Below are 72,089 nucleotides of genomic sequence, written 5' to 3' on the forward strand. Positions count from 1 at the left end.
AGAAAAAGTTTTTGACTGTGACCCAGACCAGGTTGCCATGGTTCTGGTATGCAGAAGTGGTTCTTGGATGTTTTCTTCAGAAGTTTCTTGAGCCTTTGAAAGACATTTGTGAGGGCCATACAACAGAGAGGTCCGTAACAAAAGGAGACATGATTCCTTTCTTGCACCCACAGAGCAGATCAGTCACCCCCATAGTGACGAAGGTACTCCTGCTCCAGGAGAGAGAGCAAGCTGTGGAGCTCTTCTCTGCTGGTTGAAGCAGGGCAATAATTCCCTAGACAAAAGCCCTTTCGTTTTCTCACCACTCCGCTCAGCGAGAGCTTCTTGGTGTTACAGGAACAGAAACAAAAATGTAATGGAAGCTGATCAGGAATCCATTAATACAAATCTCTGTAGCTTTTCTCTAAAGGGGAGCATATTGACTGGTAAAATGCAAGGTTCCTGCAGCCCTTTGCTGATCATGCCCAGGATAGAGTTCATGGCTTCCACTCACTCTACATCCTTTTCATCTAACAATAAAACCACTCAGGTCATGAGTAGTCAACCCCTCCACCCACAAATAATTGGCCATGTAATGTTAGGATCATTTTAATTTGCGGATTAATTAATTAATTTGAGGATTATTCATTAATAATAATATTAATAATAACATAATAATGACTACGACTAGTCTGTCATATATTGAGATATAATATATTACTTACACTTCCAGGAATTATGTGCTTTACTTCATGTATGGCAACTTGACAGACTCAAAATAGTGCCAGATTCTGCCCAATTCTTCTTTACTTCAGCCCCGTGCCCCCGCCCACTACCACCACCACCGTGACTATCCCCATGGTTGGTTGGATGCTGCCCCATATCTGGCAACAGAACACAGATTAACTGGGGCTCCTATTGGTCTTGCTCTGGAAACATCTCTGAGGCGCTGTAGTACTCAGATGTCTCAAGGGTCCCCTCCCGTGCTGTGTGGAGGCCAGATCATAACTTAAAACATGTTCTTCATCATCATTGCTCTGGAAGTTGCCTCTGAACTACTACAGCACTCTGCATATTCATTTTAATATCATAATGGTCTCTGAGCCATCCTGGGTCTCCAGTCTCTTTCTCATCCTTGACCTAGATGAAAACTGTTGGTCTTGGAGTCCCTGGCTTACTGCTCCTTTCTGATGACATACTATTTTTAGACCATGTCTGCTACTATTGCTGATGCTCCTCAGGTAATCCCAGGATGCCATTCATTTATTCAATTATTCAAAGAGCATGTTGAGCAGCTCCTATGTGGGCAGAGTGAATAAGAAATAGTCTTGACTTTAGAGGAGGCTTCACGCTAGGTAGGAGAGAAACAAAAATAACACATAACATAGTCATAGAGCCCAGGGTGCTATGGGAACTTGGATTTGGAAGTGATGGTTTAGGAAAGCTTCCTGGAGAAGTAACATCAAGATGAATTTTAAAACACAAGTAGGAGCCAGGAAAAAGGATCTAGGACAGGGAAGGAGTTGTAGGCAGAGGAGCAACATATACACTGGCCTAGAGGCTTAAGAGAGAGTTATGGGGTTGGAAAAAAGTATGTCTCTGTCTTCCTTGACTTGTGGCACATGCAGATGTACCTATGGTGCCCAACACTTCAGGCCCTACCAGAAGCCTAGTAGCACAGGTGGTAGCTGCCCTTCCATGAGATCTCGGACTCTGCCTGGGAAGGTACATTTCTGGTGTTGCTTCACTGTGGAATCATTCTTTTCTCTTCCTAATGCTCCTGACATGGGCTGTGGATCCTCCTAACCCTGGCCTGACTTGACCTTCTATTAGCTGAGAGATATTTGTCTATATCATGCTAATGTTTAAGGTTATGTCCTTAAGGTAAAAAAAAACAAGCCTCAAAATTCCTATCTGTCACCTTTCTAGATGCTCTGTGGCCTCTTGGCAAATTAGACCACCATCTCACTGTATGGAACGGCAATGATCCAGTTCCTACAGCACTATGTCTGGATCCTCGGTAATGTTCACTAGATTCGACTGGGCCCTACACTATTCTTACACAATTACGATTAACAACTGGTTGAAAATTGTGACTCTTACTTGTCCCCACATTGATTGAACTGAGAGAGGCACGAAGAAGATCGAGAGCCCTGCCCCAATTCTCAGAAACAGAAAACATCTAAAACAGTTAATCTGGAGTTTGTGTTTGGCTTTATGACTTTCGGGAGGTTTGTTCAACTGATGCCAGCAACATCTGGAACTGAAAGCATGACTGGTCATATTGCAAAAAAAAAAAAAAAAAAAAAGAGGCTTACTTGGCTGGATTTCCCTGCAGGAAGAACTCCAGGAGGGAGAGCAGCAGAGAGGGTGCAAGGCCACCAGAGGCAGCGAGTGGGCAGAAGGCATGTGGTTTGTGCCTAAGAAGAGAGTAGCCATTTGATCTGGTTAAGGCAGGACCCAGGAGGTAGAGAACTACCACCCAAAAGCAGGTGCTTTACAAGGTTCTGGGCTTTAACCCAGCCAGTCCCTCTCCTCCTACAGCCTCCTCACCTTTCACTTCTAGGCTTTAGGACTCTCCCCAAATATCCCTCAGCAGTAGTCTACCCACACTCTAAGCCAGACTGCTGACCCTAAACTGACTCCCCCAGTCTTCTCTGATCAAAATATTTCTGATTACCATTACATTTCTTTTTAAAAGCCCCAGTGGGCAGAGAAAAAAATGCAAGGAAGGGTTACGTTAAAGTTTTAAGACAATAGGGTAAGGGTGACTTTTCCTGTCATAAAAATTCTTTTACAGTTATTATGGTCATATTTTGTTAATAAAAGTAATATTGTTTTTATTTTGTTCTCTTTCTTTCCAGATTTTTAAGTCCACTATGTTGCCAGTCTTTGATAGATTTAGTCAGTGTTATGTATTAATTGCTTAAAGCCCACCACTCCCAGAAGCAACTGTGCTTTTAAGATGAATTTCTGGAGTCAACTGATGTACAAATAATGTATTTCTAATATCAGCTCAGTAGCGTGGCTGAGTTTTTGTAAGGATTATGTGTAGAATCCCTGAACCTTAACAGCTCGTAAAAATCTTGCTATTCATTTAGTAAAACCTTCCACCCACTGGTGGAATTCTCTCTGCAACACCTTGATCACTTCCGGTCAGGGAAACTCTTTCTGTGGGAAGCAGTCTACTAAGCCTTTGGATGGTTTTGAATGTTAAAAAGTTATTTTCACTGAAAGAAAATCTGCTTTCCTGAAGATTCCTTTTACCAAACCATGTTAGGCTTTGTGGAGCAACTCTAAATCAGTCTAATCCTTATTATGGTAGTAGGTTTCCAGCTATTTGCTTTTACCAACAGTGCTGCTTGAATGTTCTTGTCCTTGCCTCCTAGTGCACAAAAGCAAGAGCATCCATAGCTAGATGTGGAATTGATAGACCACAGGATAAACAAATGTTCCTCTAATAAGAATAACCAAATTGTTTTTCAAAGTGCTTGTATCATTCTCCACTCCTACAGTGTGATTTTTATTTTCTCTTTCTTTGTAGTATTTTTGGATGAAGAGAAGTTTTTAATGTTAATCGTTTCCAGTGTGTTTTGTCTTAAGACATTCTTTCTTATCCCAAGGTCAGAAAGACATTCTCCACTTTTCACTTTGCATTTTTAAAGTTTCATCTTTTATGTTTTATTTTATAATACATCTATATTTGATTTTATGTATGGAGAATTCTAGGGAACCAACTTAATATTTTTCTATGTAAATAATCAATTGTCCCAGCACCATTCGTTGAACAGTTCTTTCTTCCCCCAACAAATCTGTGGCATCATCTATATCATTTATCAAAGTTCCATATATATGTAGGCTTTTTTCTGGGTTCTCTATTTTCATCTAGTAATCTATTTGTCTATATCCATAGCTTTATAAGTCTTAACAACTGGTAAGGCAAAGGTTCCAATATACTCCCTCTTTATTGTCTCTTTCCTCTTATGTGTACATTTTAGAATCAGCCTGTTGAGTTCCAAACCAGTTAGAAGTGTGATTGAAGCTGCATGAATCAATCAGTTTGGAGATACTTAACATATTTATGGCAATGAATCCTTCTATTTATAAACTAAACAATATCTCCATTTAAGTTTCCTTTCTTCTTATTTAATTTTTAAAATTTCTAACTACAACTCTTGTACATCTTTTGTTATATTTATTCTTAAGTACCTTATTTTTTATTGGTCTTACAAATTATTTCCTTTCTAAAAATCCTTTTGTTTCTTGCTGGCACATAGATATATACATTTACCTTTTATTTTGCTTTTTAAGTTGGTCACCTTGCTAAATTCTATTATTTCTAATTCTACTGTTTGGGATTTTCAGTGTAAACAAATCTATTATCTGAAATTATCAATTTTGGTTTCTTTTCTATTCTTATGCTTCTATTTGCTTTTTGTTGTCTTGTCATGCAGCTAGAATCTTTAGTACAATGTTGAATAGAAGCCATAATGGTGGACATCCTTGTCTTCTTTCTAATGCTTCTGGCTTCCCTCATTAACAATAATATTTGATGTAAATTTTTGCTAGATAGTCCTTATTAGGATAATAATATTTTCTTTTATTCATATAATTTACTAAGAATCATGGAATGGGTGTGGAATTCTAGAAAAATCTCTTTTTTAAAAAAAGGTTTACTGAGATATAATTTACAAAAAATTAAATTCACATTTTAGATGTGCAGTTCAATAAATTTTCACAAATATATGCAGTTATATACCACCACTACAATCAACATATAGATCATTTCCTTCACCCCAAAAATGTCCTTATGCCTCTTTGCAGTCAATCCCCTTGTATTCTATTTTTTAATGAAAGATTTAGTTCATTAATATTTTATTGAGAATTTTTGTGTGTACATTCATTAGTGGTTTTGTCCTGTAGTTTTACTTCTTGTATTGTATTTCTCTGATTTTGGTATTGACATTATTCTGGCCACATAAAATACATTGGGGAATATTCCTTTTCCTTATATTTTATAGAAGAGCTTCTATAAAATGGGAATGATCTGCCCCTTGAAAATTTGGTAGAATTTCACCTGTACAACCATAGGCTATGTTGCTTTCTTTATGAGAAAAGTTTTAAATACTGCTTCAACTTATTGTATAAGGATAGAAAAATTCAGGCTTTCTATTTTTTCTAGAGTCAGTTTTAAAGTCCTAGGAATTTATCCATTTTATATATCTATTTTCAAATGTATTGGCATAAAGTTGTTCATAATAGCTTTTCTTTCTACTCATTGCTATATGTAATTATGTTTAATATTGTTTATGCATTTTCTTTTTTATTCCTTATCAATATTGACAGACATTAAGCAATTTTATTAACCTTTTCAAAGATTTAAGTTCTGGCTTTCTTGATCCTCTTGGTTGTATCTTTGTTTTCTATTTCGTTGATTTCTACTGTTATTTTCATTGTCTCTTTCCTGAGTGTATTCTCTTGTTCTGTTTCTAATTTCTTAAGCTCATTACATTTAAGCCGCCTTCCATTCCAAAATAAACATTTAAGATTATAAATTACTCTCCAAGTTCTGTTTTAGCTATGTGTCATGTTTTGATATGTATTATTTTCATTATTATGCTGATCTGAGTAATTAAATATGCAACACAATTTGTTCTTTGGCCCACAATTTGTTTAGAAGAGTGTTTTAAAATTTTCAAATGTATGAGAATTTTTCATCATTTTGTTATTGACTTTCACCAAATTGCACTCTTGTCAGAGAATGTGGTCTTTACGTAGCAAGTTTTAAATTTGTTGCAGCTTGCTTAACACGATTATGATCAACTTTTGTGAATGTTGAGAAAAAGGTAATTCTCCAGTTTGAGGGAGCAGAGTTCTATGTGTGATCTATATATTAGATCAAGTTTATTTACTCAAATCATCTACATTACTATGTTCTTTTGGCATGTGTAACCTATAATGTTTCAAAGAGATGTGTTAAAACCTAATTTGATGAAAAATTTGTCAATTCCGTCTTTAAATTGTATTAGTGTTTGTTGTATATATTGTTTTATATGCTTCCTTTGTTTTAGCATCAGTCTAAGCTCAATATTTTGAGATAAGTGCAGCTATTGTCATTTGTCCTCAAGGCAACCCCACCCCACCTGGCTGCCAATGTACCATAGTTCATATTCTCTCTGTCTCTCTCTTTCTCTCTCTCTCTCTGTCAATGAATGGAGAGGGCCATAGAAGATTCTTTCCTGACAGATCAGCAATATCTCTAAATATGCATTCTATTCAGGACCTAGTTATTCTGAGATAAAAGGATATCTTGAAATACTAGCAGTCATAATTCCAGAAGTAAAAATAACTTAAATGGCTTCTTAACTATTTCAACCCTGTTTTTTAGAGCATTTTCTTAAAGAAAAATTGAGATTAAAAAAATGGGTGATCTGTTATGTTTGCTTGTAACAATGCTGACTGAATATGTTGCCAGTTTGGGTTACTTGGGCATTTGTGTGGCCCATAGTACCGTGCACTAATTATCCCCCAGTTGAGCTCCTCTGAAATTACCAAAACAGCTCTGGGTCAGCTCTTCTCTTTCCTACATCACCCCAGGCTCCTTTCTCTCAGATCGAAGTCTCACCATCTGCTTTACAAGTAACAATTTTCCCTTCATTCTTTTCCCAATCTTCTTTCCTGTCTCATGGGAGGATGTATTCTTTCTCTTTTCCAATGCAAACATCCATTCTTGTTTTCTCCAGCCTATGCCTTCTTAGTTATTCCCTTTTTAATCTCTCTCTCTCTCCCCCCCGCCCCCCCCTCCCCCGCCGGCTACAGAGTTTCACTTTTTTGACCAGGCTGTGGTGCAGTGGCGTGATCTTGGCTCTCTGCAACCTCTGCCTCCTAGGTTCAAGCAATTCCTGTACCTCAGTCTCCAGAGTAGCCTAGATTACAGATGTGTGCGACCACATCCAGCTAATTTTTGTATTTTTAGTAGAGACGGGGTTTTGCCATGTTGGCCAGGCTGGTCTCTAACTCCAGGCCTCGAGTGATCCACCCGCCTCAGCCTCCCAAAGTGCTGGGATTACAGGCATGAGCCACCACTTCTCTCTTTCTAATATTTTCTTCTCCTCAGTTTATAAACATTCTCATGTATGTTAATTTTATAACTATCCAAATTTGACCTCCCCTTTCTCCTTCACATAGAGGGCTAATACTGGATTTTCATTTGTATTAGACTCTGGGTGCTTTGACATTCCTTCCTGGTTTCCTTAAACTGCCCACCTTCAACTTACACACCTCAGGAAGCGGCCCATTCATTAATATGTCTTTACTTTGAACATCTAAGTAAAAATCTGCCTTCTGCTAAGATGTTGATATAATTTGAATATTTGTCCCTCCAAGTCTCATGTTGAAATTTGATCCCCAATATTGAAAGTGGGACCTGGTGAGATGTTTTTGGGTCATTCATCCCTCATGAATGGCTTGGTGCCCTCCTGTGGTAATGAGTGAGTTCTTGCTCTATTCATTTCCTTGATATTTGGTTGTCAAAAAGAGTCTACCCCTTCTCTCTCTTGCTCCCTCTCTTACCATGAGACATACCAGCTCCCCTTCCCCTTCTTCCACGAGTGGAAGCTTCCTGCGGCCCTCACCAGAAGCAGATGCTGGTACCATGCTTCTTGTACAGTCTCCAGAAATGTCAGCCAAATAAGCCTCTTTTCTTTCAAAATTACCCAGCCTCAATTATTCTTTTATAGCAATGTGAAATGGATTGAGACAGACTCTATCTGACACAATAGTCAGGGACATTTGATGAGTTACTTAACTACTCTGACCTCTGACTGAACCTGTACAATGTGCATGTGTATAATCTTATACGATTCTTGTGAGGTTTAAGTGAAAACAGACAAGTAAAACCAGCTCAGTAAATTTTAGTGATGATGATTATGTCTTAAAATCTACGTTTTACCTCCCCTACTGAACCTACTCTTTCAGAGGTCACTATTCACCAAATCCATTAGCTTGCGTACTTACAGAAGCAATTTAGGAAGATCTTGAAAACATAGAGTAAAGAAAAAAATGAAGAACTAAACTCAGGAAATTAGAACGATTAGTGTTAAGCACTTCAGAGTTAACCCCATGAGTCCAGTTGCACCCAGGTAGCATAGGCAACCCAGGTGCATCAGCATTTTCTGACTATGCAGAAAAAACAGGCTCATCCCTGTGACCTCATATGGGCCACCTGGCGTTGATTTTTGTTTTGTTTTGTTTTATCTTCAAAAGATAGTTTTATTGAGGTACAACTGACATATAATAAACTGTACATATATATTGTATAATTGTGTAAGTTAAAAAATTTCTTAAGTGTGGTAAAATGCACCTAACATAAAATTTACCATCTTAACAATTTTAAATGTGTAGTTCAATAGTGTTAAGTATATTTACATTGCTGTACAACCAATCTCCAGAACAATTTCATCTTGCAAAACTAAAACTCTATATCCACCATACAGCAGCTCCTCATTTCCCCCTCCCCCACACTCTGGCAACCTCCATTCTACTCTCTGTTTCTATGAATTTGACTACTCTATATAACCCATATAAGTGGAATTATGCAGTATTTTTTTTTGTGTGATTGGCTCATTTCACTTAGTGTAATGTCTTCAAGGATCATCTGTGTCATAGCATATGCCAGAATTTTTTTCCTTATTAAAGTTGAAAAATATCCCATCGTGTATACACACCACATTTTGTTTATTAATTTATCTTGATGGACACTTGGGTACTTGAGTGTTTCTACTTTCTTTCTTTCTTTTTTTTTTTTTTTTTTTTGAGACAGGATTTCACTCTGTTGCCCAGGTTGGAGTGCAGTGGTGCAAACATGGCTCACTACAGCCTTGACCTCCTAGGCTCAAGCAATCCTCCCACCTCAGCCTCCTGAGCATCTGGGACTACAGGCCTGTGCCATCACACCCGGCTAATTTTGGGTAGAGACAGTGTTTCTCCATGTTGCCCAGGCTGGTCTCAAACTCCTGAGCTCAGGCGATCCAACCGCCTCAGCTTCCCAAAGTGGTGAGATTACAGGCATGAGCCACCGCACCCAGCCTTGTTTCTACTTCTGAAGAGGTTTGAGTAAGGACATATTTGCTCTAGACCTTAGTCCAGCCTGACCTTTGTCAATAAGACATAGCACATATCATCCAATGGACCCTTTATATGAATTGACCAAAATATTGTGGTTATCCCCTGTTTCCTACTTACTGTGTCACTGCTTAGGCTTCTGCGTGTGCCAGTTTTCAAAATCTTGAATTCTCTTGTTGAATGAATCTCACTGTCTTCAACCTGATAGTGCTGGCTTCAGAAAACCTCTCTTAGATCATTCTTACCCTGACTCTTGTTCTTCCACACTGTTTTTGTTAGTCTGACAACAGCTCAGCACTAGTGGATGCCTCTCTGATTAAGCCTTTCTGGGTCAAATTAATTCCCCTTTTCACTGAGACTTGGCAAGCCCTGTGATATAGTTAGAATAAGGAATGCTATTGCTTTCTAGCCAAAGTGATATATGTCTTAGTAGATTTCTTTTAATTAATAGTGACTGGGGATGTTTTTCTGTCTCTGGATGAATCTGCCCCATCCAGAGTAATTATTATTCACTTGAGAAAGCAAACTAAAATTTTATGTTGCTCATAAACGTTTGAAAAGAAGCCACTTCATATTCCAGGAGAGGAAATCACAGGCTTGCCACGTGGATGGTCTATCTGAGGGCACTTGGCTTTGAAATAAACATCTATCTAGTTTAGCATCTGTGTGAGGAGCAGCATTTGATGCCACTAGGTGAGACTCTGCACGAGCTCATCCCTGCAGAACTCTGCCAGCTACTCCTTTCTGCATTGGTGGGCCTTACTAGTATCACATGATCGTTTCAAATAGGCCAAGTGGCTTTTGATTTCTAAGTCCCCTGCTTCTCTGTGGCTTATGCCATTCTACAAGAATCTAAATTCTATGATAATATAAGCTTATATAACACCAAACACGAGAGCACATTTTGTATTTCACTGGTCTAAGTTTAATTTGAGTACCTAGTAATTTTGAATTACATGACTAATCAACCAGCTGTCCTGCTGTGAACCTATCCCTTGCAGCCCTGAGTGTGGGTGGAGGACAAGGGTTTCCTCTCGGGTAGAGATGGTACACAGATGTCCTGGAGGAAGCGAGGATTTTTCATAAATAGAGGGAAACAAAAGGAAGAATTGTACACATCTCCTCAAGAGGGCTCAGCTGAACAGGAAGATCTGGAAATGCCTGAAGCTACCCTCACTAAGAGGCAGGAGAGCAAAGAGAATGAAATTTTACTGCAAGATTTATGAAGGACTTGATTTATAAAAAGCTCAGAATTGATTTAATTGGGGGCAAGACCTCAACTCAAGAGGGATCTGACATACAAAGAATGTAGTGAGGCTGCTTTGCCCACCACTGCAGCTGGCTTGGATGTCACAGGCAAAATACTCACATTTCTAAGGACATAAAAGTTGCCTATACGTATACCATCTTAATGTAATTTCCAATATTTGTAGAGTGAACCATAGTCTTCCTCACTGCTTAATCATTTGATTTTCTTTCTCTGACCTCAGAAGAGAGTCATTTTCTTTTTCCTCTTACAAAGGATCTATTGATAAACTGGTTCCAGCTCATCTGTTCCATTCTTGGGTATGTGTGTCTTAATCCCTCAGTCTCTGATTTGACAAGAACATTAGGACGCCAAAGGAAAAACAAATAAAAAAAAATTCTACCTAGAAGACATGCTGAATAGTAAAAGAGAATGAGGTAGAATGTTCCCCCTTCATGACCCAAGAACTGATGAAATATAAATATTATCACAAACTCATTACCTCTGAAATACCTATGCATAATAGATACTTGGAGAAGGTCACAGGCCTGGTTTTGTAAAGCAGTAGTGAGAATACATTTAGGGTCATAGTCCAAGGCATAGTTCTGGTTGAAAGAGTTCTTGAAATACAGATTTAAGTCTATGCCCGAGAGGCCTGATTTTTTTCAGCTCGAAAGTTCTAAGGCCATTATCTTGACCCATTAGTATATCTTTATGTAGGCTACTTGGTTAAAATATGAAACTAAATGATCAGAATGTATTTTTCCAGTAGCACCACCCAAAGCTTGTATTAACTGATGAGCTCTGATTTTTATCATTTCATTTAGTTAACTCACAAGTTTGAACCCACCTCTATGGAACAAAGGCCATAATCTTTCACACTTTTTAAAAATTGACAATCTTCTACTGTAGATTATTAACTTTTCTGGTATTTCAGCGAAGCTCCATGCACATTTATTCTAACACATTGTAGGTCTTGGTGTATCAGTCTGATATTTTACAAGAGGAGCAGAATCTGCTAAGAATACAGGCGTATGTCATTTTATTGCACTTCACTTTATTGTGCCTGAAGATATTATGGTTTGTTGGGTTTTTTTTAAAGACAGAGTCCCACTCTGTTGCCTAGGCTGGAGTGCAGTGGCACAATATCAGCTCACTGCAACCTCCTCTTCCTAGGTTCAAGTGATTCTCCCGCCTCAGCCTTTTCAGTAGCTGAGATTACTGGTACACCGCCACACCCAGCTAATTTTTGTGTTTTTAGTAGAGATGGGGTTTCTGTATGTTGACCAGGCTGGTATCGAACTCCTGACCTCTAGTGATCCACCCACATTGGCCTCCCAAAGTGCTGAGACTACAGGCATGAGTCGCTGCACCCGGCTGGGTCTTTTATTTTTATTTTTTAAACAAATTGAAGGTTTGTAGCAACCTTGTGTTGAGCAAGTCTATTGGTATCATTTTTTCAACAGGTTGTGCTCAGTTTGTGTCTCTGTGTCACATTTTGGTAATTCTTTCAATATTTAAAGCTTTTTTCATTATTATTATATCTGTTATGGTGACCTGTGATCAGTGATCTTTGATGTTGCTTTGTCATTGTTTGGGGTGCCATGAACTGCACCCATATAAGAAGGCAAGCTTAATGGATAAATGTTGTGTGTGTACTGACTGCTCCACTGACCAGCTGCTCCCCCATCTCTCTCCCTCTTTTCAGGCCTCCCTAATCCCTGAGACACAGCAATATTGAAATTAGGCCAGTTAATAACTCGACAATGGCCTCTAAGTGCTCAAGTGAAAGGAAGAGTCGTATATCTCTTATTGTAAATCAAAAGCTAGAAATGATTAAGTTTAGGGAGAAAAGCATGTCAAAAGCTGAGATGGGCCAAAAGCTAGACTTCTTACCCAAAGACAAACAGTTAACCAAGTTGTAAATGCCCATGAGTTCTTGAAGGAAATTAAATGTGCTACTCCAGGAAACACACAAATGATAAGAAAGTGAAACAGCCTTACTGCTGATATTGAAAACGTTTTGGTGGTCTAGATAGAAGATCAAACCAACGTCAACATTCACTAAGCCAAAGTTTAATCCAGAGAAAGACCCTAACTCTCTTCAATACTGTGAAGGCTGAGAGAAGAGAATGCTGCAGAAGAAAAATCTGAAGCCAGTAGAGGTTGGTTCATGAGGTTTAAGGAAAGAAGCCACCTCCATAACATAAAAGTTACAGGTAAAGCACTAAGTGCTGATGTAGAAACTGCAGTGAGTAATCCAGGAGATCTAGTTAAGATAAATAATGAAGGTGGCTACACTAAACAATAGATTTTCAGTGTAAACAATACAGCCTTCTATTGGAAGAGGATGCCATTTAGGACTTTCATAGCTAGAGAGAAGTCAATGCCTTAAAGTTTTAAAGGACAGACTGACTCTCTTATTAGGGGCTAATGCAGCTGGTGCTTTAAGTTGAAGCCAGTGCTCATTTACCATTCTGAAAATCCTATGGCCCTTGAGAATTATGCGAAATCTACCCGCTGGCTATATAAATGGAAGAACAAAGCCTGGAGGACAGTGCATCTGTTTATAACATGGTTTACTGAATATTTTAAGCCCACTGTTGAGACCTGCTGCTCAGAAAAAAAAGATTCTTTTAAAAATAGTACTGCTTACTGGCAATGCACCTGTTACCCAGGATCTCTGATGGAGATGTACCAGGGGATGAATGTTGTTTTCATGCTGGCTAACACAACATCCATTCTGCAGTCCATGGATCAAGGAGTAATTTTGACTTTCAAGTCTTACTATTTATGAAATGCATTTTATAAGGCTATAGCTTCCATAGAGAGTGATTCCTCTGATGAAACTCGGCAAAGTCTGTTGAAAACCTTCTGGAAAGAATTCACCATTCTAGATGCCAAAAAGAACGTTTGTGATTCATGAGAAGAGGTCAAAATGCCAATGTTAACAGGAGTTTGGATGTGGATTCCAATCCTCATGGATGACTTTGAGGGGTTCAAGATGTCAGTGGAGAAATTAACTGCAGATGTGATAGAAATAGCAAGAGAACTTGAATTAGAAATGGAGCCTGAAGATGTGACTGAATTGCTGCAATCTCATGACAAAACTTTAATGCGTAAGGAACTGCTTCTTACGGATGAGCAAAGAAAGTGGTTTTTGAGTGGAATCAACGGGTGAAGATGCTGTGAATGTGGTTGAAATGACAAGGATTTAGAATATTACACAAACTTAGTTGGTAAAACAGTAGCAGGGTTTGAGAGGATGGACTCTAATTGTAAAAGAAGTTCTACCATGGGCAAAATGCTATCAAACAGCATTGCATGCTACAGAGAAATCTTTCATGAAAGAAAGTCAACAGTTGGGGCAAACTTTATTATGGTCTTTTTTTTTTAATTACCTCAGTCACTCCAACTTTCAGCAACCACCACCCTGATCAGTGAGCAGCCATGAACATCAACACAAGACCTTCCACCAGCAAAAAGATTACAAGATTACAACTAGCTGAAGGCTCTGATGATTGTTAGCATTTTTTTTGCAATAAAATATTTTAAAAATTACATTGTACCTTGGTTTTTTCAACATAAGGCTATTGTACACTTAATAGAATACAGTATAGTAACAACATAACTTTTATATACACTGGGAAGCAAAAAAATTGACTGCTTGTGTTTTTGCAATATACATTTTATTGCTGTAGTCTGGAACGGAACCTGCAATATCTCTAAGTTATGCCTGGAATATAAGACTGTTTACAATCCACTATCTACTATTGCCTTGAACACTCCAAAAATTCTAATCTCCACATGGCAGCCAGAGTTCATTTTTCTGATACTCAAGTCTGATGGTGTCATTCTTCTTCTTAAGACCATTCAATGTTTTCTACTGTCCTTGGGATAAAACCCAAACTCCCTAAAGGAATGCTTTCAAGGTTTAGGTATTCCTTCTATCCAGATGAATTAGGCTAACAGCAGATACTGTATTAATGGCTCCTCCTAGATAACGAACCAACAGCAAGATCCCCAAATGTCCATGTTAGGAGAGAAAGAGGAGTGGAGTTGAGTCAGGGCATAATCCAAATAGCATGTCTATTACACCAAACAGTGAGAGCCTGGTTAATAACCAGGCCTCAGACTCGCATTATGTAGCCCCTCCTGTCTCTACTGTCCTTCAGTCGAACTAGGTATTTCCTGGATCTTCTCTGCTAAGGCTGCAACCTCACAAGTAGATTTTATCTCTCACTGGCTTACTTCCTTCTAAGATCCGGCCATGCCAGTAGGGATCTAATTAGGATTAACTCAAACATAAGAAAGTCAGACTTAGTAATTGCAAATATTCTTCTGACTAGGTTTCAACCCATACAAAATTATTTCTTGTTGCATACACCAAAACATCTTCCTTTTCTGAACCTAAATGTGGTCAAAATTACTTTTACAGCATTTTTCCTGTTTTGCTTAGGCTAGAGTGAGTTGTGTTTCTGTCAATTACAACCACAGTCCAGACAAACTGTAGTTATTCAAAGCAGCTGTAGGATGACCTCCACGTAGGTTGTCTGCCATAGAGAGTTAATAGATAATGAGTTCTCTTTTACACTGGCCTCTGCAGACAATTGAACCATTTATCTAACTTTTGCAGAAAATAAGAACTATTTTAAAATTTAGATCATTGTTTTGAGCAGTTGGTCTCCAAGTGTTAATTGGTTATCCTATAAATAGCATGCCATTTACATGATAACAAAGAGAAGTGCAATTTAATCAATCACCTAAGCACACAATTTGCTATTTTATCCTGATGGCTTCACTGTAAAGCTAGATTGTTCCCAACTAGTCCTCTCATTAGAGTGTTTTTGGGTTTATTCTGCATACCTCTGGGCCAGCTCTGTATGAGCAGATAACTATTCCTTCCCATGGAAGTCTTATTATTATTTTCCTGAAAAAAATTACCTTCTGGCCGGGGGAGGTGGCTCACGCCTGTAATCCCAGCACTTTGGGAGACTGAGGCAGGTGGGCCACCTGAGGCTGGGAGTTCGAGACCAGCCTGACCAACATGGAGAAACCCTGTCTCTACCAAAAATACAATATTAGCTGGGTGTGGTGGCACATGCTTGTAATCCCAGCTACTCGGGAGGCTGAGGCAGGAGAATCGCTTGAACCTGGGAGGCAGAGGTTCCAGTGAGCTGAGATAGTGCCATTGCACTCCAGCCTGGGCAACAAGAGTGAAACTTTGCCTCAAAAAAAAAAAAAAAAAAAAAAAAAATTGACCTTCTAAGGCAGTGGTTTCCAAATTTTAGCCTGCATCAGAATCACCTGGAGGGCTTAGTAGACCACAGAATTCTGGGCTCTACACCTGATATTCAGATTCAGTAGGTCTGGAGTGGCAGCCAGATAATTTTCATTGCTTACATGTTTCAGGTGATGGGATGCTGCTTGTCTGCTATCACAGACTACCCATGCTAAAATAGACCCTCACTGGACACAATTTGTCTTGTCTTTGGCTCTTCATAAAGGCTTTATTGGGAGAGCTAATCTACCTGGAGGACACAGTCAGCTATTCAACATATCCACTTTTCTAGACTAGGGGTTCCAAACTCAAATGCATGCAGAGGCCAGGGAGATAACCCAAAGGAGGACAGGGCAGTGGTTGGGAAGATAGAAAAGGAATGTGCACATTTATATGCACGTGCTGTGGAAATGGTGAGTACTATGGAAAACTGGAGAGTGCGGGTCCCACCTAACGGAATGTCATTCTATAGTGTGGTGGTTTAGATCACTGACCCCTGAGGAGGTTTCACTGCTTACTAGTAATGTGCAATGTGACCATGTGACAAGTTTAGGTAGGTTTTCTAACCTCTCCATGCCTCAGTTTCTTCACCTACCTTATAGGATTGTTAGGAGGATTAACATAACTAAATAATTGAGAAGACAAGGTATTAATACTACATTATAATAATAGCAAAGGCTTTTGTAATACAGACTACTATATTTACATGGCACTAGTTGAAGCGCAGTATACTTGTTAATTTATTTAATCTTTACAACAACCTATGAGATAAGCACAATTATAAGTCACATTTTACTTATGAGTAAAGGGAGGAACAGAATAGTTAACAAGTTCCCACAGCTAGTAAGGGGTGGAGTTGGAGGGCAGTTAGGCAGGCCGGCCCCAGGGTCCTGCTTTCACTGTCACACACTGGCACAGAAGCATCGCTGTTGCTCTGTAAAGGAGCAGCAGAGGCCAGACGCAGTGGCTCACGCCTGTAATCCCAGCACTTTGGGAGGCCGAGGCGGGCAGATCACGAGGTCAAGAGATTGAGACCATCCTGGCTAACACAGTGAAACCCCATCTCTACTAAAAATATAAAAAATTAGCCAGGCATAGTGACAGGCACCTGTAGTTCCAGCTACTCGGGAGACTGAGGCAGGAGAATGGCGTGAACCCAGGAGGCGGAGCTTGCAGTGAGCCAAGACCATGCCACTGCACTCAAGATTGGGCGACAGACCGAGACTCCGTCTCAACAAAAAACAGAAAACAAACAAAGGAGCAGCAGCCACTGAATCTTGGCCAGTTGGTGCTGCCATGTGGAATATGAGTTCAGTTTTAAGTGCTTATTTCTTTGTTTTCTTTTAAGAGACGCTAGAAATCTCAATTTGTGTGTGTGAAATCTCCTGTTGTTTTAGTGTGGCTTAATTTTTCAAATCACTTGTGGGGAGAGGGCTCAAAAAGAATACATCTTTGGGCCACTTTAGTCTGCAGGCCACAAGCTTGCAAGCTCTGCCTCCACCCTGGAGGTGTGGAGGGTCACGTAGTGGCCAGTTATTCAGCTGGACGTGGCTAGGGTGGAGCAGTCCTTCTGTAATGCTGGGTATTGTACCTTCCTAGCAAGTCAGTTCATTTCATAACACTTTGTAATACGTTCGTCCTTCAGCAGCCTCCACTTGGAGCCCGTGGCCTTGCAGCCCTTCTCTTTCTTTCCCGTCATGTTTTCTCAGACCCAAGCCATAGAAATGTCTCACTTGTCTAGGTTATACCTAATTCTTCTCTACCGAAACAGTGATTCCTCCCTCCTGAGGATAGATAACGATTACAGTTTCTAAAATAACAGCAGAACAATGTCAATAGACAATATTGCCATTAAACTAATCATTGGTCACTTCTTAAAAATTCCTTGATTGGGATCTTTTTTAATGTAAAATAAGCACCCCCCTAAATTTCCAGTTCTTGAGACATAAAATTTTGTATAACATGATTACTTAATGCAAGGAATACCTGAAGAGCAAGACCACAAAACCAGATGAATCCTTCTTCCAGCAAAAGAAGTAACCATAGCTTGAATTATAGCCCACATAACTGGCCTGTCCAATCGGAAATACTAAGGTTAGATATGTGTCATGATGACATATCATTAGTTTCCTAAAATAAATAGAGGTTATTTGTTCCAGCTGGATCTTATTAGTGGCTTTTCTATTTTGCGCTTGGTCAGCCCCCAGGCCAACCTCCCAGGCTAAGCTTTAGATAAGGCCAAGAAAGGCTTTCCCATGCACCAACCCTGCTGGGACAATTGATCGTGACCACAGAGCACTAGTCAGCCTGGTGGTGAGAGTGAAGCAGTCCTCTCACAGAGTGATGTGAACAAGCTATAGCCCCTGACCCGGAATCAGATTCTGAAGCAAGTTTCTCAATACATGCTCAATTAAACATCTTTTTAAAAAGTTTATATGATTAGAAATGTGCATTTTTATTCACAAATTTGTCTTACTACTGCATGCAGAATTTTTGCCACATTGCAATTACTGCCAATTGCCAGCAGTTGCACTTCTGTCTTTGAAATATTTGCTTTTCTGAGTGTGGTATGTTTGAAGACATCAACTAAAATACTCCCTGTGGAAGAACACTTAGGACATTTATAACTTGCACTTTGGTTTAACTCCTCAGAGCCAAATCGAATCTCATGTGGAAGAGTTTCAAGGCATTTAATGTTGTGGAGGGGTTCATTGTAGCTGAGCGAGAAGATGGAAGAGAAGCAAGAAGACTAGAGAAAGGGAGAGGGAAGTTGCTGCTATGAGCTTAGAAAGGCCTAGAAATATAGAAGAACTGGGTGAAAATTCGAGCTGCTGCTGGCTTTTATTTCACTTGTATGTGGCAATTACTTGGTTCTAGGTGCCTCACCATAGAAAATATAATGATAGGTCATTAACTTTTATACTTTACTATGATGTAGCCAAATTTAATACAAAAGTTTGGCACAAACCCATCAAGTATTGAGTCCCTTTCTGGGTGAGGACACATAGAGAAGTTCAATTTAGAATGAAGACTCTAAAATTTCCCGAAGAAAACCTACCATCTTGCCGTGGGAACCGTAATCTAGGTCTCCTCCTCAGCTTTGCAAGGCCCACAACTCAACCATTTTAGCTTACACAGAAATGACTGGGCTCAGGGGGACTGATTATATCAAATAACTCACAAGAAACTAGCTCCCAATATATATAGTCTCTGAGAAAATGTGAATATCCATGTTGGCTGGTCAGCACCATCTCTCCTCTGTTTAAAAGTCTACATGGAAAGCCAAATTATTATCAGAAAGTTACTTCATGAGCATGGAATTTAGCTAGGAGCGAGCTGAGCTCTTAATGCATCTCTATTGCCCCAGGAGACTGAGTGCTGGAGACACAACAACAGACAGTTTTTGTCTCCTCTTTCTCTAAATTCTGTGCTTTCTCTCAACTCATTCAGTAACTGTTCCTACCTCAGATTGGTAAATGCCACTTATAGGGCAACAACTGTCTTCCACATTGCTATGTCTTTATTAGATTTCTAGGCTCTGCTTTACATGTTTAAATTGGGAGATAACTAGTCCCTAGGGAACCTCTAAAGTTATTATTCCATTATAAGGCATTTCTTTTCCTGGTTTGCCCTTGTGAAAAGGAAAACTGGTTTCCCACTGCTCAAGTTTTCATGCAGAGGGATTTCCATTAGAGTCATACTCCTGCCTTTTTCCCTAAGGAGGAGAATGGACTTATGTCGTAGATGAATTTGAGAAATGGTCTTGAGTGTGGATGATTCTGCCTCTTTTAAGACCCCTCTTCAGATCTGCAGCATGGCAAAAAATAACAGTGTGATGCACTCTTCAGCTCTGTAGCAAAAGTCTTGTCCCTACAAAGCAAGACCTCTGTCAGTGACCAGGTGCATAAATCTGTCTCATCCAGAGGGAGAAAGGGGTGTAATTATTAGAGCCATCTGTGGCCACCCTACTACAGCTTCCCATAGTGATATAAAGAATGTGCCAGTAAGCACACAACACCAGATGGATGGACTTTTGAGCGCTCCATTTATGCCTCAATTCCTGAAGTGCTGGAGGCCCTCGTTAGCACTCAAGCTGCAGACGGAACTCTACTGTTGTTTTCCTATCATTTAGTTTTTTTGTTGAACAATGACAGAACACATTGACTTGAGCAGGTATCAACTTATATTGGATGAATAATTATTTTATTATTATGTAACTTTCTCCTGTACCCATCTTGTCGCCTTTATGACATCAAGACCCTAAGAAACACTAAAGTTATTTACAGAATCCTAAAGATGGTTAATTCCATCTTGATACTTTTGGTCCCCTCTTTTACTCTTTTCCTCATTCTAGTTGCTGACCAAATACATCTCCCTTGGGCCCTGATATGGTTTGGTTTTACATCCCTGCCCAAATCTCATGTTGAATTGTAATCCCCAATGTTGGAGGAGGGGTCTAGTAGGAGGTGATTGAATCATGGGGGGCAGATTTCCCCTTTCCTATTTTTGTGATAGTGAGTGAGTAGGCAAGAGATTTGGTTGTTTAAAAGTGGGTGGCACCATCCTCTTCTTCCCCCTGCTCCGTCCATGTAAGATGTGCCTTCTCCCCCTTTGCCTTCAGCTATGATTGTAAGTTTCCTGAGGCCTCCCCGGTCATGCTTCCTGTACAGCCTGTGAAATTGTGAGCCAATTAAATCACTTCTCTTCATAAATTACCCAGTTTCGGGTATTTCTTTATACTAGTGTGAAAATGGACTAATACAGGAACTCTATTCTCTATTTATGTTCAGCTTCATTCTTCTCACTCCTTCTTTTTGGGCTTCCTGCCATTATGGCCTCCATTCCTATGGCAGGAATTCTTTCCATTACACTCTTTCACACTTTCTTCCATCATTTTAAACCTCTTCTTGACACTCCTCTAATAGTTCTCTGTCCTACTCCCAACTCCCTCAACAACATTTAGGGAGGGGCTCATCGTCCCACCTCCAGGGCTCCCAGAGCTGTGAATCAGAACTGGCATTTTCCCACCTCCAGACAGGCCCTTCTAACCCAGTGTTCCTGCAGACCTGATTCAAAGTCCACCTAAAGCTCATGATATCTTGTCTTTCCATTCAGACCCTGCACCTTTAAACCAAGCAGACCACATCTTCACCATCAGATCTTTCTTCTAATGCCTTCATCCTCTATTATTTTGAATTCCTATATAGTTCTTTGTCTTTTCTAGATGAAGCTAATCTTGTAGAAAAAATGAAATTTACTATTCCCAGAAATGAGCAATTCTTAGATTTGGTAGTTTTGCCAAATTTACACACAAAGGACACAAACTATGATATAAACACATTGTACCTTTACTGAAGTATCTTATGCTCCTAATGAAGTAAAAAATGCCATATAAAATTTTAGCGTCTCAGCAAATGGTGCTGAAAAAACTGGATATCTACATACAAAATAATGAAGTTGAACCCTTACCTTACATCATATTCAAAAATTATATCCAAATACATTGAAGACCTAAATGTAAGAACTAAAATTACAAAACTCTTAGAGGAAAACATATGGAAAAACTTTTGTGACACTAGATTTGGCAATGATTTATGGGATGTAACATCAAAAGCACAGGCAACAATATAAAAAAAAAAACAGATAAATTGAACTTCATCAAAATTAACAGCTTCTGTACACTAAAAGATACTACCAACAGAGTGAGAAGGGAACTCAGAGAATAGAAGAAAATATTTGCAAATCATATATCTGATAAGGGATAAATATGCAAAATATATAAAGAACTGCTCTACCACTACAACAACAAAAAACCCAATTAAAAAATGGGCAAAGGACTTTGTATTGGTGGGGTTCTCCAGAGAAACAGAAATGGTAGGATATACATAGATGTATAGAAAGAGATTTATTATTATAAACTCATATAGTTGTGGAGGCTGAGAAATCCCATATTTTGCCATCTATAAGCTGGAGGCCCAGGAAAGCTAGTGATGTAGTTCCAGTCTACACCGGAAGGCCTGAGACCCAGGGGAGCCACTGATGTAGTCCCAGTAGAAATCCAAAGGCCCAGCAACCAGGAGCACCATTGTCTGAGGACAGGAGAAGACAGATGTCCTAGCTCAAGAAGAGAGAGCAAATTCACTCTTCCTTCACCTTTTTGTTCTATTAAGGCCCTCAAGACATTGGATGATGTTCACCCACATTGATGAGGGTGATCTTCTGTACTCAGTCTCCAAATTCAAATGCTAATCTCTCCTGGAAACACCCTCACAGACACACCCAGAAATGATGTGTTACCAGATATCTGGGCCATCCTTTAGCTCAGTCAGCATATAAAATTAACCATCACAGACTCGAATAGATATTTCTCTAAAGAAGATATACACATGAAAATATGCTCAACATCTCCAGTCACTTAGGAAATGCTAATCAAAACCACCACAAGCTACCACTTCACACTCATCAGGATGAATGGCTATTATGTAAAAAAGACAAAATAACAAGTGTTGGTGAAGATGTGAGAAATTGAAGCCCTTGTTCATTGCTGGGATGTATGGAATATAAAAATGGTGCAGCTATGTGGAAAATAGTATGGTGGTTTCTCAAAAAATTAAACATAGAATTACCATATAATCTGGCAATTCCACTTGTGGGTATATAACCAAAAGAATTGAAAGCAGAGACTTAAAAACAAAAACACCAATGTTTACAACACCATTATTCACAATAGCCAAAAGATGGAAGAAACCCAAGTGTTCACTGATGAATGAATGGATTAATAAAAGTGAGATACACATACAATTCAATATTATTCAGCCTTTAAAATGATGGAAATTCCGAAACATGCTACAACATGGATTAACCTTGAAGGCAGCATGCCAAGTGAAATAAGCCAGACACAAAAACACAAATACTGTATTACTCCACCTATGAGGTACTTAAAGTAGTAGAATTCAGAGACAGAAAGTATACTGGTGATTTCCAGGGGCTGATTGGAGGAGAGAATAAAGAGTTATTAATTAATGGGTACAAAGTTTCAGTTTTGCAAAGTAAAAGGAATTCTGGAGATGGACGGTGGTATGGTTTCACAGCAATGTGACAAACGCCACTGAACTGTGCATTTAAAAATGGTTCAAATGGTAACTTTTATGTTATGTGTATTTTATCACAATAAAAATAGTCTGCAGGGAATCAATTCGTTTCCATATATGGAAAACAATTTTATTGAGCAGTTACTGAAATAACTATGTGATGTCTATATTTCAGTCCCTCACTCTACAATCTGCCCTCATGGAGCTTATATTTCAGTAGTGAGAGGTAGACAATAAATAAGATAAATAAGTAAAATACACAACATATTAGATGATGATGAGTAATAAGGAGGAAAGGAAAACGGGAGATTGCAATGGGGAATATTGTATGTGCATGTGTGTGCACATATGTATGTTAAAATTTTAGATAAGGTGGCCAGAGAAGGCTTCACTGCAATTAAAAAAAAAAAATAAGCAAAGCCTTGAAGGAGGTGAGGAAGCAAGTCCCTTGAATATCTGAGGAAGGGACATGTTCTAGAAAGGTAACAATAAGTGCAAAGACCCTGAGACAGAAGCATGCCTGGTATATTTTTAAAAAGCTAATGTGGTTGAAGCAGAGTGAGTGAGTGAAAGATTAATAGGAAACAAGACCAGAGGGGTAAGGAGTTGGTGGGAAGGGGTGTGAAGATCATGTACAGTCAGTTAGGTCAATGTAAAACTTTTGGAGGAATTCTCCAGCCAAACAAGAAACAAATAGAATTTTATTCATCGTATGCAAAGAATCCGTGTGGCATATTTGAGAGTTGCAAGCTATTCAGCATAGCCGGATTCCAGTGCTGGTTGGGAGCAGAATCATTGGGGAAGCAGTAAAAGAGAAGGCTGGAAAGGAAGGCAGAAGCCAGGTAATGAAGGGGTTCCATAAATCATACAAGGACTGTATACTTTCTTCTATGGGTCCCTGAGGTCAAGTAGCTTTTTTTTTTTTTTTTTTGGAGTCTTGTTCTGTTGCCCAGGCTGGAGTGCAGTGGCGCAATCTCAGCTCACTGCAACCTCCGCCTCCCAAGTTCAAGCAATTTTCCCAACTCAGCCTCCAGAGTAGCTGGGACTGCAGGCACCCTCCACCACATCTGGCTAATTTTTTGTATTTTTAGTAGAGATGGGATTTCACCGTGTTAGCCAGGATAGTCTCAATCTCCTGACTTCGTGATCCACCCGCCTCTGCCTCCCAAAGTACCAGGATTACAGGTGTGAGCCACCGCACACGGCCCCCAAGTAGTATTTTTAAAAAAGTATTCTGATTGTTGTGGGGAGACTAGCATGGAGAGAGAAAAGTCTTCAGACAGAGAAGCCAATTAGGAGATTATCAGGACTGAAAATAAATCAGTAGAAGGGAATAAAGAGAAGGTATATATTTGAGAAACATTTGGAAAATGTTGACCAGACTCAGTTGAATTTGTGAGATGATGAAGAGGGAGAGTTTTAAGAAGATTCAAGGGAGGATATGGCTTGCTGAACTAAGTAGATGGTGATATTCACCAGAATAGGAGGGGAAATAGAGAAGTTGCTTTGGAAGAGCAGAAAATATGAGTTCAGTTTGGGACATGTCTAATTTGAAGTACCAGTGAGAATCCCAATGGACATAATCAATGGTTATCTGGAAATCTGCATCTGATATCTGAGAAAACAGTTGGGTCTAGAGATATGAGTTTGGTGAGCAGAACATAACAAATAATCTATGCAGGTGTGAGAGTGAGATTGTATAGAGTAACAGTAAAAAGAAAGAAGGAGGGAGAAAAGCTCACAATGGTAAGACTGGCAAGAAGTGGTCACAGAGTGTTTGTCCTAGAAGCCAAGAGAGAAGAGAATTTCAACTAGGAGGGAGTGGGTAACAATATCTAAAAGCATTAGGAAGTCAAATAAAACAAGGATTTCAAAGTGCCCTCTGAAGTTGGTGAGCAAGTGGTCAGTGTCTGTAAGAGTGGTTTCAGTCTAGTAACAAGATAGAAGATGAGTTAGCTGTATATGGCAAAGGTGAATCTTCCCCACCTTCTTTGGGCCTTATTCTTCTCATCTCTTTCCCATTGTTAATTTGGCTAAAAGAAACTTTCCCAGACATTGTATCCAGTCTTCTTTAATCTGTAGTTCATTTATTGTCATTTTTGACAATGCTTGTGTATTGTTTTTGCCTTGGATGTTTCTTCACTGTTGTATTTCAACAGGAAGTTGACAAGAGACACATCAGGCTGTAAACTCTATTCCCATGTCCACCTCACATTACAGTCAGCATGTTGGAAGCATTCTTCTTTTTCCTACTCAGCCTTCAACCTGTGTTATCTTCCGCTTACTCCTGGCAAACAACCTGGCCGTAAGAAAAGAGATAAGCAAAGACTGAATCGTCATTTGACACACTTAGTAACTAGAAAAAATATGCTGTGAACTGAACGATGCATTCTATAAAATCTTTTCAACAGCAAACTGCATCTGACAGTAGCCCAAAACTAAGAGAGTGGGAGCTGGAGAAGATCTCCCTTCAGTTCTGCAGACCTTACTAGATGAATTATTGCTAAGCAGTGCAAACTGAACTGGGCATGAAGAACATCAACCTCACTTTCAGGTTTAAATTTGAAAGAGGGAAGCTGTAGGCTACCAAGAAGACAGTGAGGAAAACAAAATATGTATTATGAAAAATTACTGTATCATAAGGAAAAATAGAGCATAGTCCCAAAAGCTCAGAGGAAGATAATTTTTCTCAAGAAAAAAAAAAAATCCTGAAAGTCCTCCAAAAGACAAAAGAGGATGTGGCTTCTATGAACTAAAAGCCAGAAACCCAAAGGAAAAATAGGCGAAATGAAGGAGGAGACTGGAAGACAATTGGTTAAAGTAAAAAATAGATGTAAGAAAATTAAAAATGCAACAGCAGAGTTTTACTTATTGTTGGGATGAAGATGGTTGCATCACTACTGCTGTAACTAGAGAAAAATACCAGCTATGTGAAAAAACATCACACATTGTTGAAAGCCACTGAAGAGCTGTGGACGCAAAGAAGTACAAATAAATTCCAGAGAGAAATGGGGCTTTCCTAGATGAGCAGAGGTGGCAGCTGCTATCATCCCTGAGGGCATTACCTCTACCTGGGGGCACAGGTGGGCTAAGCAGTGAACTACCATTGGTGAAGATACTTGGTTAGGTCAAGGACAAGCTAGCTGAGCTCTTGTCAGTGCACGTGGGCTGGCATGGTAGTTTGGAATCTGGTGGAGTCCCAAACACACAGCTAGGTCTTTTTACCCACCAAGTTTTCCTCACCAGACTTCTGTTGAGTGAGCAGCGATGAGGCTGGTCTAGAAATGAAGGACAGGAAAGATTTGACAGTTTTGTAATACTTATATCTCAAAGCCCTGACATTTCAAATAAGAGGTGAAGTAAAGGGTGAAGTTTAACCCCAACCCAATCTATCAGTTCTTGACTAGATAGAAGAGGTAAGCCTTACATACCACCCACCTGAAAGAGAAAAAAGGGCAAGGCTTTTCTGGGGGTAAATATCTAATTCTGCCTCTACCATTCTCATATTTATAACTTCTGCCATGCAATAAAAAAGTCACCAGGCAAGCAAAGAGTCATGAGATGTGACATACAATCAAGAGAAGAAGTCAAATAAACCAGATGCACAAATGACCTAGATGTTGGAATTATCAAGCATGGACATTAAAATAACTTTTACAAGTATATTTAAAACAAAGAGCAAGAGATATACAAAATGAATGAAAAAATGGTGGATTGATTGAGATAAATAGAAATCCCAAAAAGAAACAAATGAAAATTGTAAAACTGAGATATACAATGTCTGAAATGAAGAATTCATTTGCTGGGAAAAGGAGGAAAGGGATTTAGTGAAACCAAAGACAGGTCAATGTAAATCATCCAAACTTAAAAGGACAGAGAAAAAAGTATAAAGTCATAGTAAGAGAAAGGAGAAAGAAAAGACAGATTCAGAGACAGAGAACAATAAGAAGGCAGAAGAGGGGGGCGGAGCAAGATGGCCGAATAGGAACAGCTCCAGTCTCCAACTCCCAGCGCCAGCGACACAGAAGACCGGTGATTTCTGCATTTTCAACTGAGGTACTGGGTTCATCTCACTGGGGAGTGCCGGACGATCGGTGCTGGTCAGCTGCTGCAGCCCGACCAGCGAGAGCTGAAGCAGGGCGAGGCATTGCCTCACCTGGGAAGCGCAAGGGGGAAGGGAATCCCTTTTCCTAGCCAGGGGAACTGAGACACACAACACCTGGAAAATCGGGTAACTCCCACCCCAATACTGTGCTTTAAGCAAACAGGCACACCAGGAGATCATATCCCACACCTGGCCGGGAGGGTCCCACACCCACGGAGCCTCCCTCATTGCTAGCACAGCAGTCTATGATCTACCGGCAAGGCAGCAGCGAGGCTGGGGGAGGGGCGCCTGCCATTGCTGAGGCTTAAGTAGGTAAACAAAGCCGCTGGGAAGCTCGAACTGGGTGGAGCTCACAGCAGCTCAAGGAAACCTGCCTGTCTCTGTAGACTCCACCTCTGGGGACAGGGCACAGTAAACAATAACAAACTCAGCCGAAACCTCTGCAGACGCAAATGACTCTGTCTGACAGCTTTGAAGAGAGCAGTGGATCTCCCAACACGGAGGTTGAGATCTGAGAAGGGACAGAGTCCCTGCTCAAGTGGGTCCCTGACCCCTGAGTAGCCTAACTGGGAGACATCCCCCACCAGGGGCAGTCTGACACCCTACACCTCACAGGGTGGAGTACACCCCTGAGAGGAAGCTTCCAAAGCAAGAATCAGGCAGGTACACTCGCTGTTCAGAAATATTCTATCTTCTGCAGCCTCTGCTGCTGATACCCAGGCAAACAGGGTCTGGAGTGGACCTCAAGCAATCTCCAACAGACCTACAGCTGAGGGTCCTGACTGTTAGAAGGAAAACTATCAAACAGGAAGGACACCTACACCAAAACCCCATCAGTACATCACCATCATCAAAGACCAGAGGCAGATAAAACCACAAAGATGGGGAAAAAGCAGGGCAGAAAAGCTGGAAATTCCAAAAATAAGAGCGCATCTCCCCCGGCAAAGGAGCGCAGCTCATCGCCAGCAACGGATCAAAGCTGGACGGAGAATGACTTTGACGAGATGAGAGAAGAAGGCTTCAGTCCATCAAATTTCTCAGAGCTAAAGGAGGAATTACGTACCCAGCGCAAAGAAACTAAAAATCTTGAAAAAAAAGTGGAAGAATTGATGGCTAGAGTAATTAATGCAGAGAAGGTCATAAACGAAATGAAAGAGATGAAAACCATGACACGAGAAATACGTGACAAATGCACAAGCTTCAGTAACCGACTCGATCAACTGGAAGAAAGAGTATCAGCGATTGAGGATCAAATGAATGAAATGAAGCGAGAAGAGAAACCAAAAGAAAAAAGAAGAAAAAGAAATGAACAAAGCCTGCAAGAAGTATGGGATTATGTAAAAAGACCAAATCTACGTCTGATTGGGGTGCCTGAAAGTGAGGGGGAAAATGGAACCAAGTTGGAAAACACTCTTCAGGGTATCATCCAGGAGAACTTCCCCAACCTAGTAGGGCAGGCCAACATTCAAATCCAGGAAATACAGAGAACGCCACAAAGATACTCCTCGAGAAGAGCAACTCCAAGACACATAATTGCCAGATTCACCAAAGTTGAAATGAAGGAAAAAATCTTAAGGGCAGCCAGAGAGAAAGGTTGAGTTACCCACAAAGGGAAGCCCATCAGACTAACAGCAGATCTCTCGGCAGAAACTCTCCAAGCCAGAAGAGAGTGGGGGCCAATATTCAGCATTCTTAAAGAAAAGAATTTTAAACCCAGAATTTCATATCCAGCCAAACTAAGTTTCATAAGTGAAGGAGAAATAAAATTCTTTACAGATAAGCAAATGCTTAGAGATTTTGTCACCACTAGGCCTGCCTTACAAGAGACCCTGAAGGAAGCACTAAACATGGAAAGGAACAACCGGTACCAGCCATTGCAAAAACATGCCAAAATGTAAAGACCATCGAGGCTAGGAAGAAACTGCATCAACTAACGAGCAAAATAACCAGTTAATATCATAATGGCAGGATCAAGTTCACACATAACAATCTTAACCTTAAATGTAAATGGACTAAATGCTCCAATTAAAAGACACAGACTGGCAAACTGGATAAAGAGTCAAGACCCATCAGTCTGCTGTATTCAGGAGACCCATCTCACACGCAGAGACATACATAGGCTCAAAATAAAGGGATGGAGGAAGATTTACCAAGCAAATGGAGAACAAAAAAAAGCGGGGGTTGCAATACTAGTCTCTGATAAAACAGACTTTAAACCATCAAAGATCAAAAGAGACAAAGAAGGCCATTACATAATGGTAAAGGGATCAATTCAACAGGAAGAGCTAACTATCCTAAATATATATGCACCCAATACAGGAGCACCCAGATTCATAAAGCAAGTCCTTAGAGACTTACAAAGAGACTTAGACTCCCATACAATAATAATGGGAGACTTCAACACTCCACCGTCAACATTAGACAGATCAACGAGACAGAAAGTTAATAAGGATATCCAGGAATTGAACTCATCTCTGCAGCAAGCAGACCTAATAGACATCTATAGAACTCTCCACCCCAAATCAACAGAATATACATTCTTCTCAGCACCACATCGTACTTACTCCAAAATTGACCACGTAATTGGAAGTAAAGCACTCCTCAGCAAATGTACAAGAACAGAAATTATAACAAACTGTTTCTCAGACCACAGTGCAATCAAACTAGAACTCAGGACTACGAAACTCAATCAAAACCGCTCAACTACATGGAAACTGAACAACCTGCTCCTGAATGACTACTGGGTACATAACGAAATGAAGGCAGAAATAAAGATGTTCTTTGAAACCAATGAGAACAAAGATACAACATATCAGAATCTCTGGGACACATTTAAAGCAGTGTGTAGAGGGAAATTTATAGCACTAAATGCCCACAAGAGAAAGCAGGAAAGATCTAAAATTGACACTCTAACATCGCAATTGAAAGAACTAGAGAAGCTAGAGCAAACACATTCGAAAGCTAGCAGAAGGCAAGAAATAACTAAGATCAGAGCAGAACTGAAGAAGATAGAGACACAAAAAACCCTCCAAAAAATCAATGAATCCAGGAGTTGGTTTTTTGAAAAGATCAACAAAATTGACAGACCACTAGCAAGACTAATAAAGAAGAAAAGAGAGAAGAATCAAATCGACGCAATTAAAAATGATAAAGGGGATATCACCACCGACCCCACAGAAATACAAACTACCATCAGAGAATACTATAAACACCTCTACGCAAATAAACTGGAAAATCTAGAAGAAATGGATAATTTCCTGGACACTTACACTCTCCCAAGACTAAACGAGGAAGAAGTTGAATCCCTGAATAGACCAATAGCAGGCTCTGAAATTGAGGCAATAATTAATAGCGTACCAACCAAAAAAAGTCCAGGACCAGATGGATTCACAGCTGAATTCTACCAGAGGTACAAGGAGGAGTTGGTACCATTCCTTCTGAAACTATTCCAATCGATAGAAAAAGAGGGAATCCTCCCTAACTCATTTTATGAGGCCAATATCATCCTGATACCAAAGCCTGGCAGAGACACAACAAAAAAAGAGAATTTTAGACCAATATCCCTGATGAACATCGATGCAAAAATCCTCAATAAAATACTGGCAAACCGGATTCAGCAACACATCAAAAAGCTTATCCACCATGATCAAGTGGGCTTCATCCCTGGGATGCAAGGCTGGTTCAACATTCGCAAATCAATAAACATAATCCAGCATATAAACAGAACCAAAGACAAGAACCACATGATTATCTCAATAGATGCAGAAAAGGCTTTTGACAAAATTCAACAGCCCTTCATGCTAAAAACGCTCAATAAATTCGGTATTGATGGAACGTACCTCAAAATAATAAGAGCTATTTATGACAAACCCACAGCCAATATCATACTGAATGGGCAAAAACTGGAAAAATTCCCTTTGAAAACTGGCACAAGACAGGGATGCCCTCTCTCACCACTCCTATTCAACATAGTGTTGGAAGTTCTGGCTAGGGCAATCAGGCAAGAGAAAGAAATAAAGGGTATTCAGTTAGGAAAAGAAGAAGTCAAATTGTCCCTGTTTGCAGATGACATGATTGTATATTTAGAAAACCCCATCGTCTCAGCCCAAAATCTCCTTAAGCTGATAAGCAACTTCAGCAAAGTCTCAGGATACAAAATTAATGTGCAAAAATCACAAGCATTCTTATACACCAGTAACAGACAAACAGAGAGCCAAATCAGGAATGAACTTCCATTCACAATTGCTTCAAAGAGAATAAAATACCTAGGAATCCAACTTACAAGGGATGTAAAGGACCTCTTCAAGGAGAACTACAAACCACTGCTCAGTGAAATAAAGGAGGACACAAACAAATGGAAGAACATACCATGCTCATGGATAGGAAGAATCAATATCGTGAAAATGGCCATACTGCCCAAGGTAATTTATAGATTCAATGCCATCCCCATCAAGCTACCAATGTGTTTCTTCACAGAACTGGAAAAAACTGCTTTAAAGTTCATATGGAACCAAAAAAGAGCCCACATCTCCAAGACAATCCTAAGTCAAAAGAACAAAGCTGGAGGCATCATGCTACCTGACTTCAAACTATACTACAAGGCTACAGTAACCAAAACAGCATGGTACTGGTACCAAAACAGAGATATAGACCAATGGAACAGAACAGAGTCCTCAGAAATAATACCACACATATACAGCCATCTGATCTTTGACAAACCTGAGAGAAACAAGAAATGGGGAAAGGATTCCCTATTTAATAAATGGTGCTGGGAAAATTGGCTAGCCATAAGTAGAAAGCTGAAACTGGATCCTTTCCTTACTCCTTATACGAAAATTAATTCAAGATGGATTAGAGACTTAAATGTTAGACCTAATACCATAAAAATCCTAGAGGAAAACCTAGGTAGTACCATTCAGGACATAGGCATGGGCAAAGACTTCATGTCTAAAACACCAAAAGCAACGGCAGCAAAAGCCAAAATTGACAAATGGGATCTCATTAAACTAAAGAGCTTCTGCACAGCAAAAGAAACTACCATCAGAGTGAACAGGCAACCTACAGAATGGGAGAAAATTTTTGCAATCTACTCATCTGACAAAGGGCTAATATCCAGAACCTACAAAGAACTCAAACAAATTTACAAGAAAAAAACAAACAACCCCATCAAAAAGTGGGCAAAGGATATGAACAGACATTTCTCAAAAGAAGACATTCATACAGCCAACAGACACATGAAAAAATGCTCATCATCACTGGCCATCAGAGAAATGCAAATCAAAACCACAATGAGATACCATCTCACACCAGTTAGAATGGCGATCATTAAAAAGTCAGGAAACAACAGGTGTTGGAGAGGATGTGGAGAAATAGGAACACTTTTACACTGTTGGTGGGATTGTAAACTAGTTCAACCATTATGGAAAACAGTATGGCGATTCCTCGAGGATCTAGAACTAGATGTACCATATGATCCAGCCATCCCATTACTGGGGATATACCCAAAGGATTATAAATTATGCTGCTATAAAGACACATGCACACGGATGTTTATTGCAGCACTATTCACAATAGCAAAGACTTGGAATCAACCCAAATGTCCATCAGTGACAGATTGGATTAAGAAAATGTGGCACATATACACCATGGAATACTATGGAGCCATAAAAAAGGATGAGTTTGTGTCCTTTGTAGGGACATGGATGCAGCTGGAAACCATCATTCTTAGCAAACTATCACAAGAACAGAAAACCAAACACCGCATGTTCTCACTCATAGGTGGGAACTGAACAATGAGATCACCTGGACTCAGGAAGGGGAACATCACACACCGGGGCCTATCATGGGGAGGGGGGAGGGGGGAGGGATTGCGTTGGGAGTTATACCTGATGTAAATGACAAGTTGATGGGTGCAGCACAGCAACATGGCACAAGTATACATATGTAACAAACCTGCACATTATGCACATGTACCCTACAACTTAAAGTATAATAATAATAAATAAATTTAAAAAAAAAGAAGGCAGAAGAAATATTTGAAGAGAAAATAGCTGAGAATTTCCCAAAATTGATAAAACTCATCAATACCCAGATATGAAAAAGCTTAGTAGAACTTTAAGTAGCATAAATACAAATAAGTCTATACCTAAAACACTGCATAGTCAAACATCTGTAATCAAAAGTTAAAAAGAAAATATTTGTAAATGACGAGTTAATGGCTGCAGCACACCAACATGGCACATGTATATACATGTGTTACAAACCTACACGTTGTGCACATGTAACCTAGAACTTAAAGTATAATAAAAAAAGAAAATATTAAAAATAGCCAAAACACACACACACACACACACACAACAGGCTCAGATGGCTCTTTTCATGAATGCTATAAAACAGTAAAGGGAAAAATCATAACAATTCTATGAAAACTCTTCCAGAAAATAGAAAAGGAAGGCATACCTCCCAACTCATGTTATAAGGCCAGCATTACCGTGGTACAAAACCAATAAAATATAAGGAAACTACATACAAAAATCCCTCATAAACACAGATGGAAAATTCTTAACAAAATTTTAGCAACAGCATAGAGAAATGATAATATAACATGACCATGTGGGATTTATCCCAAGATTGCAGGGTTGGCGTAGCGTTTAAAAAGTCAGTCAACGCAATTTACTACCTTAACAGAATAAAATTCATACATTTATCTCAATAGATATGAAATATGGATTTGAAAATTTAAGATACATCTATGATAAAAACTCTAGCAAACTAGAAATAAAAGGGAGCTTTCTCCTCCTGATAAGGGGTATCTACAGTATCATACAACAAAACATCATACTTAATGGTGAAAGACTAAATGCTTCTCTCCTGAATTCAGGAAAAAGGTTAAAATGTCCATTCTTGGCCAGGTGTGGTGGCTCACACCTGTAATCCCAGCACTTTGGGAGGCTGAGGTGGGCAGATCACTTGAGGCCAGGTGTTCGAGATCATCCTGGACAACATGGCAAAACTCTGTCTTTACTAAAAATACAAAAATTAGCCAGGTGTGGTGGCATGCACCTGTAATCCCAGCTTCTTGGGAGGCTGAGGCACAAGAATCACTTGAACCTGGGAGGCAGAGGTTGCAGTGAGCTTAGATCGCACCACTGCACTCCAGCCTGAGTAACAGAGCAATACTCCATCTCAAAAAAATAAAATAAAATAAAGTCCACTTTTACCTCTCTTCAACATTATAGTGGAAGTGCTAGCCAGTTTTATAAGAAAATAAAAAGAATTAAAAAGCATAGAGTTGGAAAGAAAGAGGTAAAGCTATCTTTCTTCACAAATTACATGATTATCCATGTTTAAAATCCTAAAGAATCTACAAAAAAAAAGTTACTGGAACTATAAGTGAGTTTAGCAAGTTTTCAGGATACAAGGTTAATTTACAAAAATTAGTTTTATTTCCATATACTATTGACAAAGATCAGAAATTGAGATGAAATTCTATTTATAATAGCATCAAAATATGAAATACTTAGAAATAAATTTGACAAAAGATGTGCATATCTGTACACTTAAAACTTTGAATCGTTGCTGACCAAAATTAAAGACATAAATAAATGAAGAGATATACAATGCTCATGAATTGAAAGACTCGATATTATGATGTCAATTCTCCCCAAACTGATTTATAAAATTCAACACCATCACAAACAAAATTCTAAAGGGACTGGTAGAAATTGACAAACTGATTAAAAATTGATATACAACATTTTTCTCCTTCACAACCTCACCCCTAACTTGGATCACAAGTTTTGTTGTTGTTTTTAGTTTTTCCTTTCATTTTCATTTTTACCTCTGTAGAATAGGAACACTGCATCATAATATCCTCTTTCACTAGACAGCATTTGGCCTTGTTTTTTCCTTCAAGCCGTAATGGTTGTTGCAAAGAAACATGATTATGTACGATTGAAAATGACAAAGACATAGTTTATTAGTTTCAAAATATGTTCACTATGAAAAAGAATGTATGAAAACATAGAATGGGCTGCTTTGAAAGGGACTGATTCCTTAGTCTCTGGACTGTCTTCATTCAAGCCTTATTCACCGAACACCTACCATGAACCAGACAACCAGACACTGAGAATATAGCAATAACTACATCAGATATGGTCTCCATTCTCATGAGTCTTGAACTCTATTAATAGTAGCATGTCCAGGATACTGGGGATTTCCACACAGAGTAGAGATTTGAACAAGGTGACCCCAGAGTTCTCTTTTAAAGGTCTATATATGTATGATTCCAGAAAAACAAAAACACAAACAAACAAAACACCTTTGTCTTCTAATAAGACAAACACTCCTTTTGTGCCCTCTCTGTCTGGAACTTGACACTGGTAGACCGAGTGCAGAAGGAAAAAGAACCCCAACACCTACAAAATCCCCCTTCCAGCTTCAAACGAAAGAATTTGCCTGTCTCCTTCATTAATCAAATCCATCTTGCCCATGAGAGCTCTTGTGGGCCTCTGCCAGAGGGAAATGTCAAACACATGCTCTCTCTCAGGCCATGCTTCCTCTCAGGAAAGCGTGGAAGACACTGTGTCAGAAAATGCAAACCCATTTCCAGGAAAGTTCACCTTTTGGCATTGTGGGAAGCATGGCTCTAGATGCTGCTTTAGAGACTCTCTGCTTCGGGAAAGTGAGGCAGCTGTGAGCCAACCCAAACTGGAGTGAGCAGATGGCCTGGCATTCTGGAAACATTCTAGGAATATTACTCCAAGAACTACCACAAAAATGAGAGACAGTTCCAGGAAAACAAGGAATTGTTCCTAGACCCATGGCTTAGCCACACTGGGCCAGCAAAGAGGCATCTGTCCCCAAGAGCAGACTTGCTGGAGTCAGGGTGGAGGAGGCAGCTGGCTCTCCTCGAAAACAAATCAGTTTGATTCTCCTTGCCTTATTGGACATGATCCCCTTGGCTCCTTCCCAAAGACACCCCTTTGTCTGTGGGCCAATGTCCTGTCCCAGCTCCAATACCAGACTTAGGAGCAAGCTTTAAGTATTTCAGAAAAAGACTTGAATGGATGGCAAATTATCATCCCATTAACAGTTTTGCCCGAAGTGCTCCGTATCTTTGTTCATGCTTTTTCTTCTTCCTGGGATGTTCTCTGTCTTCTCTCCTGTTGAATCCCTACTTTTTATTCCGCAGTTATCTCCAGTGCTACTTCTTTCATGAAACTTTCCTGGATTCCTTCAGTCCCAAATAATCTCTTCTCATAGAATTCTAAATTCTCCTAGAGCAAACATTGTACCTTTTATTACAGCAATTTGTACACACCTTACCCTTTTTCCCCCCTTAACTTCAAAAAAAAAAAAAATTAGATCCCCAAGTACTGGGGATCCTATCTTCTTCTTCTTTATATCTCATTTAGCCCTAAAGCCCTTGTGTTTTCTTCCAACTACCCTGCCTTTGCACATGGTAGGATTAAGGAAAACTTGGGGAATGGAGATGAGAAAACAATCCTCATAGAAATCAGGGGTAACAATTAGAACATTCCCACTCCTGCAAATGACAAGATCAGGTCTCTTCTACAGTCTCTCTGAGGTCTATGAGGGCCTCTCTGTCCCAAAAATCTAAAAAGTTAGGAAATTCAACTTGCACTAAGTAATGCCTAATTCATCCTGAATTGCTGGGCAATAAGCAGTTCTACCTAACTGAATTTTCCGGATCACTGGAGCTTACCTATTAGAATCTAAAAAAAATATTTCAGTGATTTACAAAACACACTTTTCTAAAAGCACTTGAAATATCTCTGGAAAATTCCAAAAGACATTGGTTATAGTTGTATCCATGGAGGATAACTGGGAGATCAGGGAATCAGGGTGGGAGGAAATGGATTTCTCACTATGTATTTGTGAATTTTGGATCATGCTCATCAATTATGTGTTAATTTAAAATTGATGACACACTTCCTTACTTCCTTAAATATAGTTGCTAAACCTAACTTTTCTTTCTGAATCAAGGTCTTCATTATAAACATTATTGTCTTGCTACTAAATAGCGTGATTCCAACAAAGGATATTAAAATAATGTGGAGTTATTTGCTTCTACACTAAATAACTCCCATTCTGCTAAACCTCCAGAGGCTTTGGGTTTTGTTTACCTTTTAGATTTTCTCTCTTTTCCCTGGCAGCTATCACTTTTTGTAGTTATCAGAGCGACTGCTAATAGCAACCGCCACCCTACTTCTGATTTGCTTCTTTTGTTCTGATGTAATTTGAAAGTCAAATGATTTCAAAGGATAAATAAGATATATTAAGTAGAGACAAGAAGAGAATTCTAGGAGTTTGGTTTTTTGTTTGTTTGTTTTTAAATGCTACCAGCTATGTGGGCTAGAGTAGATTGGGCTGAATATGTCCCCACATTTATCCTCTGGCTAATAATCACATGGTCCTTGTGCTAGGCAGGCCTGATAAACACCAAAGTAGTTACCTGGTTACCAGAGTGCCACTAGAGACAATGGCTTAAAAAACTAAAGATAACCCTCATCCTACTCTCCATGGAGGACATAAGGAAACTACTGAGATTACACCAGGAACACAATGTGGAAGATTGATGTCGTGTGATATGTGGACTTCATGACACATGACGTCTTTTCTGATCTCTCTATGGCTTTTCTGCTTATTTCTATTTTTGGGGAGTGGTGGCAGGGATTTGGGGGTTTTTTGTTTGTTTTTTTACTATATTCTAGATATCTGAGTGACTACATAAATGTCTTCTAGATAACTAAAATTACTATTAATATCATCATTAAAATTATCCTTTTTCTTTTTATCTGAGTGAGGTTAAAAAATTACAAAAAAGCAACCTAGATAAGTAACTGGGGACATGGATTTAAGCAACAACATCTCCAGATTTAGGTTAAGCAGCACCTTTGTTGATGCTTGGATCTGCCACCAAGAAGGTGGGGCCTTGAGCATTACCACCCTGGGAGAAAGTATAAAGCATTTGAAAAATTATTGGAGAATTTAAAAGGGAATTGAAAATCAAGGTTAGAGAGGAAGAAGATGCCATAAATATGGTGTTAATGTTCAAAAAGGAAAGCAAAAGAAAGCTAATTGTGGAATTTACTGGCCAGTAAATTAGATAGTCACAGTAATAAAACAAATGTCAACAGTGAAAATCCATCGCCATCTGGAAAGGGTAACGTCACAGAGGATTTATGGAAAGAAGTGAGTTCAAGCAACTCAGCAGAGGAGAAAAACAGAGCGAGGCCAGGTTTTTAGTAAATGGTTTGGAACTTGGGTAAAAAATTTTGCTCACCCTGCCACACCATTTCTCCTCTAAGGCCAGCTCAAATTGCCTTGGATGAGAATGTGGTCACATGGACTCAACAACTGGCTGGGAAGATCATAAATGAAGAATAATGATATATGTACCCAGAAACAGCTCCAGTGAGTAGAGTGGGGGGAGGGGCCTAAGTGCGCTTCCCTAGAGAGTGGGGTCAGGTCTGGTTTCATTTAACATCCTTGCTAATGATTTGAAAGCAGGAACAAACAAATGTCAAGAAAATGCACAAAGCACATCAACTAGAGACAAGGCACACATCAACTAGGAACGTTACCCAACAGGACTGAGGCAGTTATGAAAAGGAGCTAGAAATAACCTAGGTCAAAACAGCTTAGGAGAATAATCTACCATGGTTTGAATGTTCCTCCCAAAACTCATGTTGAAATTTAATCGCCATTGTGACTGTGTTAAGAGGTGGGACTTTAAAGAAACGATGAAGTCATGAGGGCTTTTCCTTCTTGAATGGGTTTATGCCATTATTGTGGGAGTAGGTTTTTTATTCCAGGCATTCGGCCACCTTTCTCTGTGTCTTGCGTACCCACCTCCTCATCATGAGATGCCCTCCACCATGTTATGATGCAGCAAGAAGGTCCTCACCGAATGCAGCCCCTCAATCTGGGACTTCCCAGACTCTAGAACCATGAGCCAAATAAATCTCTTTTCTTTATAAATTATCTAGTCTGCGGTATTCTGTTATGACAACAGCAAGTGAACCAAGACACAATATTAAATTAAAAAACAGTCACTCTTCAAGGTGGTGTGGGGAAAGGGTGATAGCTGGAGGGGAAGAGTAGGAAATAAGGGTGGCCAAGAGCTGCCCCAGGGACAAATAATGTTTAATAGCATAACATGGTAATGAGGAAGACCAACAGAACAGAGGCCCAGTTTTGTAAGTATGTGGCTATGGTTCAATACATGTGAAATGATAACTGTCCCATTTATTCAGAGTCAGAGGGAGAAGAAAAAAGGGTAGGAGTGTTCAGATTGGATTTTAGACATTTATCCTGAACATTCAGACCAAAGGGTGTGCATCTGTGCACTTTTGTGTCAGACTTCTAGAATGTTTGAAGTCCCATCACCTAGCACAGTACCTAATGTATAGTAGGTGCTCAGTGATCGTGAGAGAAATGCAGAAAGTATATCTGTGATCATCGAGTGATAATGGAGTGAGGGTTGCAGCCAAGGGTTCTTGCATCCTTGAGATTTGGGGGTCTCTGTGATTAAAAGAAAAAGAGCCAGGAGCCACCAGGTGTTTAAGCAAATAGTGATAACCGCCCCAGCTTCTGCTCTGGAGCCCTATCTGCCCCATCTCTGCCTGTGAAAATGGAATGGTGGTGTGTCCACAACCCCTCTGGTTCTGCTGCTCATGCTCCTGGCCTTGCCTAAGAGACTAGTCACCTATGATCAAGCAGTACTTTCTTGTGTTCTGTACCTGCCCCACAACGTTCTGACTCTATCCAGGACCCCACTTGGATTCATGAATCGTCTCTTTATTTTCCCTAACTCTGAGTTGGCAGCTCAGAGGAGAGGCCCAAGCCTCTTGTTCCACCATCACCAAATGCAATACCACTGTATCCCCCTGTACCTCAAAACCCACTGTGCCTCTAGACCGTCTAGAGTAGGGCTTCTTTAACTTTAGAGTGCATAAAATCTCCTGGGCAGGGAGACTCTGAATTTCTAACAAATTCCCAGGTAATGCCAGTGTTGGTCTATGGACCATGCATTTGGAAAGAAAAGCTGTAGAGCTTGCTGCTATAAAGACACATGCACACATATGTTTATTGCGGCACTATTCACAATAGCAAAGACTTAGAATCAACCCAAATGTCCATCAGTGACAGACTGGATTAAGAAAATGTGGCACATATACACCATGGAATACTATGCAACCATAAAAAAGATGAGTTCGTGTCCTTTGTAGGGACATGGATGCAGCTGGAAACTATCATTCTCAGCAAACTATCGCAAGAACAGAAAACCAAACACGGCATGTTCTCACTCATAGGTGGGAACTGAACAATGAGATCACTTGGATACGGGAAGGGGAACATCACACACCGAGGCCTATTGTGAGGAGGGGGGAGGGGGAGGGATGCCATTGGGAGTTATACCTGATATAAATGACGAGTTGATGGGTGCTGACAAGTTGATGGGTGCAGCACACTAACAGGGCACATGTGTACATATGTAACAAACCTGCACGTTGTGCACATGTACCCTAGAACTTAAAGTATAATAAAAATAAATTAATTAATTAAAAAAGAAAAAGAAAAACTGTAGAGCAGCAGTGTTCAGTAGAACTTTCAGTGAAGATGGAAATGTTCTTTATCTACACTGTCCAATACAGTAGCCACTAGACATGTGACTATTGAATATTAGCATGATTTGAAAAGTAACTTTTAAATTTAATTTTTATATTTATATTGTAATTTTATTTAATTTAAATTTAAATAACCACATGTGGCTAGTTGCTACTATATTACACAGCACAGTTACAGAGCAATTATATGCACATGAAATGTTGAGAAGTGCTGGTCTGGAGAACACCTTGTCATCAGTTCCTCCCCGCAATAAAACATCAATCACGTACTCATATGGGCTACACAAAACTGCATGGCCTGCTGGATCAATAACTAGTTTGACTGGAAATAAGTGTTTAATTTATATGATGCTTTCTGAACAAAATTGTTCTCCATTTACAGAGATTAAAAGAAAGATGACAAGACATTTACAAGGAGATATTAAAAGATTTGCTACATTTGAATTTTGTTAAACCATTTTATAGAGTTACAGTTGACATAGCGTTGGTTGTATATATTTAAAGTGTAAAATTTGACAATTTTTCAGTTACTACAATTGCTGCAATCAAGATAACAAATAGGCCAAGTGCAGTGTCTCATGCCTGTAATCCCAGCACTTTGAGAGGCCAAGGAGGGAGGATCACTTGAGCTCAGGAGCTCAAGACCAACCTGAGCAACATGGCAAAACCCCATCTCTATGAAAAAATACCAAAAATTAGTTGGACATGGTGGCATGCGCGTTGTAGTTTCAGCTGAGGTTGAGGTGGGAAAATTGCCTCAGCCCAGGAAGTCGAGGCTGCAGTGAGCCCTGATTGCGCCGTAGCGCTCTTGTCTCAGTGATGGATTGAGACCTTGTCTCAAAAAAACAAAAACAAAAGAGAACAAACATATACATTACTTACAAAAGTTTCCTTAGGCCCCTTTGTATGCCCTCCGTCTTGCCTTTCCCTACCCCACATCTGCCAACAGGCAATGACTGATCTGTTTTTTCTTTTATAATACATTTGTTTGCATTTTCTAGAATTGTATATAAATGGAATCATATAGTATGCATGATTTTATTTGCCTGGCTTCTCTTACTCAGCATAATTATTTTAGAATTCAACCATATTTTTTCATACATCAATAGTTCATGCTTTTTTTTATTGCTGAGTAGTATACAATTTGTTCACCCATTCACCGGTTAGTGGAGATTTTAGTTGTTTCTAGTTTTTGACTGTTACAAATAATGCTGTTATACATTTGTGTATAAGTTTTTGTATAGCTATATGTTTTGATTTCTCTTGCATAAATACCTAGGAGTGGAAAGACTAGAAGTTCTGTAGGCATCTATTTAAATCTTTAAGAAACTGACAAAATGTTTCCCAAAGGGTACCATTTTACATTTCAACCAGAAATATATAAGAGTTCCAGTTCCTCCACATTTTCACTGACACTTGATATGGCCAGACTTGTAAATTTTAACCATTCTAACAGAAGAGTAATTATCTCTTATTGTGGTTTTAATTGCATTTCTCTAATGATTAATGATATTTAGCATATTTTCACATACTTATATGCCATCTGAATATCTTCTTCAATAAACTGTCTGCTTAAATCTTCCACTCATTTTGAAAATTTTTTTTTTCGTGTTATTACTGAGTTTTCAGAGTGCTTCATTACATCCTGGATCAAGTGTTTTCTCAGATAGAAGGTTTGCAGATATTTTCTCCCACTTGATGACTTATCTTCTCATTCTCTTGAAAGTGTCTTTTAAAAAGAAATATTTAATTTTGATGAAGCCCAATAATCAATTATTTCTTTTCTTTTAGCATTTTATCTAAGACATCTTTGCCTAACTCAAGATCACAAAGACTTTCTCTTATGTTTTCTTAATTTTTGTACACAGTATTAGGTATTAAAGTTCATTTTTTTGGCATATAGATATCCAACTATTCCAACACCATCTGTTGAAAAGACTATCATTTCTCTACTGAATCCCTTTCTATCTTCACTGAAACTCAATTGATGATACGCATGTGACTCTATTTCTGCACTCTTTATTCTTCTTTTTGTTGATCTGTCTTGACTTCAACATCACACTATTTTGACTACTGTAACATTTTTTTTTTTTTTTGAGGCAGAGTCTTGCTCTGTCGCCCACCCTGGAGTGCAGTGGCATGATTTCGGCTCACTACAACCTCTGCCCCAGGGCTCTAGTGATTCTCCTACCTCAGCCTCCCAAGTAGCTGGGATTAGAGGTGCCTGCCACCAGGCCTGGCTAATTTTTTTGTATTTTTAGTAGAGACGGGGTTTTGCCATGTTGGCCAGGCTGGTCTCGAACTCCTGGCCTCAGGTGATCCACCCGCCTTGGCCTCCCACAGTGCTAGGACCACAGGCGTGAGTCAGCATGCCCAACCTGATTACTATAACTTTATATTAAGACTGCAAGTTAGGTAGTGTTAATCCTCCAACTGTGTCCTTCTTTCTCAAAGATGTTTTTAGCTATTCCAGATGTTACGAATTTCCAAATAAATTTTAGAATCATCTTATCAATTACTACCAGAAAAGGCCTGCTGGGATTTTGATTGGGCTTTCTTTGATTCTATATATTAATTTAGGGAAAATTGACATTTTAAGAATATTTCATCTTCTGATCCATAAACAGCATCTCTCTGCATTTATGTAGATCTTCTTAATTTGTCTCAGCAATGATTATTAGGTATGGTGGATGCAGGCTATAAATCACAAGTTGGAGGTTCATTCAAAAATACACAGACACACACACACATATATATTTTTAAATTTTATTTTATTTTATTTTATTTTATTTTAAGCTCTGGAATGCATGTGCAGGATGTATAGGTTTGTTACATAGGTAAATGTGTGCCATGGTGGTTTGCTGCACCTATCAACCTAGTAATTAAGCCCTGCATGCATTAGCTATTTATTCTGATGCTCTCTCCCTCCCCCTACCCGCCCCCCAGCAGGCCCCAGTGTATGTTGTTCCCCTCCTTGTGTCCATGTGTTCTCATTGTTTGACTCCCACTTATAAGTGAGAAAACGCAGTGTTTGGTTTTCTGTTCCTGTGTTAGTTTGCTGAGGATAATGGCTTCCAACTCCATCCATGGCCCTGAAAAGGAAAATATAAACATATATTTTGAAAACATAGTATTGATTGGGAAAAAGTACAAAATGATGAGATGTATGGCACAATAGCATGTATAAAAATTTAAGATGAACATATAACCCTTAAAATTGTATTTTTCACAAATATTTTGCACAAATATTTAAAGACAGGAAAAAGTATATTAGAATGAATGACTTTGTGGTATGTGGTATGGTAAGGGAGGGAATGGAAGTCAGAATCTGGAATGAAGGAAAAACAAAAGAGGGACCTTGTAGGAACATGAAAGTAATGCACCAAGAAGCAAGTATGGTTAACAACTCTCTATAAACCTGTAAACCAAAAGTGTTAATAATATTGTATAATATGTAGTGTTTTTGTAGACCCTACTGAATATTATACATAGACAATCATGTCATCTGCAAATAAAGACAGTTTTGCTTCTTCCTTTCCAATCTGAGTGTCTTTTATTTTCTTGTCTTACCTTATTGCACTGACTGGAACTTCTAGCATAATATTGAATAAAAGCAATGAAAACAGGCAATTTTTGCCTTGTTCCTGGTTTTAAAGGGAAAGCATTAAGTCTTCCACCATTGAGTCTGATGTTAGCCATTGGCTTACATAGATGTTCTCTGTCAGGTTGGGGAAGTTCTTTGTTGCTTTTAGTTTCTGAGACTTTTTATCAGAAATAGGTGTTATATTTTGTCAGATGTTTCCTCTTCATCTATTGAGATAATATTTTATTGAATTTTCTTTGTTAGTCTTTAGTATGATAAATTCCACTGATTGATTTTCAAATGTTAAATCAAACCCTGCATTCTAGGGATAAACACTACTTGGTTATGTTGTATTATTCTTTTAATGTATTGTTGGATTCACTTTGCTAAAAAAAAAATTGTTAAAAAATTTTGCATTTCTGTTCATGATGGATATTGTTCTATAGTGGTTTTATTCTTAAAATATCTTTGGTTGCGGTATCAAAGTAATGCCAGGCTTATAGAGTCATTTGGAAAGTATTCCTTTTACTTCAACTTTCTGGAAGAGTCTGCATGAAATTGATATTACTTCTTCATTGTATATTTGATAGAATCCCCTCAGATGTCATTTTGGCATTGAGTTTTTTTTGTGGGAAGGTTTTCAACTTTAATTTCTTCAATAGATATTGCACTATTCAATACCAATTTCTTCTTGAATAGTCTTTGGTAGTTTGTGTCTTTCAAGAAATTTGTTCATTTCATCTAAGTTGTAAAATTTATTGGCATAAATTTGTTCAAAAGACTTCCTTATTGTCTTTTAAATATCTGTAGAATCAATAGTGATATACCCTTTCTCATTACTGACATTGGTAATTTGTGTCTTTTCAACTTCCTGATGAGTCTGGCCAGAATTTTATCACTCTTGTTGAGTAGTTTTGTTTCTTAGACTTTGGCACTACGGGGAGGATCAACAATTATATTAAACAGACAAATAGAAAGCTTTGAACCTGTTGAAGCATCAATCAGACTAAGTTGGCTACTATTTTATGGCCATGCTTTCCTACCCTTTTTCTGCCAGCCCCTACCTATTCCTCTACTCCTTGCCCAAATCCAGGTATAGCAATTCAAACAGGTTTTAAACCCTTTCTAGCAGAACCTTCACAGACTCTTTCAGTGATAATTCTCTGTTAAACCAATAAATTAGCACTGCTGCCTAGCATAGTGATAGTTGAAAGCAATCTGTTGTACTTCTGCCCTCACAAGTCAACACCATTTCTCCCTACTACTTGACCAAAACAACCAGAGGTGAATGGGGTGTGAGGGGTAGAAGAAACACTTAACAGAGTTGTGGCCACAGAGAAGCAAGAGCGCCAGGCCCAGGAGTGGATAAATTGAAGAGGAGTCAGCATTGCCCTTTAGTTATAATTTTTGTAACCTATTATTTTGTAAGACTGCAAGTTGTTAAGTAGGAAATAGTGGGCAATTCTTAACACTGTAAGCCAGGAAAAGACGCAAAAAGAATAAAGATAGATTACAGAAGCCAAACTTTACCCTGCGTGTAATGAACCGTTGTCATCAAAGTTTCTAATCAGGGAAATGATAATATCCAATCTATATTTTCAGGAAGTCCTCTCTGGGGATAGTGTGGAGAAGGGGCTGAAAGGGGCCAGGACTGGAAAAGGAAGACTAGGAGAATATTTGAATGACTGAAACCTGGATCAAAACTGATTGGCAGTGGGGTATTCATTAAGTATAGAGTGAAGGTAAAAACAGGAAAGAGGAATGTTTAGGGGATCTCTTATTGCTTATACCTTTGCTGGCAGGACTTCATAGAACCATAAAATATATCCCATCAAACGCACACTAAATGATTCCCCCAATTCAACTTCCACTTAGCTAGATCACAAAATACTCTCAGTTATACCACTGCCATCTGTCATGAGGGCAAGTGTGACGGAGGCTGAATTAGAGTAGAAAGAAACTGCAGTTTTATCTTACTCTCACAAATTCTGCAAAAACATCTGAGCATAAGAACTCATTGTTGGGCTCTCTCTCAGGGCCATATAAAAGCTTTGTGCTAGTGAAGAGCCATATAAATAAGCTTCATAAACATGATGGTAAGTCCTTTTTGCCTTGATTTTACAATAGCATCCAAACTGGCCTCCCAATCTATTTTCCATATAGTAGCCAGACTAATCGTAAAAGACAAACTAGATGATATCAGCAAGATGACAAAATAGAGGTCCCCAACCTACACACACACATACCCTACACACACACACACACACACACACACATACACACACACATACAACCTCTTAAATATTTGGTAGCTATTTATGGGAAAGTGTCTTTGTAGGAGTTTGGGAACTTGGCAGAAGGTTGCAAAGCCCTGGTGGCACCCAAGACTCGGGAGGGCTGCTTTGAGAAGGCAAGACAACACATTGGTGACAGTTTCACTGGCCAGAGTTCCAGCTGTGGGCTGAAGGAGCTCCATTCCCCTATGAACTCTGCTCCAGCACGCCTTGTTCACAGTCCTGACACCAGCCCCTTCCACCAAGGGACCTAGGAGAAGTCACATCCATTCATGCTCCCCATAACAAGCCTACCAACCTTGGACCTGATTGTGGTCTCTGGAACAATTAAATGACCTGGCTTCAGCCCCATTCTATCATTGTCCATGGCAGTCTTGCCCACCCAGGGACCTGCCCAGGGACCTAATGGAAGCCACACCAAAAAAACAACCAGGTAGCAGATCTGGCATCATTGAATCCAACTGTGGTTACTGAAGCAGTCCTATGACCTGGCTTCAATTCTATTTTACTGAAGTTCAAAGGCAGTCCTGATCACCCAGAGACCAGCCCAGCTACCTAACAGGAGCATACTTAGAGCCTCAAAGAAGCCATACCTCAACATGTTCCTGGTAACAGGCTTGCCAACCACAGATCTGACAGTGAATCTGGAAACAGCCATCAGACCTGGCTCTAGCCCCACCTAACCACAATCCTGGAGGTAGTTCATCCAGGAACGTGGCAGAAAAAAATCTTTACCTACTGAAATCAGTTTATAAAGACAGGAATAAGTGTCTTCTCCTTCAAATGCATAGACACCAATGCAAGACTACACAGATCATAATGAATTTGGCAAACATGAGAGCAGTAAAGGAAACTAATAAAGCACCAGTAATAAACCCTAAAGAAATGGAGATCCATGATATTAAAAAAAAATTTTTAATTAAAATTAATCTTAAAGTAAAATTAAAAGTAATCTTAACGAGGCTGAAAGAACTACAAGAGAACACAGATAGATGACTAAACAAAAATTTTTTTAAAATGAGCAAAATTAGAAGCTTAACAAAGAAATAGAAACCATAAAACAGAACTCAACAGAAATGCTGGAGCTGAAGAGTACAATGACTGAACTAAAAAAATTCATTAGAAAGCTTAACAGTGGACTCTCTCATGCAGAAGAAAGAATTAGTACCTTAAAGACAGGTCATTTGAAATCATTCAGTTAGAGGAATGAAAAGAAAAAAGAATGAAAAAGAGTGAGGAATGTCAACATGACCTATGGTACACTATCAGGCAAACCAATGTACACATTATGTGAGTCCCAGAAGGATTAGAGAATGAGAAAGTGGAAGAAAGACATAATGACAGAAAACCTTCCATGTTTGGGGATATGATTATCCAGAGCAGAATGCCTAGAGAATCTCAAATAGATTGAACATCAAGAGGTCTTTACTGAGCCACATTGTAATCAAACTGTCAAAAGACAAGAAGAAGGAAGAAAGGAAGGAAGGAAGGATAGAAGGAAGGAAGGAAGACAGAGAGGGAGAGATGGAGGGAGAGAGGGAGGGAGGAAAGGAGGAAGGGAATGACTAATTAATTCTGAAAATGACTTATCAACCATAAGGGAACCACCATAAAATTATCAGAATATTTTCCAGCAGAATCTTTGCAGGCCAGAAAATATTGGGATAATATATTATAAGTGTTGAAAGAAAAAATACTGCCAGTCAAGAATATCATATGTAGCAAAGTTATCCTTAAGAAATGAGAGATAAAGACTTTCCCAGACAAACAAAAGCTGAGGAAATTAATCACCACCAGACATGCCTTACAAGAAATCCTAAAGGGAGTTCTTCAAGTTTAAATGAAAGGATACTATCAACATGAAAGTGTACAATTCACTGGCAAAGGGAAGTATATAGTCAAATTCAGAATATTGTAATATTGTAATAGTAATACACCTTTAACTCTAGTATAAAAGTTAAATGACAAAAGTATCAAAATCACTATATCTGAAATGATTTGTTAATGAACACATAATATAATAAGATGGACTGTTACTTCAATAACATAAAATATTTGGGGGGAGTAAAAGTGTAGAGTTTTTGTATTCAATTGAAATTAAGTTATTATCAGGTTAAAATATACTATTGTAACTATGAGATGTTTTATGTAAGTCTCATGGTAATCACAAGGAAAAAAATCTGTAGTCAATAAACAAAGGAACAAGAGAAAAGAATCAAAGCACACCACTCCATGTACATTATCAAATCTCAAAAGAAGACAGCAATAATGAAAAAAAGGAAAAAAAGAACTGCAAAACAGTCAGAAAACAATTAACAAAATGGCAATAGTAAGTCCTTGCTTAATACTTACTTTAAAAGTGAGTAGATTAAATTCTTCACTCAAAAGATATAGGACTCCGTTCCAACATGGCTGAATAGGAACCACTCCAGTCTGCTGCTCCCAGTGTGATCAACACAGAAGACAGGTGATTTCTGCATTTCCAACTGAGGTACCTGGTTCATCTCATTGGGACTGGTTGGACAGTGGGTGCAGCCAAAGGAGGGCAAGACCAAGCAGGGCAGGGTGTTGCCTCACCCAGGAAGTGCAAGGGGTCAGGGGATTTCCCTTTCCTAGCCAAGGGAAGCTGTGACAGACTGTACCTGGAAAAATGGGACACTCCCACACAAATACTGTCCTTTTCCCACAGTCTTAACAACCAGCAGACCAGGAGATTCTCTCCTGGGCCTGGCTAGGTGGGTCCCATGCCCATGGAGCCTTGCTCACTGCTAGTGCAGCAGCCTGAGATCAACCTGCCAGGCTGCAACCGAGTGGGGGGAGGGGCATCTGCCATTGCTGAGGCTTGAGTAGGTAAACAAAGTGGTTGGGAAGCTCGAACTGGGCAGAGCCCACTGCAGCTCAGCAAGACCTACTGCTTCTATAGACTGCACATCTGTGCACAGGGCATGACTGAACAAAAGGCAGCAGAAACTTCTGCAGACTTAAACTTCCCTGTCTGAGAGCTCTGAAGAGAGCAGTGGTTCTCCCAGCATGGCGTTTGAGCTCAGAGAACAGACAGGCTGCCTCCTCGAGTGGGTCCCTAACCCCATGTAGCCTAACTGGGAGACACCTCCCAGTAGGGGCCAACAGATACCTCATACAGGTGGGTGCCCCTTTGGGGTGAAGCTTCCAGAGGAAGGATCAGGCAGCAAAATTTGCTGTTCTGCAATATTTGCTGTTCTGCAGCCTCTGCTGGTGATACCCAGGCAAACAGGGTCTGGAGTGGGCCTCCAGCAAATTCCAACAGACCCGCAGCTGAGGTACCTGACTGTTAGAAGGAAAACTGACAAACAGAAAGAAATAGCATCAACATCAACAAAAAGGACATCCACACCAAAACCCCATCTGTAGGTCACCAACATCAAAGACCAAAGGTAGATAAAACCACAAAGATGAGGAGAAACCACAGCAGAAAAGATGAATATTCTAAAGACCAGAACACCTCTTCTCCTCCAAAGAATTGCAGCTCCTCGCCAGCAACGGAACAAAGCTGGACAGAGAATGACTTTGATGAGTTGACAGAAGTAGGCTTCAGAAGGCTGGTAATGACAAACTTCTTCAAGCTAAAGCAGCATGTTCTAACCCATTACAAGGAATATAAAAACCTTGAAAAAGGGTTAGATGAATGGCTAACTAGAATAAACATTGTAGAGAAGACCTTAAATGACCTGATGGAGCTGAAAACCATGGCACGAGAATTTCGGGACACATGCACAAGCTTCAATAGCCAATTCGATCAAGTGGAAGAAAGGATATCATTGACTGAAGATCAAATTAATGAAATAAAGTAAGAAGGCAAGTTTAGAGAAAAAAAGAGTAAAAAGAAATGAACAAAGCCTCCAAGAAATATGGGACTATGTGAAAGACCAAATCTACAATTGATTGGTATACCTGAACGTGACAGGGAGAATGGAACCAAGTTGGAAAACATTCTTCAGGATATTATCCAGGAGAACTTCCCCAACCTAGTAAGGCAGGCCAACATTCAAATTCAGGAAATACAAAGAACACCACCAAGATACTCCTTGAGAAGGGCAACTCCAAGACACGTAATTGTCAGATTCACCAAAGTTGAAATGAAGGAAAAAATGTTAAGGGCAGCCAGAGAGAAAGGTTGTGTTACCCACAAAGGGAAGCCCCTCAGACTAACAACGGATCTCTTGGTAGAAACCTTACAAGCCAGAAGAGAGTGGGGGCCAATATTCAACATTCTTAAAGAAAAGAATTTTCAACCTAGAATTTCATATCCAGCCAAACTAAGCTTCATAAGTGAAGGAGAAATAAAATTCTTTACAGACAAGTGAATGCTGAGAGAGTTTGTCATGACCAGGCCTGCCTTACAAGAGCTCCTGAAGGAAGCACTAAAGATGGAAAGGAACAATAGGTACCAGTCACTGCAAAAACATGCCAAATTGTTAAGATCATTGATTCTATGACGAAACTGCATCAATTAATGGGCAAAATAACCAGCTAATATCATAATGACAGGATCAAATTCACACATAACAATATTAACCTTAAATGTAAATGGGCTAAATGCCCCAATAAAAAGACACAGACTGGCAAATTGGATAAAGAGTCAAGACCCATCAGTGTGCTGTATTCACGAGACCCATCTCACATGCAGAGACAAACATAGGCTCAAAATAAAGGGATGGAGGAAGATCTACCAAGCAAATGGAAAGAAAAAAAAAGCAGGGGTTGCAATCTTAGTCTCTGATAAAACAGACTTTAAACCAACAAAGATCAAAAGAGACAAAGAAGGCCATTACATAATGGTAAAGTGATCAATTCAACGAGAAGAGCTAACTCTCCTAAATATATATGCACCCAATAGAGGAGCACCCAGATTCACAAAGCAAGTCCTTAAGAGACCTACAAAGAGACTTAGACTCCCACACAATAATAATGGGAGACTTAAACATCCCACTGTCAATATCAGACAGATCAATGAGACAGGAGGTTAACAAGGATATCCAGGACTTGAACTCAGCTCTGCACCAAGCAGACCTAATAGAAATCTACAGAACTCTCCACCCCAAATCAACAGAATATACATTCTTCTCAGCACCACATTGCCCTTATTCTAAAACTGATCACAAAATTGAAGTAAAGCACTGCTCAGCAAATTTAAAAGAACAGAAATCACAACAAACTGTCTCTCAGACCACAGTGCAATCAAATTAGAATTCAGGATTAAGAAACCCACTCAAAACTGTACAACTACATGGAAACTGAACAACCTGCTCCTGAACAACCTGCTCCTGAATGACTACTGGGTAAATAACAAAATGAAAGCAGAAATAAACATGTTCTTTAGAATAAATGAGAACAAAGTCACAACATACCAGAATCTCTGGGACACATTTAAAGCAGTTTGTAGAGGGAAATTTATAGCACTAAATGCCCACAAGAGAAAGCAGGAAAGATCTAAAATCAACACCCTAACATCACAAATAAAAGAACTAGAGAAGCAAGAGCAAACACATCCAAAAGCTAGCAGAAGGCAAGAAATAACTAAGAGCAGAGCAGGACTGAAGGAGATAGAGACATAAAAAATTCTTCAAAAAATCTATGAATCCAAGAGATGGTTTTCTGAAAAGATCAACAAAATAGACTACTAGCGAGACTAAAATAGAAGAAAAGAGAGAAGAATCAAATAGACACAATAAAAAATGATAAAAGGGATATCACCACTGATCCCGCAGAAATACAAACTACCATCCAAGAGTACTATAAACATCTCTACATAAATAAACTAGAAGATCTAGAAGAAATTGATAAATTCCTGGACACATGCACCCTCCCAAGACTAAACCAGGAAGAAATTGAATCTCTGAATAGACCAGTAACAGGCTCTGAAATTGAGGCAATAATTAATAGCCTATCAATAAAAAAATAAAAATAAAAATAAAAATAAAAACAAAAAACAAAAAAGCCCAGGACCTGACGGATTCAAATTCTACCAGAGGTACAAAAAGGAGCTGGCACCATTCCTTCTGAAACTATTCCAATCAATAGAAAAAGAGAGAATCCCCCCTAACTCATTTTATGAGGCCAGCATCATCCTGATACCAAAGGCTGGCAGAGACACACACACATAAAAAGAGAATTGTAGACCAATATCCCTGATGAACATCGATGCAAAAACCCTCAATAAAATACTGGCAAACCAAATCCAGCATTACATCAAAAAGCTTATCCACCACAATCAAGTTGGTTTCATCCCTGGGATGCAAGCCTGGTTCCCATCACATAAACAGAAGCAACAACAAAAATCATATGATTATCTCAATAGATGCAGAAAAGGTATTCGACAAAATTCAATAGTCCTTCATGATAAAACTCTCAATAAACTAGGTATTGATGGAATGTATCTCAAAATAATAAGAGTTTTTTATGACAAACCCACAGCCAATATCATACTGGATGGGCAAAAACTGGAAGCATTCCCTTTGACAACCAGCACGACGCAGGGATACCCTCTCACACCACTCCTATTCAACGTAGTGTTGGAAGTTCTGGCCAGGGCAGTCAGGCAAGAGAAAGAAATAAAGGGTATTCAATTAGGAAATGAGGAAGTCAAATTGCCCTTGTTTGCAGATGACATGATTGTATATTTAGAAAACCCCATCGTCTCAGCCCAAAATCTCCTTAAGCTGATAAGCAACTTCAGCAAAGTTTTTTTGCTGAATATATTTTATATCTCAGGATATAAAACCAATATGCAAAAATCACAAGCATTCCTATACACCAAAAACAGACAAACACAGAGCCAACTCATGAGTGAACTCCCATTCACAATTGCTACAAAGAGAATAAAACACCTAGGAATCCAACTTACAAGGGATGTGAAGGACCTCTTCAAGGAGAACTACAAACCACTGCTCAACGAAGTAAAAGAGAACACAAACAAATCGAGGAATATTCCATGCTCATGGATAGGAAGAATCAGTATCATGAAAATGGCCACACTGCCCAAAGTAATTTATAGATTCAATGCCATCCCCTTCAAGCTACCAATGACTTTATTCGCAGAATTGGAAAAAACTACTTTAAAGTTTATATGGAACTAAGAAAGAGACCGCATTGCCAAGACAATCTTAAGCAAAAATAACAAAGCTGGAGGCATCATGCTACCTGACTTCAAACTATATTACAAGTCTACAGTAACAAAAACAGCATGGTACTGCTACCAAAACAGATATACAGACTAATGGAACAGAATACAGGTCTCAGAAATAACACCACACATCTACAACCATTTGATCTTTGACAAACCTGACAAAAACAAGAAATGGGGAAAGGATTCCCTATTTAATAAATGGTGCTGGGAAAACTGGCTAGCCAAATGTAGAATGCTAAAACTGGATCCATTCCTTACACCTTATACAAAAATTAATTCAAGATGGATTAAAGACTTAAATGTTAGACCTAAAATCATAAAAACCCTAGAAGAAAACCCAGGCAATACCATTCAGGACATAGGCATGGACAAGAGCTTCATGACTAAAATACCAAAAGCAATGGCAACAAAAGCCAAAATAGACAAATGTGATCTAATTAAATGAAACAGCTTCTGCATGCAAAAGAAACTACCATCAGGGTGAACAGGCAACCCACAGAATGGGAGAGAATTTTTGCAATGTACCCGTCTGACAAAGGGCTAATATCCAGAATCTACAAAGAATTTAAACAAATTTACAATAAACAAACAACCCCATCAAAAAGAGGGCAAAGGATATGAACAGACACTTCTCAAAAGAAGACATTTATGCAGCCAACAGACACATGAAAAAATGCTCATTATCACTGGTCATCAGAGAAATGCAAATCAAAACCACAATGAGATACAATCTCACACCAGTTAGAATGGCAATCATTAAAAAGTCAGGAAACAACAGATGCTGCAGAGGATATGGAGAAATAGGAACACTTTTACACTGTTGGTGGGAGTGTAAATTAGTTCAACCATTGTGGAAGACAGTGTGGCGATTCCTCAAGGATCTAGAAATAGAAATACCATTTGACCCAGCGATCCCATTCCTGGGTATATTTCCAAAGGATCATAAATCATGCTACTATAAAGACACAAACACACACGTGTTTATTGTGGCACTATTCACAATGGCAAAGACTTGGAACCAACCCAAATGTCCATCAATGATAGACTGGATTAAGAAAATGTAGCACATATACACCATTGAATACTATGCAGCCATAAAAAAGTATGAGTTAATGTCTTTGCAGGGACATGGATGAAGCTGGAAACCATCATTCTCAGCAAACTATCACAAGGACAGAAAACCTAACACATGTTCTCACTCATAGGTGGGAATGGAACAATGAGAACACTTGGACACAGGGTGGGGAACATCACACACCAGGGCCTTTTGGGGGATCGGGGGCTGGGGGAGGGATAGCGTTAGAAGAAATACCTAATGTAAATGAGGAGTTGATGGGTGCAGCAAACCAACATGGCACATGTATACCTATGTAAGAAGCCTGCATGTTGTGCACATGTACCCTGGAACTTAAAGTAAAATAATAATAACAAAAAAAGATGTAGAGTGACACCCAACCTCCTATGCTTATGACAGCACTATTCAAAATAGCAACATCATAGAACCAACCTAAGTGTCCATCAGCGGGTGGACTGGATAAAGAAAATGTGGTATGTATACACCGTGGGCTATTATGCAACCATAAAGAAAATGAAATCATATCCTTCGCAGCAATAGGGATGGAGCTGGATGGCATTATCCTAGGTGAACTATCCTAGAAGCAGAAAATTGAGTATCACATATTCTTGCTTATAAGCGTGAGCTTAACATTGGGTACACACGGACATAAAGACGGAAATAATAGACATGGTGGACTCCAAAAAAGGGGAGGAAGTGAGGGGAGTGAGGGTTAGAAGATTACCTATTGGATACAATGTTCAATATTTGGGTGATGAGTACACTAGAAACCCAATCTCCATCATTAGATAATATATCCATGTAATAAACATGCACATATACCCCCTGAATCTAAAATAAATAAATAAATATTTGATGAATTGTAACTAAAAATATATAGAGAGAATGAATAGCTAAAAAGAATAAGATCATCTCGGTGCAGTGGCTTATGCCTATAATCCCAGTGCTTTGGAAGGCCAAGGCAGGAGGATTGCTTGAGCCCAGGAGTTTAAGACCAGTCCTGGCAACATAGCAAGATCCTGTCTCCATAAAAAATTTTAGAATTAGCCAGGTGTGATGGTGCACATCTGTGGTCCCAGCTACTCAGGATGCTGAGGTGACAGGATCGCTTGAACCTGGGAGGTTGAGGCTACAGTGAGCCGAGATCATGTGACTGCACTCCAGCCTCGGTGACACAAAAAGAACTTGCCTCTAAAAAAAAAAATTTTTTTTTTTGAGATGGATTCTTGCTCTGTTGCCCAGGCTGGAGTGCAATGGCACAATCTCAGCTCACTGCAAGCTCTGCCTCCTGGGTTCAAGTGATTCTCCTCCCTCAGCCTCCTGAGTAGCTGGGACCACAGGCATGTGCCACCATGCCTGGCTAATTTTTGTATTTTTAGGAGAGATGAAGTTTCACCATGTTGGCCAGGCTAGTCTTGAACTCCTGACCTCAGGTGATCTCGCCTCAGCCTCCCAAAGTGCTGGGATTACAGGCATGAGCCACTGCGCCTGGCCAAAAAAGTTTTTTAAAGGATAAGATCAACTATATGCTATTTACAAGGGATTAACTTTAGATTTTAAAACATACATAAACTGAAGGGGAAGAGGTGGAAAAATATAGAAATGGTAACTGAAAGGTGACTAAACTTATATCAGACACAATAGACGTTAAGTCAAAAGCTGTCACAAAAGACAAAGAAGGTCATTACATACTGATAAAGGCATCAATTCATCGAGAGGATATACTAATCATAAATATATGTGCATCCAACAATGGAACACCTAAATATGTAAAACAAATATTAACATAAATGAAGGGAAAAGTAGATAGCAATACAATAGCAGTGGGGAATTTCAACACTTGACTTACAACGGTGGATAGATCATCTAGACAGAAAATCGATAAGAAAATAGCAAAGTTGGACAACACTATAGACCAAATGGGCCTAACAAACATATACAGAAAATTTCATTCAATAGCAACAGAATATACATCCTTTTCAAGCACATGCAGAACATCCCCCAGGATAGATCATTTGTTAGCCCACAAAACAAGGCTTAACAAATTTAGGAAGGTTGAAATATATCAAGTATCTTTCCCAACAATAGTGGCATGGAACTAGAAATCAATAACAGAAGAAAAATGGAAAAATTCACAACGTGGGGAAATTAAACAACATATTCCTGAACAAGTAATGGGTCAAAGAAGAAATCAAAAGGGAAATCAAACAATATATTAAGACAAACAAATATGAAAACGCAACATACAAAAATTTATGGGATGCAGCAAAAGCAATTTTAAGAGGGAAGTGTGTGGTGATAAATGCCTATGTGAAGAAAATAAAGATCATAAATGAACAACCTAACTTTATACATCCAGGAACTTGAAAAAGAAAAGTAAACTAAGCCCAAAGTTAGCAGAAGAAAGGAAATAATAGAGTAGGACAGAAATAAATCAAATAAAGAGAAAACATAGAAAATATCATGAAACTAAGAGTTGGTTGTTTTAAAAGATAAACAAAATTGGTAAACCTTTAACCGGACTACAAAAATGAAGAAACTAAAATAAATAAAATCAGAAATGAAAGAGGAAACATTAAACTAATACAAAGGATCATAAGAGACTACTATGAATAATTATACATCAACAAATTAGATAACACAAAAGAAAGGAATAAATTCCTGGAAACATACAACCTACCAAGACTGAATCATGAAGAATTAAAAAACCTGAACAGACCAACAACAAGTGAATCTTCTTTACTGAGTAGTAGATCTCAACAGTGGGCTTAAAATATTAAATAAACCATGCTATAAACAGATGTGCTATCATCCGGGCTTTGTTGTTCCACTTATACAGCACAGGCAGGGTAAATTTAGCATGATTCTCAATGATCACCAGATTTTCCAGAATGGCAAATGGGCATTGGTTTCAACTTAGTCACCAGCTGCATTAGGCCCTAAGAAGAGAGTTGGTCTGTCCTTCGAAGCTTTGAAGCCAGGCATTGATTTCTCCTCTCTAGTTATGTAAGTCCTAGATGGCATCTTCTTACAATTCTGTTGGAAGGCTGTATTGTCTACATTGAAAATTATTATTTGGTATAGCCGCTTTCATTAATTATCCTAGCTAGCGCTTCTGGATCACTTGCTGTAGCTTCTACATAAGCATTGACTGCTTCACCTTGTACTTTTATGTTATGGAGGTGGCTTCTTTCCTTAAACCTCATTAACCAACCTCCTCTAGCTTCAGACTTTTCTTCTGCAGCTTCCTTTATCTCTCTCAGCCTTCATAGAATTGAAGAGAGTTAGGGTCTTGTTCTGGATTAAGCTTTGGCTTAAGGGAAATGTTGTGGTTGGTTTGATCTTCTATCCAGAACACTAAAACTTTTTCTACATCAGCATTAAGGCTGTTCCACTTTCTTATCATCTATGTGTTCACTGGAATAGCACTTTTAATTTTCTTCAAGAACTTTTCCGTGCCCCTGGGCTGGCTTTATCTGCTGAGAGGTGGAGCCCTGGAGAACTGTGTAGCCCTCTGTAGCCATTTGCAGCAGCCCTTGTAGGAAGGGAGAGACGGTGAGGTGGGGGAAGGGCTAGATTTTCTGAATCTCATTGGCCTGGCTCCTGAGCCAGAGGTGGGGTGGGGTCAGGTGGAGAAAGAAAGCAGCCATACCATACTTTGCTGAGCCCAGATGGTGGATTCGTGAGAACCATTTAATTGCCCACAGAGAGTGGACATCTCACTTTGACAGAGGACAGGCTAATCAGAAGCAGCCCCCAGCCTCTCCTCCCTTCTTCTCTCTCTCCCTCTGTGAATTCAGCTTGATGGATACACGGAAAGGCTCAAGCACTTTGATCCCTAGCCACACTGCCCAGCCTCAAGCATGGGACATTCAGAAATAACTCAGGGATTTTTTTTTATTGGGAGGAGGGAAGGGAAGTTCCCATGTAAGCTCACCTTGGCCATGCCCCCCACCCATCATGAACCAAACTATCCCAGCTCTCACTACACCCAGCCAGAAAACTTTTTTTTCTTTGTAACAGAAGGCTTCATGCTGGGAATACTCTGAAAAACAAACAAACAAAAAAGCAAGTGGGATTAGAGACAGCTTGGGGTTCAGGAGGTAAACAGATCAGGTTGCCAATGAAGTAAGTTAGGCATCTATCATCTTACAGAGTGCCTCTGTCATGTAAGAACTGCATGACCTCAGGAAAGCCAAATAACCACCATGAGGTTTAGGTTCCTCCTCTACAAAGTGAAGATGAAGATACCTGCCTGATGGGACCTGAACGGGATGCCTGGTGCTCATTCAGGGCATTCTTTTCTCTCTCAGGCTGATGGGATGCTAAGACCAAAGATTAGGCTCAGTTTTATAGTCCTCCTCGGCCAAAAGTTGTGTTGTTCAATATATAGATTTGTCTACCACCTCCTTTACTATCTAATTCCTCGTTTTGTTTTTTCTACTGTGTCAATCCTATTATCCGTATTATCCCTATGATTTTTATTGTAAAGTCTTCATAATCCAACCAGGATGATTGATTGAAAGGACAGGTTGAAACCACAGTGGATTTTGTAACACCCAGATGGGCGTCTGAAACATATTGCATGCAAATTGTCACCTTGAACAGAGAATCATATTCAAATATGATTCAAATAGGATTAGGTCTGGTATGATCTCTTTTGTTTGTTTGTTTGTTTGTTGTTTGTTTGTTTGTTTTACCTTCAGCGACCGACAGGTGGTTTCAGAAACTTCTAGCCCTGTCCCTGGGACCCTGCTATTATTCTTTGACTGTGGCCATGGGACTCCCCCATCCCCAGCCATTCCTCAGAAAAAAAGATGGCTGAGAGCCCCCTCCCCTCTCTTCGCGACATGGTGGCTACCTAATGCCTGAAATGATGGTCTCTATCCAGTTCCAGAACATCATTGGCCCCATTTTCTCATTGCTGAGATAGGTTTGAAGGCTGGACTGGTGAGAGTGAGGTGGGGAAAACAATATATATCTTCTTTTCTCTCTAGCTCATCTACTTATTCCCACATTCCTTCTCTCTTAAAGTGTCCTTACCCCTTTAAATCCTGGGTTGAGGATTTGAAGTGCACTCCAGAGTAGTCACCAATTGACTTGACCTTCAGCCTCAACCTGCCAGAGCCAGAGTGTGGCCAGTGGCAAACTGGACCATACCAGACCTAGTCCTGGGATCACAAGAGCTAGGTTCTGTTCTAGTCCCAGCCTCACAAACTGTGTGCTACCGGAGAAGCCCCTTCTCCACTGTATGTGCCTACTGTTTCCTCAACCGTCACATCAGTGGGAAGACAGATGACTCCAGGCTCTCCAGGGAAATGTGGGAATTGAGAGTGGCCACTAGGTGGCAGTACTCAGAAAGACACGGTGCGGGAGCCCCTGACAGACACGAGGGCTCTGAAGCGCTTTAGCCTCTGAGACAGATGCCCAGGTTGGGCCTGAGGAGAAAGCTGCGACTTCCCTCGCCCGGTAAACGCATTTACCCTTCCGTGCTCCCTTCTGCAGCCGTGGGAATCAGGTACACCCCTCCTCCTCCCTCTCCGGCTGACCGTAGGCGTCCCTTAGGACTCTGGTGAAGTTCTCCCTGACAAAGCCTCTCTCCCCACTTCTCAGGGTGAATCCTTGTCACCTCTGTCTCCCCGCCGCCCTTAATCCACACCTTGCTCAGGACACCACTCTAGAGAGCCACCATTCCCCTGTCTGTCTCCCTGTGAGGTTCTGGAGAGCAGACACCAGGTTTTCTTCACGCCTGTCTCCCCAGTGCCCCACATGGGACTGGCACAGGGCCTGCTGCTATGTATGTATTTGTCTTCCGGATGAATAGGTTCATTATGAATAGAGCTTGAGAAGATTAAATTAACCCCTTTATTCAATGACTTTCGAGCTCCTTTTTTTCGTAACTCAGTATTGAGTTATGCTTTTCTTGATTTTGATCAGCAAATATTACTTTGGTGGGGTTTTAAGCATCCCTTAGCTGTGGGTTTCTTGGTTCAAACAAAAATTTAGGACAACCCAAATATATAAAATGAATAAAAGTAGAGCTACTTGATTTGAAGCTGGGTGGGAAAGCCTGGAGTCTGTACTGCTCCTACCTCCACCCCCTGATTGGTTAGGGCAGGCCCCGCTTAGAACCCGAAGGCCCTGTAAACATGTTTTTTAAGCTCCACCTTGGTTGTCCTATCAGTTCTTCTTCTATTTATCTCCCGTTTCCAGAAAAGATAAATGCCTAGGGAAGTACTGAGTTTCTTGGGGGCAGAAGCTGTGTGTCCTGTCACAAGGCAGCCAGGGGACAGTGCACTCAGAGGGTGTTTGACCCGCTAATGAAGTTGAATTGAATTATAATAATAGGGTTCAAAGACAAATATTGCTTTAGAAGTTGGAAAGAAGTGGCCTTTCCTGGCTTTCCCCCAAAAGGAGACATGGGAAGGTGACTAAGGAGATGGCTGGCCTGACCATCACCTCTGAAGGACTCCTCAGTTCAGTCGTCATAATCTCTGCATCAGAGAGGCCTAGGGGTGGCCAAGTGGTCAACAGCTCTTGCTTCAGAACTGGATGATTCCGTCGGTGCTATGGTTTCAATTCATCTGCGTGTTCCACTGGGTTAGTGTAAGGCAATGCAAATACTGAAAGCTCCAGTAAATCACCGTTACGTTGAAAAATCTTAGAGTTAGAAGGTGCTACTGGATTGAGCTAGGCTGATCAAGGAAGTCTTCCTCTGGCATTCGTGGAGAGCTCATTCCTGTGAGGGGCAGCGTGGGCCATTGCCAGAGTGGATCCCCTTACAGTTGGCCTCTATCTTCAACCCCTCCTCCTCTGATGGCTCTTCTCTTCTCCACATAAATGTGCTCAGGTCTCTCAATGTCCTTTAAAAAATTCCTCCCTCAACTGGAACCTCTTTATAAACCTGTCCTTTCTTCACAGCCAAGAGTCTTGAGAGACCAGACCATGTTCTGTCTCCACTTCCTCTCCTCCCGCTCCCCCTCAGCTCCCTGCAATCTGGCTTGTGTTCTCACGACTCCATTGACCTGCTCTTGACTGGATTGAAACTGCCCTGGTATTGCGAAGTTCAATACTGGAACACTGATGGTTTTTTACTTGCAACTCTTGCATTTCTTAATTTTTCATGCCAGCTCTCTGCTGGTTTCTTTCCTCCTTCTTTGCCTGCTTCTTGTCAACTTTCTTCTTGGTTTGAGCTCCAGCCAACCCTCCATCTTCTTTTCATTTTATCCCAGCACTCTCCCTGGGCCATCTCATCCATGTCTTTGAGTCATTAATATTATCTTCTGCGTTATCATCAGCAGTAGCATCAGGCCTTTTTGCTTATCTCTTTTATCCAATTCATAACAAAATCATGTCAATTCTACCTCCTAAAATCACCCCAACCCATCCCTCTTCTTCATCCTCTTGCCACTTCCTAATTTATGCCTGGTCTCTTTTAGACTTCTGCCACACCTTCAGCACTGGTGTCTCTACTTTCAGTTTTGACCTGTAAAATTCATCCCATACGATGCCACAGATCTAAGATATAAATCAGACCATGGCACTCCATCAGTTTAAACTTTTCCATGGTGTTCACTGCCTACAGAATAACTTCCAAGTTCATTAGTAGCAAGACCTTTATACGAAGCTTTCTTTTTTTTTTTTTTTTTTTTTTTTTTGAGACGGAGTTTCGCTCTGTCGCCCAGGCTGGAGTGCAATGGCGCCATCTCTGCTCACTGCAATCTCTGCCTCCCAGGTTCACGCCATTCTACTGCCTCAGTCTCCTGAGTGGCTGGGACTACAGGTGCCCGCCACCACGCCTGGCTAATTTTTTTGTATTTTTTGTAGAGACGGGGTTTCACCGTGTTAGCCAGGATGGTCTTGATCTCCTGACCTCACGATCCACTCACCTCGGCCTCCCAAAGTGCTGGGATTACAAAGCTCTCTTTATACAAGGCCCACCATCACCTGGCCCTCTCTCTACCTCTCCAGGTTCATCTTCCTTTATTCCTTAATTTGAACTCAGTCTTACAGTAATGTTAAATTGTTTCAAGGTTCCACTATGATGTCTTTCAGACATTCTATTTATTCGGAATGGAATCTCCTTCTTACCTTGTAATTTCTATGCACTCTTTAAAACTCAACTCAGCTCTCACCTCCACTGGGGAGCTTTCTGTGACTCTTCCTAATCTGACTAGGTGCCTCTCATAGATTTTATTGGCAGGCTGTGCACATTTTTCTCTTAGCAGTAATAAAACTATACTGAGATTGGATACCTGATGGTCATCCCCATAAATTATACACTGTAAGCTCTTATTTAGGACAAGGGCCTTTTAAAAGAAATGTGTTTCCCCTGTAGCATAGAACTTGGAAGGTTGTAAGTGCACAATAATACCTGGAGTAAACTAGTATCACCAAAAAGTTCTTTCTTTTTTCTCCTTTATGGGTATAATTTGTGATTGTAAAGTTTCATTTTGAAAATCACCACTATTCAGAGTACTGTCTGATAGGCATATCATTTCTGTCTCTTGTGCTTATAAATTGGGAGATGACATAGTCATTTTCTCCCAGTGCTCCTCCCATGTTTACATCACCAACTTCTTCCTCTTTGATGGTGAAAATGAAGTCCAGTGTATTATCAACTTTGTTAATGCATTCACATACTACACAATAAAAATGCCAGTGAAGTAGGTTGAAAACTTATCAGATGCTCTCCTTTTAGGAGAATGAAATGTCCAGCAAAGAATTTAGAAGACATACTTCCCAATCACGTCCAATGTCTTAGCTTCAGAGCTAGCTTCATGTATAGACCAGGAAAATATCATCTATGACCTCCTTCTGTCTAGGCAGCATATAGACTAGCCCTACAACATCTCTTCTGTTTTCGCCTCACTTTATTATCAAATAAATATTCTATCCCTGTGTTGGTCGGCACCCCCCCGCCACTCCCTGCCCCAGGCCACTTTTCATAGGGTTGTCCTGGGGGAGTGATATTTCCGTATCCGCATAGCTCTTCTCTACCTTCTTTTTGATTTTACTACATGCACTGGAGAATTGGTAACTAACAGAGAGACTTTAGAGGTCAACTCTATCATTTCATTAATGAGAAAACATAGCCCATATAGTTAAAATGATTTGCCTAATATGAGTAATATTAACAGCTAACATTTATTATGTGCTTTCTGTGCTACATACTTTACATATATTACCTTATTTAATCTGCGTGACAACCCAATAGGGAAATATTATCAGTATTCCTGTTTCACAGACGAGGAAAATTAAGCTTGGAGGATGAATTAACGTCCCCAAAGTCACACATCAAGTGAGAAGTAAATCAAGGATTCCAACTGAGGCAGTTTGACTCAAGACCCATTTCATTTAACCACCAAGCTCTGCTGCCTAGTACCACAAAAAAAGCTACTTATTTTTCCATTGACTTAAAATATATTTTATCTTCATCTCTGATTGTTCTTCATTTGGCAATAGCTAGAGAATGCTGGCCAAATTGTTAATGGTCTTAATGGTCCACAAACAAGCTCTGCAATGTATAAGAGAGAACCTATTTCAGATGTTAAGAATTTGTATGTAATTCATATTATCTGCAATGTGAGCATAGGCTTTCATATATCGACGTTCTTAGAATAAGAGCCACCTGTTTTAGAAATGAGCAGTCCAGAAGATAGGAAGCACTATTTGTAATTAAAGTGGAAAATTCCCCCATGGCTGTGAAGTTAAATTCAAAAGGGGCTGATTAAGGAAAGTAAAGAGAGTACTATTAGTCCTTTTAGTGCAAACTCTTTGTTTGCCCAAGCCAAACAGTTGCCATTTCTGAACAGAAGTCAAACACCTGTTGCTTCAGAAAGGAAAATTTCAGACCTGGCTTTTTAGAGCTATTGCTGATAAGAGCTGACCATGAAAACCTTCCAAAAATGGACATCTGGGGCCAAAAGTTTATCTTCCCCTCTGTTTATTTTTCTTTATCTGTCCATGTGCCTTAGCTGGAAATAAGGCTTGCAACTATCGTCCAGGATTCATTCCCCTCTTTACTTCTGGAAGGGGCACTGGTTTCGGTGCAGCTGCTCTAGACCAACAGTGAGGCTCCCATTGGCATGATGAGCCCTGGTCTCTAGGGGGACACAGGGAAAGGCTCTTCGGGTTTCTCCCCTCCTATGGTCTATCCAAGGGCCCTGACCGTTGGATTCTGTGGACTGTCCTCTATCCTTAGTGGGCAGTGATTACTTAGAGAAAAACCATTTGCACAAACCAGTTAATGCCCAGTCTCAGACCCGCTGCTGCTAGCCAGCTGACTCTATCCTCTTAAAGAGCCACATTGACCATTTTCTCCTGCCATCAAGAGTAGGAATATTGGGGAATGTGTTCTCGCCTTGGGAGCAAACCACTTGAGGTACAAATCTGATTTTATCACTCTCTTGCCCATAGATGGCGCCCCATCACCTGTAGCTCTCCCAACTCCAGTGGATTTTGATTAATTGAGCCAGGAGGCCGCTCAGGAATTCGTATTTTTAACAAGCTTCCTAGGCGACCAATTGTCCCAGTTTACCTGGGACTGAGGTGTTTTCCAGAACTTGGGGCTTTCAGTGCTAAAATCGAAGAAGTCCTGGGCCAGATGGAATGAGTTGGTCAGCCTGTTTCTGGATAATTGTGATTTACAGCAGGAGTCTGCAGACTACATCCCACAGGCCAATCCACCTCTACACCTGTTTTTGTAAATAAAGTTTTATTGGAATGTAGACATGCTCACTGATTTACATACTGGCTATGGTTACTTTCATGCTATAGTAGCAGAGTTGAGTAGTTGCGACAGAGAGGATATGACTCAAGAAACCTAAAATATGTATTATTTGCTCTTTTACAGAAAATATTTGTTGACTCCAACAATCTAATCCCTTCATCGTGAGTTGGCTGCCTTCCTCTCCAGCCTCAGCTCTACTCTTCCCTTCTTCACTCTGATGGCATGAGGCATACTAATCTACTTATAGTTCCAGAAAAGTGCCAAATGCTCTTCCTCATACATGTTTCTTTTATCACATGCTGTTCCCTATACCTGGAATGTTTTCCTCCCCACTGTGCTTGACTAATTCCTGCTGGTCCGACAGGACACAACACAGGCAGACCCTTCTCCAGGAATTCTTCCCTGTCTCTGTGCCCACCCCCAGCCAGGTTCACTCGCATATGAAGCCTCCTGCACGTATCTCAATCATTGCACTCACCACACTGTGCCAGAACTGATTGCTTGCTTATTTGTTTCTCTATGAGATCCTTCAGGAAAAGCACTATGGCATATTCACTTTTATGACTCCATTCCTTAGCTTTACTCCTAGCAAAGAAGAAACCCAGGAAATGTTTGTTGAATTGTGAATCTATAAAATGGGAGTAAGAATTTTCCCCTAGGCACTTATCTGTTTGTGTATCTTAGCTAGAAACTTAGGTTGTGGCTCCTGCCCAGAACTCACACCCTCTTCTCTTCTGGAAGGGACACTGGTTTGGGTGTGGCTTCTCAAGACAATGGGGTCCCCCTCAGCCTGGTGGGCCCTGGTCTTGGAGTGGAGGCACATGTGGATAATATAGTATTCCCTCCAGTGTGGAAATATATGGTAGCTATTGACTAGGAGTGGTGGCTTTTGTGAGTATACTTTTCTGGTCACAATAAGAATTGGAAGAATCTGGGAGTTGGAAAGATTTTTTTTTCTGAGAATAATTTTTGTTTTCTTAGAAAACTCAAGGGGAAATATAGGAATCCCCTTTTCTCTCCTGTATTTTATCCTTTTCTTCTCCAAGCATGCTTGTCTCCAAATATATCAAATGTGATAACTTTTTGGAGCAAACTGAGTTATAATGTGTTCTGTGGCTCTAAACTAATAAAATGGCTTGAGATCAACAATGGCATCCAAAAAGTACTTGAAGGCATGCTCATTTTTCCAAAATTTTTTTTTTTCTTTTAACAGGATTTTTTCTTTGTCTGTTGCTTTTAAATTCCCAGAAACTGCTTCTCCTAATGAATTATTCTACTCCCAGAATTAGGACCCAAGTGTTGTTCAGTACAGAGTGCTAGATCTCTGTTTTCTATGATCTTTCGGGGGAAACTAAGGAGACCCATGGAGGAACAGCTCATCCAGGAAACAAAAGGAGCCTGGAAAGCCACAGAGAAGGTAGGCCTCATTAGGGCCCCAGCCTGAACAAGCTAGATGATGGCAGCTCTAGCTGGCAGCAACTAAGGAGAGAATCCAGCATGAGGTAGGTTTGCAGACCTAGACTTCACTACTTGAAGTGGGCTTGGCAAGAGTTAGCAATGGTTTAGTGTTCAGGCTGCTGACTTTGCCCTCTGGGGCCTTTTATTCTTACAGCTCCCATGGGATGGACCCACTCTCCCTCCCCAAGGCACAAACCTGTGATAAAGAGAAAGCCTATAATGGAATGATCACAGCGCTGGAGTCCCAGCCAGGACCCATCCCAGATGTTGGATCCAGGGCAAGTTTTTTACCTTCCCGAGTGTCTGATCTTTCTTCTGTAAAATGGGCATAATAGTTTTTACCCAGGTTAAAGAATGAGATCATATATGAAAAAGTTTTTAAAGTTCCTGACATATTAGGTACCCTAAGACAGTCCCCAAGTGGAGGATGCACGGTTCTGAGAAGATAGACAGAGGCTGTGTCTGGGTGGGAACCTCTGCCCTGGCCAAGAGGGCACTTGTCTGCCCAAGAGTCAAGGATGTTGGACTGAGCCTCACACTACCTTCTTCCAGACTCCTCCAAAATCAGGACTACCCTTCTTGGCCAGTGGCTCTTCAGGCCCAGCTGGAAGACAGGAATTAAGCAGACTCTGAGGACCACTGGACAGCTCTTCATCTAGACCAGCCTGGGTTTCTTTTTATTCTCAGGTCCCTCTCCTCAGTCATCAGTTCTTTCCCATATTTAATGCTCCCTGGAGGATCTCATAAGCCCCTAAGGTTTCCAACACTCCCTATTATCTAGGGCCTCCCAAATCATATCTCCATCCTAGTCCTCTCTTCTAAGCTGGATACAGATGGACCCCCTATTTGCTGGAAAGCTACACTCTATATGCCATGAGCGCCCTAAACTCACCTCTAAAACTTAGCTCATGTGCTTTCTCTCCAACATGGGCTTCTCCACATATGTTCCCAATACAAGTCGATGATATCATCCTCGCTTCTCTTGGCAAAAACCAGAAAAATGTGAAGTCATCCTAAGCCTCCTCCCTTTTTTGCCCCCTCTTTATATCTAGTCAACTACAGAGTCATTTATTTACTCATCAATTCAGCAAATATATATCGAGTGCTTGCCATGGGTAAAGCGCTACACTGTGAGCCAGATAAAGAGTAGTGAACAAAATACACATGGTGTCTACCGTCCATGAGGAGACAGGCGCTAAATGAATGAATATACAAACATAAGTTCTGATAAGTGTTATGAAGGAAAAGCATAGAGCAATTTAAGAACTATGACAAGAGGACCTGATTTATATTGGGAGGTCAAGGAATGCATATTAGTCGGGAAATCTTTCAATTACAAATAACAGAAACTCAATCTGAACAAGCTTAAGCAAAAAGAAAGAATGTATTGAAAAGATATTGCTGTGGTTCATAGAAGCAAGGAAGAGGTGGCACTCCCAGCTTTGAGAAGGCCGCAAGAGTGGATAATAAGGCCGGGTGCAGTGACTCACGCTTGTAATCCCAACACTTTGGGAGGCCAAGGTGGGTGGATCGCTTGAGGTCAGGAGCCTAGACCAGCCTGGCCAACATGGTGAAATCTCGTCTCCACTAAAAGCAGAAAAATTAGCCAGGTATGCTGGTGCACTACTGTAATCCTAGCTAATCGGGAGGCTGAGGCAGGAAAATTGCTTGAACCTGGGAGGCAGAGGTTGCAGTGAGTAGAGATTGCACCACTGCACTCCAGCCTAGGCGACAGACTGTCTCAAATTAAAAAAAAAAAAGAAGAGAGAGAAAATGGATGATAAGATTCAGAGACTGGCACACTGTCAGAACTCTCTTTGTCTCACCATTTCTCCCTCCATGACTCTCTGAGTTGGCCTCATTCTCTCCTACTACAGACAAACTTTCTCCACACATCAGAGAACATGTTTCATAGCTGAGTGGCTCTCTGGTCCAAGGACAAAAGTGTCTTCCTTTTCATCTTCTGGTAGGAAAATCAGAGAAAAATTAGATGAATCATAGGAATGGGATACTTGAAGTTGGCCCACCCCAAATCAGTTCCTATCCTCATAGCTAGGAATGGTGGCTCCCTAAAGAAGGAAGGCTCCCTAAAGAAAGAAGGATGAGGTGAGAGGAGGCAGACTTTTTTGAGGATGTGACATTTTAAATAACATGAGATCTAAAAGAAAAACAGGATTTAGCCAGGTGGGGGAAGAACATTCTAAACTTAAAAAACATCATTCATTTATGTAGCATGTATTTATTGAGCACTTACACATGCTTGAACATGGGTATATAACTGAGCGCAAGAAGATACAGTCCCTGCCCTCTTGCAGTTTATAAGTGCAAAGATTTTAGTCAGGAAAAACTGGACCTCTCAGAGGACTATAAGAAGGCCCAAGTGACTAGAGGACAGTGAGTGAGGAGATGAGCAGCACAGGTAAAGCTGGCGGAGAAGGAAGAAGTCATAGCAGGAAGGTCCTCATAGGCCATGCTAAGGTCTGGGATTTTACTCCTAGGGCAATGAGAGATCAGTGAAGAGTCTTATACCGAGCAACAACATAATCTGGTTTATAATCCTAAACAATCCCTTTAAACTGGTTTGTTAAAGGGATTTTGAGAAAATAAAAACTTAAAGGACACTGGCTAGAAGGCTATGGCTGTAGGGTAGGCAAGAAAGAATGGTGGTTTAAACTAAACAGACATGAAGAAGAAGGTGCATATGAGATACATCTTGATGTTTTAATAAATAATACTTGGTAATAGATTGGATGTGGGGGATGAAAGAGGGGAAGGAGATAAGATGATACCCAGATTTACAAGTAACTGAGTGGCTGAAGGTTCCATTTACCGAGATGGGGAGATAATAGAAGAATTCCATTTGAGGAAGAAATTTTGACCATGTTAAGTTTAGATGTCTATGAAATATCTAAACAAAATGTGAAGTTGGCAGATGTGTTTGTATGTGTGTGTGCACACGCGTTATGTGTGTGTATGATCAAACTGATGTCATACAGAGACATGGAATGGATAATCTCAATTAAGAATAGTGTAGTATAAAAGAAGAAACCCAGGATGGAGCCCTAGGGAGCTTCAACATTTAGGGGACAGATAAATGTTAAGCAAATAATATCTAGGAAGAAGCAGTCAGAGACTATAGAAGCAGAGTTTGGTATTGGAAAGCCAAGAAGAGAATGTTTAAGAATAGAGGTGATCAATGATGTCAAATGCAACTGAGATCAAACAAAACTATCATTTTCAAGTGTCTGTTGAACTCAACAACCTAGATGTCATTGATAACCTCCACAGAGTAGTTCGTTCTTTCTTGTTTTTATTTTTTTCTTTTTGAGACAGAGTCTTGCTCTGTTGCCCAGGCTGGAGTGCAATGGCACAGTCTCAGCTCACTGTAACCTTCACCTCCAGGGTTCAAGTGATTCTCCTGCCTCAGCCTCTTAAGTAACTGGGATTACAGGTGTCTGCCACCAAGTCCAGCTAATTTTTTGTGTTTTTAGTAGAGACAGGGTTTCACCATGTTGGCCAGACTGGTCTCAACCTCTTGACCTCGTGATCCACCTTCCTTGGGCTCCCAAAGTGCTGCGATTACAGGTGTGAGCCACCACATCTGGCCTGCAAGAGTAGTTTCAGGGGAGTAAGGTGTGGAGGTGGGAGAAAATGAATGGTGTATTAGACCGTTCTCACATTGCTACACAGAAATACCTGAGACTGGGTAATTAATTAAAAAAAGAGGTTTACTTGACTCAAGGTTCTGCAGGCTATACAGGAAGCATGATGCTGGCATCTGCTCAGTCTTTGGGGAGGCCACAGGAAACTTAAAATCGTGGTGGAAGGCAAAGGGAGAGCAAGGCATCTCACCTGGTGTGAGAAAGAGCAAGTAGGGGGAACATGCTACACACTTTTAAACAACCAGATCTCGCTGAGCGCAGTGCTCACACCTGTAATCCCAGCACTTTGGGAGGCCAAGGCAGGCGGATCATGAGGTCAGGGGATCAAGACCATCCTGGCTAATATGGTGAAACTGGCTAATATGGTCTCTACTAAAAATACAAAACAATTAGCCAGGCGTGGTGGCAGGCACCTGTAATCCCAGCTACTTGGGAGGCTGAGGCAGGAAAATGGCGTGAACCTGGGAGGCAGAGCTTGCAGTGAGCCGAGATCATGCCACTGCACTCCAGCATGGGTGACAGTGCAAGACTCCAACTCAAAAAAATAAAAAATAAAAATAAAAAAATATTAAAAAAAAAAACCCAGATCTCATGAGAACTCACTGACTATTGTGAGGACAGTACTAAGGGGGATGGTGTCAAATCATTCATGAGAAATCCATCCCTATGATCCAATCACCTCCCACCAGGCCCCACCTCCAACACTGGGGATTATAATTCAACATGAGATTCGGTAGGGATACAGATCCAAACCATATTAAATGGGGAGCCTTTAAAATCATGAATAAGACAAAGATGCCTGCTAATGCTGCATTAGTTCACTATTATGTTAGAGGTCATAATCAGTGAAACAATACAAGAAAAATAAATAAAAAGCATAAGAATTTTAAAAGAAGAAACAAATTGGTCATTATTTGCAGATGACATAATGTCTACATGTAAAATTGAAAGTAATATGCTAATTACCAGAATAAGAAAATTTAGCAAATTTGCTGGGTATAAGAATGATATACAAAAGTCTATTGTATTTGTCTACTCAATCCAAATAGAAATAATAATTCTTTAAAAGTTAATATCTATTATGGCAACAACAACAACAATAAAAAACAGAAGGTTCATGTGTAAGATCTTTGTGGGAAAAAAATCCCACAAAAATTTATTGAAAGGCAATAAAGAAGATCCAAATAAGTGAATAGAAATACTGTTAATGATGAAAACCTCAATACCTGAGAGATGTCAGTTTCCTAAAGACATACTTGCTCCACCTTGAAAGGAGATTAAGAGATTGCAGCTTCCACTCAAATGGACAGCGTAGTGTGTGGAGGCTTGCGTCGTGAACTTTAGCTCCAGAACAACTTCAGGAATAAATCAGGAAAGCCAAGAGAACCCACAGACCCTCTGAAGGAAGTGGATTGCTCCTGCAGGCTCCAAGAAACACCCCTAAATACTGTGAGTGCCCAAACTGTGGAGGTGGGAAAGGAGGAATCTTCCACCCCCAAACAAACACCCTCAGTCAGGAACCTGAAGGTCTAGAACACGGGAGAAGATTCTGACCTTACCTGGTGCTAAGTGAACTTAGAGAGCCGAGTGAAATACAGGAGTAGAGGAAGCAGTGAGAAAAGCCCTGTGGACTTGCTGGG

The sequence above is a fragment of the Macaca mulatta genome, chromosome 1 (genome assembly GCF_049350105.2).
Source record: "Macaca mulatta isolate MMU2019108-1 chromosome 1, T2T-MMU8v2.0, whole genome shotgun sequence".
NCBI classification, from domain to species: domain Eukaryota; kingdom Metazoa; phylum Chordata; class Mammalia; order Primates; family Cercopithecidae; genus Macaca; species Macaca mulatta.